Below are 72,089 nucleotides of genomic sequence, written 5' to 3'. Positions count from 1 at the left end.
ATAAAAGAATGCATGTTCTCAGCATAAATTTGTTTCAGGTACAATGTTTTGCTTGACAAAGGAGACATCGTGAAGGTACCTCAGGATTTTTGGCATCAGGCAAAAAGATAGTGATATATTGCTGGAATTTAACTCTGCTGTTTTCTCTCTAGCTTGTTTTGAGCCTGTGTTCTTGCAAGAACTGTCTCACACAGAGTGATGTCAGTACCCTCACACTACCCTTAAAATTCTAAATTCTTGGATTGCATATGAAATAGCAAAACACAAATTATTTTTTGAAGGATGCCCTTCCTCCTATTGTGTAGAGAATGTCCATTGTATTACTTTACCTACTGAAATGATAAGCTGATACAAGCAAATTATTTTGTAACTTGTTGGAAATTGCCTTTTATTTTGGATTTTGGTTTTATGCTGTTGTTTCTTAATCCTTTTATCAGGCAGAAAACATAAACATTGTCAAACGTGTTTCCGTTAACTCATGTCTCTTGTAGAAAAATTGGGTTGCCAAGTGTATTTCTCAAGTGAGCTCAACCTTGCTTTCTCTGCTACCATTTTCAGACCTACTATTTCACAAATCATGCATCTCAAGAAACAATTACTGCATAAATGTCTTTGCAGTACTGTGTAGAAATCAGCCTAACCTCAGCATTTCATAGACACCATATAGGCTAAATAAACATATTTAATTACTAGATTCTCTGGACAGTATAATGCTATTTCTCTGTACTTTGCTTAAGGGAACTATTTCAGTGAGATCTGTCACACAGAATGGCATTCATGTTAAGAAATACTCTTTCTTGTGTATGAGAAGCTGTTTGAATATATATAAATAGTTTTGTTGAAAAATTGCCTAGGTGTTGGGGTTTTTTTCCTAGTTTTCTATTTGTAAACAGAAAACAGAGGGCAAGTCATCAGCAAAGGGAAATTCCTTCCGTGAAATAACATTTCCAACTGATCAGGTATCCATTAAAGTTCTGGGCAGGTTGGCAGACAGTAATGCTACTTTGGGGTTGTAGTTCTAAGCAGATTTTAATGCTCTTGCTGATACCATATAAATATTCCAAGAGTACTTACACTTAAAACCAGTTAAAAAATCAACTGTGTCACTTGGGGGTATATTTGGGTCTATATTCCCTTTGTTGTTGCTGTAAAAGATAACACAGCACTACTTTAAATATACGTTTCCTGTCTCCCATAAAAATCTTGGCTCTTAGTTTGCTTTCATGTTAGCAGAAGAGATTAGTTCCAAACAACATTAAGAATCAAAGAAACTCAGCAAATTGAGGTGCCTTGAAATATCTGTCAAATAAATCCAATATAATGGGTTGTTTGGTCTTGATAGTGAAACAAAACAAACAAAAACAACATCCCGTGTCTGCTAAAATTTCAGTATGGTGCTGGAATAGAGGTCAGAGCTTCCTCAATATGAAAAGGAATCCTGTTACGGGGATAAGTAATCAACCACCTGGGAGAATATAAAACTAAAATGAGAGGTGTCCACGGAGACACAGCAGTGCTGCCAAGTTAAAGATTTAAATCCAAATAAAATATTACAGTAGTCTCAGGTGATAGCATCCATAGAAGTTTGGACCTCATTAGGGGAATTGAAAAGCTTAGAGCTGTTTCCAGTAATAACACTCAATTTAGTTGGTTAAATTAAAGCCAAACTAATCTCCTTTCCATGAAGTGTTTGAACAAGTTGTAGAAAACTCCCCCATCAGTTTTCTTGTAGGAGAAAGAAATCTCATACAAATAGTGCTGCAAGACTGAAAAACTCTTTGCAGCAACCCGGCAATTGCCATTTACACTTTGGTGTGGTCCTATCTCTTCCCCTATTAAACAAATCTAGAGACCTTGCTGTTTCATCCTTCATCAGAACTTATAAAATGAAGCTTCTGGGGAGTGTTTGGGTTCACAAGTGTCAGCTTTCATAAAGAAAGTGATGAGTTCATGATTTCAACAGAAACTGGTGGAATTTGGTTTGAAGGAACTGAAGTAGAGTTTTCCTACTCATGTGGCATCCTCCATGTTTTTTTCATTTAGACCTCAACAGCTTGTAAAGATTCTTAGGAAACATTTAACTAGCCAGAGTAAAAGTGAAGAGATGACTTTAATGGAGCTGTTGAAGCAAGGAACAGAACATGTTTGATACATTAGAAATCAAAATTAAACTGAAAAATCAACCAAACTAAGGAAAAGCTATCTATCTTCATAATTCAAGGAGTAGCAATTACAGAAAATCATTATGTACATACAGTGTATGTGAATATCCATCAGCAAAGCCTTTTCTATGAGCCATACTGACAACGTGGCAGTAAAATTATAAATTCAAAATGTACATTGGTGATTACACTTAATCAGTCATTCTTGGTCTACCCCACCTTAAACAGTACTAGCGCCTCTCACCTTTTGCATTTTTTCATTTTTCCATGACACTTCTGAATCAAGTGTCAGTGGTACAGCAAATTTGGTTTTCCCATTTTCTTTGGCATTTTTGAATATATATACAGCCAGACTGAATACCTTCTCTGTGTTTAGATTTACCAGCTATTTTACTCTAAAATTGGGGCACTACAGCAAAGGCTGTAGTGATATCATCAGGATAATTAGTGGTGGACATTGTGAAGACAAAATTACCTTGTTTTGTATACAGAGTTTTAGCAAATGCTTATAAATAAATCTTTAAATATATGACTTGTCTGTTGCCTTTTTTTTTTTTTTTGTTACTTACTGTGTTCTAAAACTTATCCTGGATCCAATAAAGTGCTTTAGAGGAATTTGCCTCAGTGAATTTTTACATGTGTTTAAAGGTTAGCATATGCTGGACGGCTTTGCTGAACTGCATATCTTGGTTGTATCTTATGATTTATCATGCTTTTATTATGCTGTCTAACTTTCTCATGCTTGTCACCTTCGCTTTCACAGCTTAAATAATTTCTTACTTCAAAATTTCTTACTTCAAAATTTCAGCTCTTGATAAGTAGTGAAAAATGTCAGTTTTCAAAGCAAAAAGTGTCCCATGGAAGCTGTGTACAGCAGGAATGAGAAACAAAAGATGAGGAGATCAATGAGAACTGTTGGTCAGCTGGACTGAGATCAAGAAACTGCTTTCCTATCTTCTTAGATAAGGAGATGTGTTACTACAAACTCTTGATCCTTCAGTCTGCTGCCGCCATTGTGTCAAAAAAACTTCGGTGTGGTCCATTCAAAGCTTTTGATGTGACTTTGAAAAGATGCTTAATGTGTTCAGGGATGAGCTTAGAGTAGCAGAAGCCTACAGAAAGGAAGGCATTGCACTACAAATGGATCCAGACACCCACAATGTTATTCGTGGGCAAGTTATGGTTACTTTTCATTGTTTACAGTTTAGGTAGGCTATGCTGTTGATGAGGGAAAAGCTGCTGACTTTAACTTGCAAAACTTGAGTTTGACATCAGTCTTGCAGGTATGGTCTTGTAGTCACTGGACATACCAGTGATTTCTGAAGAAAAAACTGAGATTCTGCTTTGGTCATAGATGGAAAAGGAACATGGGAATGTGCTGAATGGGTTGGATTTAGCAGCCTGGAGCTAAGGCTTACAGGAGCAGAAAGGCTTACTCCCAGACCATGAATGTTTCTTTGCTGGCTGACCCAGGCAGATCATGCCCAGGACACTGCTAGTAATAACCAAGTTTTTTAGACACACAAGTGTCTAAAATGCCTTAATAACTTAGACAATTACAGAGAAGAAATTAATTAACAGCCTCATTTAAAAAATAAAATAGCAAGGAACAATGCTAAAACATTCAAAGGTTGAGCTAGTATTCCATTAAAATATACCCTGATTTTTGCAACAGTTGAGGTCTTCAAAATTTGCACTCTTCAAAATAGCTTGTGTTAATCTATGTTGCACAACACGGCCTTAAAGGCACAATGATGTTGTGGTTTTGATTCAGTGAGTTGTTGTTTAGTCACAAAAAATTTCCATTACTTTTTCCATTCCCATTATTAAAGTATCTTTTTGCCCTCTACTAAGGCTGCTGGTATAAAAATTGAGGTACCATGAGGTAATAAAATAAATTTCTTTTTAGTAAACAATTGATCCAAAGGCTTCTTAAGGTGTCATTCTAGATAAAAAATGTTAAAATTAAGCTGTGCTTACTTAAAAGCTACCATACAAAAAGCCCAAGATAGCGCTTGTTGAGACAAAATTAAATGGAAGCTGTCCTGTTGAAAGGAATGCACACTTGGACCCCAAGTAATCACAAAATTATAATGTGATTTCATTTTATCCCTGAAAATGCTAGTCAAAGGAATTAAATTATAGGTATGAATCATGTGGAATACAGCACATTGTGAAACTAACTACTCATTTATGCTTTATTCCTATTGTATATAGAGTCTAGAATGTTTTGGTTTTTTTTTTTTTTAATAACCATGTATAGTTCTCTTAAACTGTGTGAGTCTCTTTGGAATATAAGCCTGTTTATTTTATTGTGTTCTGTTTAGTTATTCTAAAAAAGAGTTACAGACACATAATTGTAGCCATCTGTTGTGTTTTAAGTCCAATCTAGCCCAAAAGTCAAAAAAGTCATAGCAACAACTTATAAAAACAAAGGCAATAATATGAACTCACTATGGTTACTGGTGAACCTTTATTTCTCCCTTCAAATGAAGTAAGTTTCCTCAGAGAATTATTTTAATGTTTGATTTATTTCTTTATTAAATATGCCCACAGTATGACCAGTTTCTCTATCAAGATTGTCATATAGCTGTCTCCTTGATTGTAAATCTGTGTTTCTCCAAAAATATGAGTTCTCTTATGATAAAAAATGAAGCCCTACGTTAAACCTCAGTGCTTGCCATATATTACTTTAGAATAAACCAGCAAGCAGGATTAAGATTGCTTAAGAAAATTTATTAGTGGCGATGAATAATATTTATCATATGATCTATTTAACCCATACTCTGACAGATTTAAAATTCATTATTTATACATTTTAGATATTTGATGTATTAGGTTTAATAATTCACTGAGATATTTAGTAAATAGTTCTGCAATTAACTTAATCAAAATGTCAGTGACTTTTATGACACATTGTTAATTTTCAGGATTATTCTGTCTTCTAGATATATCGAGTTTGTAAGTGTATCACAGTTGTTTCAACTAGTAGTGATGCACTGGTACTTGCACAGTGAACAGTAAACGGCACAAGTGTGTTGAAAATGGCCTCTACCTGTATTAGATAAGGTCAGATAGATGCTTTCTGCTACTGCAGATCGTTGACATGGTAGATTTCAACTATTCTCTTTTCTCTACATTTATGGAAAAATCCATAAAATTATAGAAATCCATGTACAACTATCTTTACTGAATAATTCACAAACCTAGCTCCTGTTAAACAGAAAAGCTGGAGTGTTTGGAGAGCAGTGCTGTCCTTTGAGGAGAATTACAGACTTCAGAATCCTAGTGGCTTGTAATTTGTTGAGAAGGATGAGGATGCCCAAGGAATGAAGGGTATCCTGGCTAGACCCATTCCTCTCTTTTGTCTCTGACAAACCTACCCTTATGCTTGCCATTAGGCAGGATGGATATAAGTCCCAGGCACCTCAGGAGAGATGGTGGCCCAATGGCAAATGGCTGGCTGTCCTACAAGGTTCCCTAATAGTCACCAACAGGGAGCTAGGTTGTTTCTGTCAAGCCAAAGTGGGCACTGGAACGCTGAAGCTAAGATAAAAAGTAACAGAGATCAGTTTCCAGTTGTGCAAGTCATCTTATGGGAAATAAGAGGAGATTTTAATAATGGACAATTTGTAGATTATTTTATTCAGGTAGTAATGATCTAAAAAAAAAGGCAGGTAGTTCACACTGTGGTAGATAAGAGGTGAAATAGGAAATGTAAATGATAGTGTCTGGGCAAACTTCACTCACAAACATAAATGTCATGTGAAAGTGAACTGTTATTTTTCTACTTCTCATTTGTTGAGTTGTGTGTGGATATCTGTGCTTTCACTCTTGACACTTTTGTTAAATATGCCTAGTGAGCATGGGAGTGAACCACTCCCATTGATATCAGCCTCATACTACCATTAAAAGGGATGGTGGAAATCTGCTAAATTTTTTTTTTCAAAGGTGTACATAAATACTGGTTTGTAACCTAAAGATATTTGCAGCATGATGGTAACCACCAAGAGCTTTGGTCCATAACATTTTTGTTTTTTCCTTAAAAACTTACACTGAACAATTTTTGTATTTTCTTGACCTACAATGAAAAATTTCTATAAAATAGAATCTCTTCACAAATTCCTCCCTTTTTTTTGCTCTTCTACTTTTTCTTTTGACCAACTTTTGGTTCTTTCTCTCCTAGTCTAAGTATTTTCAAAGTATTTATCATTAACTCTTGTTTTTGTATGTATTTGTTCATCTGTAACTATCTGTAGCCACTGTCTTTTAAATTTTAATGACCAAAGTTTTCTGGTTTCATGCATTTCTTTTATTACCTTTTATCAAATAACACTATAATTAAAAGTAATATTTTATGTCATCCATACAAAGCATTAATTTCTTTACTACTTCATCCATATAAATATTTCTCTGACTTTGAGTACTATTTCATTACAAATAAATCAGTGGGTAAAAGTGGGGCATGTCCATGGTTCAGAAAGTGAAAGATGCATGTGGCTGTGGAAAAGAAGCTGTGCCAGACTGGAATCTGATCAGTAGCACTATTGGTAGCCTGACTTAGACATCACCCACAGACAGCTGGGACTACCTGGAAGAGGTCCTGATTTTCTGGATATTTTGTCATCTATAGCAGGTAAGAGAAATTTAGGAAAAACAAAGACCTTAGGACATTTTCAATATTCATCCCAGGAAACTGAAATACTGATGATACCAACTTAAATGCAAGTGGAATGGTTTGGGATGACTTAAAAACAAGGGTATTTCTGTAAAAAATTAATACTCCTGAAGACCAGAGGTTTTTAAGTTTCTAATCAGAGACTTAAGACCAGAGGCTTAAGTTTCTAATCTCATCTGTTAAGCAGGTGGTTGTGCAAAACCATTTGAAAAGTATTAGTAGGATTAAAATATTGCAGTTGTGTGTTGTGGTGCTTGGAATGTCAGTTTGCTGTAAACCTCTTTCCCCCATTTCATCTCTTCCAGTCTCTGGTTAATATTAATCCAAGCAAATAGTGCAAACATTCTGGGTGTGATAGAACAAGGCATAAAAGCGTGTTCATAATTTGGAGTATTTGAGTTATCCTTTCAACTGATAAGCAAATGATTGAGTGCTCTGCTGGAATGGGGCCAAAGTACATTTTGCTGCTGATTAGAATGAGTTTGTGCATGTGCTGTAACAGACACCTTTATATCCAACTGCACCCCTGAGAAGGATGGAGTTGGAACACAGCGGACAGGATTGTTATTCTATTAAATAGCCAGACAGTGTTCATGTTATCCTTCAGCACTGCCCAAAAACCAACCAACCAACCAACCAACCAACCAACCAACCAACCAACCAACCAACCAACCAACCAACCAAAAGGTAAGAATCATGTTCTGTGAGTGAATAAGGAAACAGGCTCATTTCCACAGTTCAAATGAAGGGAAGATCTCTCACTGACTTAATTAGGTGCACTGCCTGACTAAAGCCTGCAAGATTTGGCCAACATTTCCTATCATTCCAAAGTTATGACAGAAGTCGCCGGAATGATTCCAGCTGAGAAGGAGTCGTGCTCCACACTGCTTTCAGAGAACAAATGGAAGATGACTGCAGAACCTGAAAATGGATTCACAACTACTAATGATAGCAGATAATCCTGTTGCTCAGCTCCTGTTGAGCTCTCAAGTTTAAAGACCCTTCTGTTTGCACATAGGATGAGATAGAGGTTTCCTGTCAGGTAAACAAAACAAAGATTTTGCTCTTAGCTCTTATACATTTTGCATAGGAAATTCTGTTTTTGATAAATCCTGTAAAAATAGTATTGTATTTCCAATAAAATCCTTAATAGTTTATTTTACTTATTATATCTTTTCTGGTTTGATATCAGGTGGCAGAGACTTAGATTCATTAGTTTCCTATTTGTGTATCTTTCTTGGGAGACTAATATCTAATTCTGGTTTTCTAGCAATGATTCCTAATAGTATTTTTAATTATCTCTCTTCTTCTTGAGTAGCCTAAATCTTGACAATAACTCAGGTTCATGTTACAAGATGCTTCAAGAGGAAAATCTGTTGGTCTTCAAGAACTTCTCTGTCAAGCTGTCTTCCTCTTGACCACAGAAGAGACGATTATACTCCATTAACTTTTTCTGACACACCTCTTTTTCTGTAAGTTTTGTTTCTGAAATACACACATATTTTCAAAATTTATTGCTACTTTTAAAGGGTGTATTAACTTCCCTTCTATGGCACCAAACAAAGTGCTGCAGTCAAATACATACTCCTAGGAGATAGATTCTACTTGTTTCTATTTTCACCTTTGTGGGCATCCTTTTCTGGGAATTAGAAAAAGTTTCCCCATAAAACATGTGGAGTTGATAAACATGATGTCAAGGCAATCAGTCTAGTCAGTTTGGATAAAGGAATCAGATCATGGGGCTGTTTTGTTTTTTTTCTTTTTTATTGCACATGCAGTCTGTTTGTTGGTCCCTCTTGTTTCCTGCATGATGAAATATTGCTTGAGCTGTATTTGGAGAATCAGATGAAAAGGTGTTTTAACATATAATCAAGCAGAGAAAAAGTTATGGAACTGAGCCTACATTAGCACTGACTACAATAATACTTCATTATTGAGCATTCCTCAAATCCTCTATGTTTTCTAAAGTCTGGTGGTCATATCCCACCCTGATTCCTTGCCCTCAGCTCCATAACACTGCTTGGAAGGTGCTGGGTCCCTCTCTCACTGGACAACTTTCCTAAACAAGATTGCTCCTTCCCTTGTGTAGCATCAGCTGAACTGGAACTTGCTTGATATCTCACCTTACAGCCTTGCCTCTTTCTCATGATTAAAAGCAGGGTTCATGCCAGAAAACAAGCTACAGTTAATCCAATAGACTTTTCTTTTCCTAGGGACCTCACTGGACCTTGAGGTGGGTTTTCTAGACTCAGACTGCAGCCTTTCCAGTCATCCCACAGATTATTGCTTGCTCATCAGTTCTTCTGACTGAGCATTATCACTGAAATATGTTTTACATCTTCTTTTCCCTCACACAGTTGAAATCAATGCCACCTAATAAAAAGTTGGTGTAGAGTGATTTTTAAGATATTTGATGTCTCAAATATAGATATTTGTGATATAATTTCTGAGTATTTTCTATGAATTTTCTTGCTATTTCTTCCTTCACTTACTCTTCACTTTGGAATTGTTTTTCAAGGACTCAAAATATAAATAAAACCCCTTTTTTCCAGTTTTAATCATCTCTTTGCTAATGCAATACTGATAAGTGCTTCAGGATCCAAAAGAAAATCACAAGACAATGCCACTATTTTCTAGATATTTTCCTCCCATACCATGTAGTGGTAGATTATATTCTATGCTTTCTTTTTCCTCTCCTCCACTTGGAAGATCCAAAAGCATCAAAGTCTTGCTGAAGGTCCTCCTGGCAGGAGCAAACTTCTGTAAGAGGAAGCAGAGAGAGATCTGCTGGTAAGGCTGACTCCTTTGTGTCTTTTCTTAGTCTGCAAGTGTGTTAGAGAAAAGAAAGGAAGTGACATAATTAACTTTGATAATCTCTCTGGTTGGTAGACGGTCCTGGGGGAAAATGACTGAATAGTGTTAGTTGGAACAGCACTGTTGCGAGGCCAAACAGAGAAAGAAAGGGACTGTGAACAATGTTTTTAGCTGAGTCTGCTGTACTCAGTTCCAGTCAGGCACATAAAAGACAAAAAACAATTTGAGAAAAATATTCTATTTGTTATGATCTGCTTCAATTCATATGTTGTTTCCAGTTAAAAATGCTAAATGCTTCTGTAGATCTCGTTTGTACATGTGTCTGTTAAGCTACAGCATATTAAATTGCACATGGGCTGGTGTGATCTACTTAATTTTGTGCATATCAAGGTCCTTCTCTAAACATCTAATTACCTGCTGTCAAAATTAGAAACCTAGTGCTTGTGGACCAGGCTTGTACAGAGCTGCTGCCATTTGTCAGTGCTGACTGTGGAGGACACACTCCTGCAACATGAAGAACAACTGAAAGAAACCAGGAAACAAAGGCAAAGCTGAAAAACTGAAGGAGTATGTTCGTAGCAGCAGCTGCTGCAGAGGTAAGGGTGAGGGTGAGGGCAAGGCAGGTGGGGAGCATGACCAGCAGAGGCCACTGAGGGTCTGAGGTGCTGAGTGGTGGCAGCAACCCTTGTGGCATTGTCCCAGTGCCTGGCTGGCTCCTTCCCAACACTGACAAACAGCTGGCGTTTTTCAGACCACTACAAAAGCACCGTCTTTTTTAATTTCAGCAATGTACAAGGAGCTTGTAACTAGTAGGATATACAGCCCAGTGCCAGGAACGGAGCTTCTCTGTCCCATGGTGGGAGCTGACACGATGCCCTTGTTGGGAAAGCAGAGACACTGTAATTGTTTTGGTATCTCTAAGTAATGGGGTCTGTAGTACCTGCCTAGGGCATTAGGAGAGCATTGCCAAAAAAAATGCTTTCTTATGGAAGGCCTGCATAGTACAGATTGAGGCAGATAACACAGATATTACAGTATTATACTTCTCAGAGACTTAAATTGTAAACCTTTTCTGGTCACAGATGAGAGGAACAAAGATCTTCATAAAAAATATAGAACAACTGAAGTCATCAAAAGACAGTTAATAATGACCTATAAAATGCATGCAATCTTCTGGTCAAAAATATAAAATGTATTTAAAATATTTAACAAAGAAAGACTACTAGAGGCAAGAGTCTCTTGTAAAAGAGTGTCCTGGCAAGACGGGCGGTATAACAGTCAATTATTACAAACAAAATCCAGGTTTCTTAATTAAAATACAAAATACTGGCTCTGCTGTGTAGCCTGTAATAAGTTATGTCTTGAGAAGACTGTAATTATGCTGGCGCCTGCTAGTGCTGCCATAGTTAAGTTTGTCACCATTTCCATTATAAACCCCATTTTTAAGCAATTTATAATGTAGCCATAAAATATGATTTTAGATTGAACTTGGAAAAAAAATTCTTAGACTGAAAAGTTTTGTTTCTCTCTTTTTTTTTTCTGAATACAAATAATATGTTTGGTGATCTTTATGCTTTTTAGGAGAGCACTAAATAAGCCAGAAGTTTTATGGTTTGAGGCTCTCTGGCCATTCCGTAGTATAAACATATTTTATTTTTTTCATCTGCATTAAGAGGATCGGTCATTGCTTGAAAGCAGAGAATTTTAGTTCTTTAAATGTCCATAAATATAGGAAAACAAACTTCACAAAGCTTTACAGAAATAATGAAGACTGATTAGCTTTGAACTACAATGAAGAAATGAGAACTTAGGTAACCTTGAGCCTCAGAATGAATTGTTGCAAAATGCTTCTGGCACAAGACTGACCTTCCCTTTCTAGCACCCTTCTCATGCCAAAGGAAGATGTCAGAGCCAGGAGGCAACTACTTCTCAAAGGTGGAAGCTTTTCTGCCAGTCCATTATCCCTGGTTCTTCTAGCAGTGCTCACAGGAGCATACAGAAAATATCCAAAATGCCTAAAAGTCATGGAAAATTCTCATTGATTTGTCCCAGTGTACATTTTATCACTAAAAGGTGATAAAGAGGAGATCACGATGAGAAGGTACACTCACATGCTTGGGCTATGCAGAAGCATTTTTATCATATGTATCATCCTAATCTAAGTTTTTCATGTGCAAGACTCAGTTTCTTTTTTGTAATTCAGTGCTTCTTTCTAGAGGGGCAGATATGTTTTTTGGTGACTAGCACTGAACAAGAGATAGCAAAACCTATGAAAGTATTGTGAATCCACTTCCTGAAGGAAAACACTGTCCTACAGTCTCAGTCAGCATCTGTAGCTGTTTTATAATTTGCATGGCTTAGCTAGAATTCCTTCAGGAAATACCAATTTTTTTTTCCAATTTAAAGGTCTAAATGTTAAGGAACAAACTCTGAAAGTAGTAAAGCTAAAGAAGCAGAAATGAAGTGTCTCTTGCATGTTTAGAGATTACAGATTACAATGCAGTTTCAGTTGCGAGTGTTGCAATGTAAATCATGTTCCACTTGCCTAAGCCTACTTTACAAGATCCTTGGATTACTCTGTTTGGCATCATGCAGGTCATGTTTTCAGACCTCTGGCTACATAAAGGAAAGCTGAGTAGCTTCAACAGTCTTTCAACTTCAATGTAAAGATTTTGCAGCAAATTTACTGCAGATTTTAGGTATATACTTTCTCCAGTATTTCAGTTTTTCTCAACCACCATAACAAACATCTGAGAGAAACAAATGGATTTTCTAGACCAAAAGCATAAACTGATTTTTCACTTTATTTCTTTGCTTTGCCAGTTTATCAAATTCTGGTTTGAACAGACTGCTGTATTAAATACTGGCTACAGTTACCAATTTTTAATTAAATAAATTTTATCAGCCATGGCCAATTGTAATAATTTTGCAAGATCAAGGCATTACATGCTAGAAGAGAGTATGGTTGAATGAGAGAAATTCAGGGAAACAGTATTTTATTTTAAAGACTTTTATCGATTTGTGTTTTATCATTGCCACAGTGCTATAGCATGTTGGTTTATTAAACAGACCCACATCTTGAACAGTTGCATTTTTTGCTGGATTAAAAACTGGATAGCTGGGCCCAGAGAGTGGTGCTGAATGGTACCACATCCACTTGGTAGCTGGTCACTAGTGGTGTTCCCTAGGGATCAGGGATTTGGACCAGCCCTCTTTAATATCTTTATCAATGATCTGGACCAGGAGATAAAGTGCACCACAGTCAGTTTGTGGATGCTTGCCATACCAAGCTGGGCAGGTATGTTGATATGCTGGATTGCAAGAAAGGGTATTTGGATGGGCTGGATCAGTAGGTCAAAGACGATTTTATGAGGTTCAACATGGCCGAGTGTTGAGTCCTACATTTGGGTCACAACAACCCTGCACAGAACCCCTCACAGGCTGGGGGCTGAGTGGCTGGAAATCTGCCCAGCAGAAAACCTGGGGGTGCTGGTTTACATTTGGCTGAGCATGATCCAGAGTGTGCCCAGGTGCCCAGGAAGGCCAGTGGCATCCTGGCCTGTCTCAGCAATAGTGTGGCCAGCAGGAGCAGGGCAGGGATTGTCCCCCTGCACTTAGCACTGCTGAGGCCACAGCTCCAGCGCTGGGTCCAGTTCTGGGTCAGAGTGAAGCAAGTTCAGACAAAGGCAGTGGAGCTGATGAAAGATCTGGAGCACAAGTCTTATGAAGAACATCTGAGGGAGCTGGAGTTGTTCAGCCTGGAGAAGAGGCTCAGGGGAGCCCTTATTGCTCTCTTTAGCTACCTGAAAGGAGGGGTTAGCGAAGTGGGGGTCTATCTCTTCTCCTAAGTAATAAGTTACAGGACAAGGGGAAATGACCTCAAGTTGCACCAGGGGAAGTTTAGATAAAGAAATTTCTTCGCAGAAAGGCCTGTCATTCAGTGAAACTGGCTGTCCCAGGGAAATGGCTGAGATACCATCCCTGGAGGATTTTAAAAGACATAGATGTGGCACTTTGGGACATAGCTGAGCAAGGGACTTGGCAGTGCTGGGTTAATGGCTGGACTTGGTCATCTTAGATGTCTTTTCCAACCTAAATTATTCAACAATTCTATGTAGAAAGATCAGTTAGCACATACCAAAGATTTTAGAGTGCACATAGTCTAGCAGTTGTATACCATGCACATCTTTTTCTTCCACAATCCTCCTCCAACAGCAGGAGATTACTAGTCTCTCCAGGACTGTGTGATTCATGGTAGTGATCACTTTCAATTGAAAGTACTGGAGCAGCAGCTCCTTTTTTACTGCCTGAGAGGCCAGCTGATCTCTTACAAAAGGGGAAACTTTGCTAAACAAAGGAAGTAATTTTAAAAGAAGGAAATAACATCTGTCTACAGATATGTGGAGAGGGAAAGAAGAAATGTGAAAATGGAGATGGTGAGGAAAAAATATTTAAAGTTTAAAAAGCTGAAAAGAAAGTCCATGTGGGATCAGAGGCAGCACATTCAAGTGGCAAACTAAATGTAGAGAGATGTAATAGGAGAAAGTATTGGGAAGAGAGGGAGAGAGTGTATAAAATGAAGCACAGGAAAACGGTATAAAACCCCCAAAACTAATTTAGAGGGAGATTAAGAGACTGCTGCACTATCCCATTGCCAGTAGAGGTGCTAAAGCCACGGCTATGGAATAGAGTAGCAAAATGCTCAAGGGAAGAAATAATTCCGTATTTAGATAGGTAGAGTATTTCACGATATGAACAATAGTACAGTGCAGCTACCTAGAAGGCATCTGTTTAGAAATTAATTTCTGTTTGAATCTGTAGTTGAAAAAAAAACGAATTCCAGCAAGAGGCAGAAGATGTTCCGTGGAAAAGCACTTCAACCAGCCTGGGAACAGCACAAGATACTTCTGGCCGTGCTGCTGCCAGAGAACAAGGAGACCAGCAGGTACCAGTCTACAGCTGGGGCACAATAAAACCCTTCTACAAGCTGAGCCAAGAATAATCTTCTTTAAAAGTGCTTTACTACTTGCAAATGTTGCTGCTCTTGTCCAAGTGTTTTGTATTTGCTTCAGTGCAGTTCCATTTTTTTTTGTTTTGAGATAATTAGGGGCTTATTTTAAACCAAAGGGGATTTCTGGGAGTTCTTTGGGTTTTTAAATTATACAAATGATAGCACTGTGATGTTGAATCATATTATTAATTGTATATTTTGTTGCTGTCATTTCTGAAGTATGTGTGAAACAAGGTTTTTTATTTCTCAGTCCTTGAATACAATAAGTTTCAAAAAAGTCCTCAGGCAGATTGCAAAATTATTTCTTTCCATTTTCTTAATGTTAAAGAAAAGCATAATTTTAATACTGCAGAGTATTCTGTGCTGATAGTTTTACAACATTGTGTACGTACTGTGAATAGAACAAACTTCACAAATGATTGTACTTAAAGCTGGAGCCCTTTCTGTAAATTTTAAACAAAGACTTCTATTAAATGCCATCTATAAAATGCTTGATGACTTACCTCCTAGGCTGATTTGTGATTTTTCCTGTGCTTTTGAATACCTGGATGAAAAACTCTTTTTCTACAGGAAACTGGATGGTAACTGAATAAATAACACTATAATCTAAGTATTGAACACTTCCACATAATAAGTGTTATTTTGCAATGGATTCCTCTTGCTATAGCATAAAATGGAAGTACTTTTTCTATAAATAAATAATACTCTGAATAAAAGCAGTTTGCAAACATTATTCTTAATTTATTTCTCAGCTGCCAATTTCTGCAGTGAATTCTACCAGCTTTCACACTGTGCCCATTACAAATGGAATTACCTTTGTATTAGAAGACATGTCTTTCAATGATGCAGAAAAATATATTTGTGCTTCATTCTTACGTTAGCTGGGTAAGAATACATCTGTCATACAACATCCAGCTCAATAAAATAAAAAAACTGAGTGCAAGTTATGTACAATTTCTTTTGATTGTACATTTGGAACATTTGGAGGTATGCATACTTATGTCCAAAGTCTGAAATGTACACCTTATGCAGTCCATACCACTCTAAATCTGACTTGGATACAGGTAGTGAAACAGGTTTGCCAAATTATGGTGTCAGTGTCGCATTTCTTCCCCAGGAGATGTTCAGACTACTTGCTTTCTTTTTGCTGGGGAGTCTGTAGCTTTAGCAACTAATTATTCTCCAGCTCTCGTGAAACTTTTTTATAGGAGTCTTTCTCCAGGTACTTTTCACATCAATAGCCTTGCAGAGAGGTAACAAGAACAGACTTAAACATTTTTAATGCTGAATCTTCTGTTTATGCATAATATTGATCTGAATGTCAAATTTAGCTGGTCATTAAGGAAGGGCCATCAGAATTATTCTGTGTGCATGCATATATTTCAGATTTAGGATGCAAATGTCCTGAAGAGAGTCTGCATTTTAGCCTAATTTGCCAAACAATTTCAGAGAACCATTGCTGTGGGGAATCATCCTCTATTGATGTGACATTGAAAACCAAAGGGATTCTGCATTGAGAAGCCATCCACTGATTTTTGTATATTTTTGTATATTTTTGAGCAGTGGGCATTGCCCACAAAACCACTTCTACCTTCAATGATTTCAGTGGTCTGCTGGGTAGCTATAATTTTTTTCACCATTATAGTGAATGGTGATCCACTGGAATGAAAGATTGGCAAGATCTGGATTCCCAGGTTTCATTACTTCCCCTTCAATATTTTCTCTAACATTGTTTAGATTAGTACAAATGTAATGAGCACTGAATTCACTCATCATGTGCATACATGCCACATTGTTTAAGAAATTCATGCAGCTGCTTCCTATCTTGTACTGCCAGGGTGCCTGCACGGTGCACTGCTGCTTTCCGGCCTCTCAGTCCCTGCTCTCCAGGTGCACCACTGGTTATGTGCTCCTCTCTCAGATATCTATCCCTAAGGGGAGCTCACTTCTGGAGCCATTTCAGTCTTCCTTTTATTTTTAAAGGGCTGGGTAAGGGCTGTTCAGGCGATTTCTTGTGTTGCTACCAGGTTTAGCATCTGGAAAAAAAAGATCTATCTGTGTATATCTTGACATGCTGAAATTGTAAATGGTGTTTTTTCTTTAGAAGTTCACTGTTTCATATTGGAAATGCAAAATGGGGTCTATCAGCCATTACAGACACCTTTCACTTCTTTAGCAAGGACTTTCCATTTTAGAGCTGTGTCTGCCCTGCATGAAATACCCATGCTAAGACTGAGTGTTTATGGAATAAAGGCTTATGCAAAAGGACATTTTGTTTATATTAATAAAAACTTTTTAAAAAATTATTTCTGTGTTCCAGCCCAGGACATTTGGTGCCTGAGCGTAGTGCGTTATTGTAAAATAAATGCTTTGTATTTATGTTACTTGTTTGGTTGTGTCTCGATCAAAAAATAACAGGAGCTCTTTTCATCAAACATCTGATTACTAGTTCAGATGTGTTCTTATTTAGTTTCTGTCTGGAAAGATGCTTGTCACATAAAAATACCCTTTAATTTAAAGGCATTTTTGGCTTTTTTAATGAAAGAAAAATTAAATAATATGAAACTTCTAGAGCCATAATATAGGAAATTTCTATTGCTGGACATACTGAAGGGCTGAGGACTTAAATCCTCTGAGCAATCAATCCACTGGCTTTTATGAATGCTTAGGGAAAAAAAGGAAATATATTACTGGAAAAGAGGAAGAAGTCTTGTTGCAGGATATGTGATGGCCAAATTCAGAAAAGACATATGTATGGTAAAGTCTCATATATCATTGCAACTGACTGAGCAGAACAAATGAAAAGAAGAAAAACCAGGAAATAATACTTTTCTTTTAACAAATAGATTTTGAATAAATACCTTAGTGAGGAAAGAAAATGTATTCTGATTGTGATTGCTCTTCTGCTAAGAAGAAGAAGACTTTTGCTAAATATCCTCCTAAGTTTAGTGCCAATTCAGCAGGTCTAGTGTGAGATAAATCCTTTCTTGGGAGAAGCATTGTTCATTACATGTGCTGATTTATGAGACAGAATCAGCTCTATTTATGTGATGGCTGGACTAGAGTGTAAAGTTTGTTTGTGCTTAATATACTAGATAAATTGTTCCTGGCTTCTTAGGGTGTGACTATACTTGCTGTCACACTCCCAAGTTTACTCAAGGACTGTGTGATTTGCTGAGTAGGTGTCATGTAAAGGAAAACCCAAAGCGATGGTTTTTATATAGCTAGATTTTTCCCCCTAATTTCATGTTGACAAAAAATCTTTTTTGTCCCTTTCCTCTACCCTTCATCAAAGTAAAGTCTCCTCAAGGCTAAAGGCAAATTTTAGCAGCAAGGAAAATGACCACCAATAATCTGAGCAGTATGAAATTTAACATGGTGATTTTGATTTAGTGAGAGGAAAACACCAGTTACCTGCTGTCAAAAAATTCTACAGTGAACCTTAACTTCATGGGCAGCAGCTTTAAAATCTATTTAATATTCTTATTTCTTCAGTTAAACTTATGTTAATAACAGGCTGTGGGATTAAACCTTAACTTTACATATTTACTGGGAAAAGTAGTATAGCAATTTATGAGTAAAAATGTACTTTGAATAAATTATCATGGCAAATTACAGTTTATGAAAGTTGTGACTATAACCATAATTGCAGCCTTGGCTGTGCACAATTTGAAATCTTTCTTGCTGAATAAATTTGTTTTCATTCAGATTGCATTCCCAACATTTTTAGAAAAGAGTGAATCAAGCCTCACTTACAAAATTTCCTACAGAGTTTATTAAAAAGCTCACCTTTGTTTGCTAAATTTGCCTAAAACATAAACTTTTCTTGAATTAGTGAGTTGCTATTTTAGTCTGTTATGAGAGTTTCCTACTCAGTTTAATGAACCATAGACTCATAAGGAGACTCACAAGAGCTTCCATATTATGCCACCTATAAATCCTAAAATTGTTAAAGTAAAAACTGATTGTACAAGCTATTACGAAAAAACCAGCCATTAGCCAAAATTAGGTATATTACTGTGAATTGAAGAGACGGGGGAGAGGTTTAAAGCTCTATCTGGCAAGAGAAGGGTTAAGGACTTTTTTGCTATACCCGTTTCAAATTACAATGAGAAGCCTCTTCTTTCCCAGCAGGGTTGTGCTTACATTAGTCTTTAGATCTCTCTTGAAGAGAGCTGTTATATTTGTGCCTGCTACAGTTGGAAATAACAGTTCAGAAGCTGAAAAGGGTTGAATGGATTTACAGAAGGTTATTTTTTGCAAGTAAATTCATGGCAACACATTAATTTGATTAGTACATCCTTTAGAATTACTTTACACTCAAGAGATTCAAAAGATGTTAAAGTTATCTCCAGGCTGCTGGACAAATATGTGTTACACCACCAAGGTACAGATCAAGACAAATCTGTGACTCAGGATTTTATCTTGGGAAGAGCGCAAGGTGTACGAAGAACTCAGAATAACGAGGGAAGATAACTCTGGGAACTACAATGTGTCAGAAGAACATCTCTTGCTAATACAGCTCCCCACCAAAGACCTGGTTATCTAAGGTTTATATAGGAATGCCTAGGTCAGCTGACAAAATACTGGTCTTCTGCTCCATAAATGCAGAAAAAACGATAACAACAGTGGAAAATTGGAAGTCTGAATTTCAGCTTTCTTATAAATAACTGCAACCTGACACATTCCATAATATTTAAACAGGGTGGGGGGAGAGGAATCACCAAAGATATTACGATGTTACGTTTAGAGATGACATTGACATGAAGAATAGGTAAATTTTGTTTTTCAACTACTGGGAAAGCAGACCTCATAGGAACTCAGAACAAGTAGGAGAAAAGTTGTTGGTTTTTTTTTTTTTCCTTGTTCTTTTTCTTTTCAAAGATGAACCTAACTGCGCTCAAAGCTTTCGTGGGCTTGCTCTGGAATTGCTGGGTTCTGGTGGGTCACGCACAGGGAGGTTTAGGAGACAATCATGTCCATTCGAGTTTTATTTACAGGAGGCTGCGGAACCATGAGAGAAGGGAGATTCAGAGAGAGATTCTCTCTATCCTGGGTTTACCTCACAGACCCAGACCATTTTCACCAGGAAAGCAGGCTTCTTCTGCACCCCTCTTCATGCTGGACCTGTATAATGCCATGACAAATGAAGAGGATTCTGAGGAGCTGGAGTATTCACTAAAGGGATCAATGGCAGGGGAGAGCAGAGGGATACGAAAAGGATACCCTGCCTCTCCAAACGGATATTCGCGGAGAATACAATTATCTCGCATGACCCCCCTGACCACACAGAATCCTCCCTTAGCCAGCCTGCACGACACCAACTTTCTGAATGATGCTGACATGGTCATGAGCTTTGTCAATTTAGGTACGTGGAAATATTTTTTGTTTTTGCTCTCCCTGACAAACTGTTAGTCTGCTCTTGTGAAGGGCAAACCTCTCGGCCGAACTGTAACCTGTTCTAAAACAGCAGGATTGAGCCCGGGCTGCTGTGCCACCGGTAAAAGAAAAATCATATGGATGGTAAAGTAGCTACATTGTAGGTGGCCATGGAAAAGGATTTTTCTCACTGTTTATATAAAGTCAGTTTCTATAACTTCCCTCTGCTGGCTTCTGTTTTCTTTCTTTCATTGATGTAATGAAAATTCTAGCCTTAGGCCAACTAACTCCTTTTTTTTAAATCTCTAAAAATCAAACACTTATGCCTATTGCTCAGTTATTTCCCTCAGTGTTTTCCTTAAAGCTTACACATGAACAAACATCAGTTGTTAATATTTTAAAGCCCAGAAAGGTATGAAAAGGGAAAAGTTAAACCATTAAAAAAAAATTCTTAGGTTATTTAGTGGGGTTTTTTTCTGTTGTTAAGAGTCAGAATTTTATTATCTTTTTAGTTGAATGGCTGGATTTTAAATAATCTGTTGCTGTTCCTTTGTTATTTTTATTTAATAACAACAGGCTGTGTTTTATTATACTGCTATGGTGCTCAGAATCTACAATGGTTCTTATTTTCTCTGTCATAAATAAATTAAATGACAAGTAGAGTATTAAACACCAGAAACATGCAAGCAAAGAATGCTTTTGAAAATTATATAAATTCAGATACAAAACCTGATAAAACTAAATTATATTGGCTTCTGAGTGTAATAAACATGCTTGCCAGTTACATTGTAGGAGAAAAAAGCAGTTACAGATTTCTTTACTAAAGCACAACTTAAATCTCATCTAGAAAGCTGCAAATAATTCAAGAAATCCATTTAGTATTTTTATAAGTATTTGAAATGCTGCAGGACTCATAAATTTGGCTTAAAAAGCCACTTTTCATTGGATCAGAATAGCAAGAGATTTAATTGAAAACTTGAAGTTTCACAATAAGCTGGTACAAATTCTGATGAACTTTTGTTTTCCAGGGTAATACTTACTGTAGAAACTTTTTAACAGCGGCACATGTTCCAAAATACCTTCATTTTATCACACACATTCTGTACTTTTTATGTCTACCAGGTTTTTAGTAAATACTAATACTCCAAATACTAAACTTCTAGGAAAGTAACACTCTAGAGTTTATTTGCCATAATAATAAAATCACTTTTCATTAGTTATTTGGCTGACAAGAGGGTGTTCTAGTCTGAGATCTTTTTCCTTAAGAGTAACAGATGTCCACACCTCTAAATACCTTTGCTTGTTGGTTTTGCTCCGGAAATAGCAGGTTAGGAAAGAAATGGAATCTGTTTTTTGAATATGTGCTCCTTATCATTAGGAAACAGTTATATATTGTTCATGCATTACTTTTAAATTAACATTGCGTGCCTCGATTTACCCAGAGCATCTGGAGTCAGCTGAATTTAAAATAGCAAAGTTATTCAGAAAAATCAGAAATGCTCTTATCCTTAGCATTAAATTTTCCTTGTGTGTCATGAGAAGTACCCTCTGTAAATATATCAGGGACCATTCCATCAGCATCCCTAAGGACTATTTACATGGGACCTAGCCTTTGATTTCAGAAATGTCTTTGATTACAATAGAACTTCTTGCAGTGAATGAGTAGAAGTCTTTGAAGTTTCAGACTCAGATATGTCCTAGGCTTATCCTACTGTGCTTTCCCAGACAAAAACCTTCTCTGGAAGAACTCAGGTTTCCACTGATTGTCTTACCTTGGGTAGGAATTTTATAATATTTGTCTTATTTTGTTGGGATGCCAGTGCTGCCTTAAAAAATAATTCTGAGAAGCTAAAGCTTATCTTGTGTTTTAGAACTGTGAAAACTGGGGCTGAGATGCTGTATTTTTCTAGTGATTAATATTAATAGACACCATTAACTTAAAATACTGTGTAAATATCAGTTTTGGTTTGGCATCTGTAAAATTAAAATGTGTCTCAGCTCTAAGTTAGTTTAAATCCTAATTCACTTTAAATATACTTCTATACAAGTTGGATATTGTGGTATATCACACATTCCATGGTGTAAAATGCATGAAAAATATTGATGACCAATATAGATTAGCTTCAACATTTTTATTAAACAATCCTCTGTTTCAGTATAATTAACATAAAAATGAAATAAATCATGGAAACAAGTAACCATTTTATATGATTTATGCAGTATGAGATTGTGACAGATGAGGGCAAGCTCTTTTAATGGAGAATGGGGAAAAATATGCAGTGATAAGTGAATGCTAATGCTGTACCTTAAAATCAATAAATGCTGATGCAGTGCAGTAATAACTCAAATGGGTTTAGAATTGAAGCCCCAGACAACTCGCATCAAATAAATCTGCTCTAAAAATAGTATTCACCATGTTCATACTTGCACACCATTAATTGCATAATGTATAATTATAAAACTCTATTAATCATGATATTTTAAATTGAAACTTTTGTATATAGTTGTGCCAGTTAAAACAATTTAAGATGTATATATTGAAACAAGAAATATGTAGCTGAGAGGCTGGATAGAAATTATTAAGCATAAGAATTGAAAAGACTGAATAAGATTAAAAAGTAAAGGAAAAATAGACAAAAGCAAATAATTTAATATTAAAGAATAAAAATTTAAACTCATATGCTAACTTTGATTAAAACCCCAACCTGTTGGAGCTGCAAATACCTCACTTTCAAAAACAAATTTAGAAAATAATTATCAAGGGAACAGCAATCATAATTCTGTCAAGCAACCAGGGAGAAAAATAAGAATGCATTTACTTTTCCTGAAGTTAAAATTGTAAACACCTGCTCTTTCTACTGGAATTTATATCAGATTTTCCGTCTCTTTCTTTCTTGAAAGATACAACAAGACAGAGACTTTGTCTTGTCTTGTGTTTTGTATAAGACTGTGTGTGTTGGCAACTCGCCATAAATATTGATGAGTGTAACAGAGGAGTTAACTGGGTTTGGTCCAGCAGTCAAAGAATAAATCCTCCACTAAACACACTGGGGTTTTCAAAGATCTGGTTATATCACCTTCAAATTCAGAACTTTGTTTTCCTGACTGGGTGTTTTTTTATCCTATTATAATATTTTATTGTATTATTGCAAAACCCCGACTCTTTAGAGTTCTGGCATCTTCTTTTTTGGCCAGGCTCCCAAAATGACATATATAGGATACCCCATTCCCCAGAGAACAGGCAAATAATACTTATGCAGTCCAGCTCACTTTTTTGCTCAGTCAAAATTTAGTTAGGGAAGGACTTTTTTAAGATAAATGTTAGTGTTCCCACTCTTCACCTCTAACAAAAACAGCGGTATTGAATAAAATAGATCTGCATGGATGAGGCTTGGAAAAACAACAGCCCGTTTGTAAACTACGTTTAAACACTTCAAATACTGATTTTTCCATTATCATCCAAGTGATCATTAAGTCCACTATACTTAGGTGTTCCTTCTCATGCCATTCAAATGGTCTGTGTTTTCATTTTTTTTTTACACCACGTCTGTTAATTTTTCTCCTAACAGATTGTTTCTTTTACTAAGTGAGCCTGTTTGCTTTCTTCATAGTTTCCTGTTAATTGATATGAACCTTCCATAAAATGGGAGATATATATCTGCTTTTGTGGTTTTCTGTTATGCTTTCTATTTTAGCATATAAAATTTATTTCAAAAACTTGAATGTGAAGATCCCAATAAAATTTGTGACCCCTGATGTACATGTGCTAAGAAGGATACAATAATTACTGAGATTTTTAAAGTAACCAGTGCACCCCAGAAAGACATTTTTTCTTCTTCACAGACAATGTGAATGATTCCACAATCTTAGAATAATTTTGAAACCGCACGTGCTGTGTTCAGTTCTTAAACCAGACACTGAAATCAATGGAAATTTTGTCTGAGGCACAGAGGACTGTTCATATTTCTCCAGCTTCTCTATCCCAACTTTGAACACTGTTTTACAGATTATATGCTTCTTTAAAACCTGAATCATTAAGCAAATACATAAATTCAAAAGATTTATAGACCATTGTGTTCACTGGAGAATGCTAACATGGTATAGAACAAATTTTACAGCTACTTTGAGAAACTTATAGTACATCAATCCACACCAAATACCTGTAAAAATATTTTTTTGTTACACATGAAAAAGAAAGGATTCCTTACTGCAATTAGACCCTGAGCATATATAGTAGCTCATTTCTTAAATTAAACTAATTCATTTTCTACAACCTTCTACTCACAGCTAACATATCATCAGTGAGGAATATGGAGTGCTAAGCTATAAAATGCCAGGAGCTGAGGAAGGGGTTTGAAGGATACATGCAAAAAGGCCTCAGGATCATTAACTTCTCTCCTAAAGCTCAGGAATGAGCACACTTTCTTTCTTTTCCACAGGATTTCAGATGTTGCTGTCTTAATTTTAACCGTACATGAATTTCTTTGGCTGTGGTACAGTTTTAGTGTATAAACCCAGGCTTCTAATGAAAATATTGACACAGCCTTAGCTGAAGTGATGGAAAAAGCGCTATTATCTTGCCTTGAATAGAGGGATGCTATTGCAGAGATAAAACTTGTTAAATTACAAATAGACCCCCATGTCTTTAATTGTGGAATTGGATCAATACTAAGAAAAAAATGAGAAAACGTCTGTGAAACTCTTATTCAATGGTAACCCCAAGTCAATAAGGAGTCGTTTTTCACTGTTTTACATAGCGTTTAGAGCAAATTGGATCAAGGAGGTCTCACTTAATTTTTATCCGAAGTAGACATCACTTGACATCTTGAAATTCTAAGACTTTTTTTCCCCTTCACTAAAGTTTTATCACCCAGTGAGTGAACAGAACAAATTTCATATGACCTAGTACATTCAGGCATTAGAAATAACTATGAATTATGAAATAATTTTCTATGATGGAATTAAATATTAACACAACTCTTTGCAAAATCCTTTTATTTGTTTCTAGAATGACTTTACTCACAGGATGACATGAGCTAAAAATCCTCATCCAATACTTACAATTCATTAGAGTTTTAACCCATTTTTGTGCAATGGCAGAGCAGGTTTTTGGAGATTGCTTTTAATTTTTAGAAAGAAATATTCTCCATATCCCTTTTCTGAATTACACTACATTTGTTGTTTTATATTGAAATACTTTATATTTCCTTTGAAATCTCTCAAGTTACATGAATCTTAAGAACTATATAGCTCTACCTCAAAATAGGTTTGTGCGATCCATAAATATCATCTAACAAAATAATGTTTTTATAACTGTCAATTAATTTTTTTGCCAAAGTTAACACTTTAAATCCAAGTAAATTATTGTATCTACCCCGCCAAAAAAATGTCAAGCTCTCCATTAACTGGGGTATAAAACTGTCTGACTCTCCTTGACGACAGGTTTGAAAGAATTTGCAGATAACTGAAGAGAAACTGATTTAGCAGATGGTTAGACGTGCATGGTGAAAAGCTATATATATGTATGGATATATAAAAATATATATATTATTAATATTTTTCCCATTGGGAAGAACGGCTGACCCAGTTCCGCTTCTTCTTTAGAAAGTGTTCCTTTCCAGACTAAACATAGACTTTGGGTGGAGTTTTGGGGATTGTATGTATTGTACAGTGCATATTTTCCCAGGAAAACACAATCTGGCAGTGACTCTGGCTAACCATGAAAGAGAAAGAGGCAGGCTTGTGGAGACATCTCTGCATGGAGAGTATTAGGGGAGGAATCCTGCCATGGATTGGATGGGGAGCCTCTTGGTTCTCTCCCTAAACTCTGGGTTGTTTTCTAAGATAACTGGACAACTTTGGCATCTATGTCATCTCTCACACTTATTGCTCCTGTTATTATTTTTTCTGAATGTTAAATTATGCAAAGAATTTTACTGTGGCTACCTGCCTACTTACTGCCTGAGTTATGGTGGTAATTATGACAGGGGCAGTTCCCTTCCCTTTTCTTTTTAGCCCTGGCAATTCCTTTCAGCTTGCTTTCATAGTCCCACAAACTAATAGAATTTGGAAAAAAATGATTGATTGCAGTCTGATCATTCTAGGTGTCGTCTGGTGTTTCCACATAGCTGAGAATGAACAGTTTATGAAGTGCCAATTGCAGCCTCCAGCTAAAGAAAGGCTCCCCAGGGCTTCAGGAGAGCTCTGGCTGCTACCAGACTTTATAATTATTTCCCACACTTTTCTCTATCCTCTCCTCCTTGTCCTTTCCCTTGTCTCTAACCCCTGCTGCCTAGGCAGGGTCACTGAACTTTAGTTTTATGTCAGTGGCATTTGGCTGTAGAAAGGATTAAAGGCTGAGAAGTGGTGAGTCCAGGCGACAGTGCAGGAGATGGAGAGGGAAGGAATGAGGACAGGCACAACAGAAAAGCAGCAAAGCAGAGCCTGGGCTTTAGAAGGAGGACATCCCTCTTCCCAGTAGGCAGCAGCCAACGTGCAGGGCTGGATACCAAGGGAAAGGTATCCAGAGAAACAGCCTCTGCAGAAATTGTCAGAAGATTTAGTCCTGCTCCTCTGTGCCTCATGTGGGGCATGATGTTGCAGCGCTGGGAGCATTTCCCATGCCAGTGGGATTATAAAAGTGGAAGTTTGTCATGGTAGGGAGAAAGAGCAAAGAGCATGATAAAGAGAGATACTGTAGAAATGAAAGGCAAAATTAGTGCAGGTGTGGGTTTCTTCTCTGAGTAAGCCTTGAAGGCAAAGGGAGCACTTTTCTCCTGAATCCCTTGTGGCAGAGCAGCTACCTCAGCCTCCCCAGGCACTTGGCTTGCCAGGCAAAACTTTTCATCCTTGCAAAACAAAATGCATCTCCCCCCACCCTTCGGTATGCGTGTGCCGGGAGTACACAGACGGGCTCCTAACGCTCGCAGCCGTAAATAACTTAGAAGCCGCTTTTAAAAACCGCAGGTTAAAGGATGAGGGCTGCCATGACGCACACAGAGGCTGAGATCAGAGGAGCAGCTAAGAGGGGTCAGGAGAAACAATGAATCCCCTTGTTCTGAGTCATATTTATGAGTGCTCCATTGCACCTAAAGTTCATATTTATTGGCTAGGCCATGGGGTTTCCCTATTTGCTCATCTCTTAAAATAACACCCCTGGTTAAAATTTCCTATAAAACACAGAAATGCTACAGCAGGCAGAACTTGTCAACCCTGACAACTACATTATTTAAGTTTGTGGGTGGGGTACACCAAGCAAGAGCGGGTTTGTGTTTTGTACTGAATTATGAATTTTTTTCTATACAAAACATGACTGTAATAAAAGTAGAAAAGGAAAGATTTTGTAGCTCAGCTTTCCACTCGGAAATTTCCCAGTTATTAAGAGATGCTCCAAGAGGTGAATTTTGGTGTTTAGTTCCTAGCTCTTTTTGAGCAATTATTCTGGTGCAATAGATCAAGAACCTGGCTTTATTAACCACTGCTATACCACTTAATACACAAATGGTATAGGAGGCACATGTGGCACCTTACCAAAATGTGGTTCTACTTTTTTCCCCACTGTAATTCAAGGCAAACTGAAGCAAAAATTAGTAATGAGGCAGAACCTAGAAAACTAACCAGGACAGCTAGTGCTGGTTCATGATATGTATCTGGAGCTTGGACCAGTGACTTTGCAGAAGCAAAACTCCACGTAATTCTCTTTTTCAAGGAGAATCAGAATGGGGAAGAAATTTGAGCAACTGAAATTTCTGCAAGGTTTATCTTTATCTGACTTAACAATATTACTTATTCAGACTCCATGAGAAGGTCTTTTCCAACTTCAATGATTCTGTCATTATGTCCCTTTGTTGACTGGGTCAATTAACTGAAATTGCTGTTGTTTTATTTCCCAGGTATTTGACTGTAGTCAAGTTAATGAAGTCAAATTCATATGATCTGGAAAAGCTGTACCCCTATTCCAGAGTAATTATTGCAAATTAAGAGCAATTTGGCTAGGCATATCCATTTAAAACCTTTATTGTTTAAAAGTGGAAGGGAAATACACATGGAGTATGCAGCTATAAGATACCGCAAAATAAATTCAAATATTAATTTTATTGGATTTTTCAATTGTGAATGGCATAATTTTTGGGCGTAGAGGTGTTAAATTCTGTTCTGACTAAGAAAATTCTGGTAAAAATATGTGTTCAGTTTTGTTCTGGGCCTTAGAAAAAGAAGGAGCAGGGACTCTGAATGAGCAGAGACTCTGATTTTGGAGCAGTGGGCAGAGAGTATCTGAAGGTATCTGGTGCCTAGAGCCATGGGATTCTGGTGGCACAGTTTTCAAAAACACTAGCTGAGAAATTGAAAGAGTGGGAGAACAGTAGTGTGGATGACATCGCTGTGGGAGCAAGTCCAAGCCCAGTGTACAACCCCATAACAGCTGTAGTCTTTGGGGTGGTGGAGATCCAGCAGGAACATAGCTCTGGGAAGGTTGTTCCCAAGATTAGCTCAGCTGGAATATTTGTCAAAAACTACAAGTCATAACGTGCCAGTGATCCCAAAGGTTAATCTGCTGCTCCTGACCAGGTTACCTTGCTGCCTCATACATGAAAATTAAATGTATCCAAAGGTTTTGCAGTGAGTCGGTCCCACCCCAGCTGAATCAGAGAGTGAAATAACAGAGCAACCTAATAGGAAAATCCTGAAGAGCCTCAGACAGAGAATGAAAACAGTGTGCTTCTGTTTTCCAGTCCATAAAATGAGGATGGGCAAACACTCCTGCATTCATTTTCTCTTCTGTGCATTGTCATTCTTTGAAGTTGCAGACAACTGTTACAGCTTTCTTGTGTTTTACTCTGCTGTGGGCTCTGTAAAATACTTTGCTTCTAAAAGTCTCACAACACCTTGCATTTCATCATGGTGATCTCAAATGTTATTTTAGAAAGGGCAAGAAAGGCTCTTCTCTAAGGGCAACAAGTTTGCTGTTCTTAAAACACAGTTTACAAAATAATGAAAATGAGAAAGAGGTACTGGAATTTAAGCACCAAAACTGAGATTTGTGTTCTGGTGCAATGAAGTGTGGCTAGCTTAGCTCTTGTTCTCAGAATATAGGTTTGTTTCTCTCTGAGTCATGTGTGCATGCATATCAGCCTGTGTGCATGGCTTTGTGTATGTAATATAAAAAGCATGTAAATCTCTTCAGTTTTAGTCGCTGGAATTTTTTCCCCCTTAAATCATAATATTCTTTCCCATCAATACTATGTGGCTTTAACAGCCCTGACCTTTCAAGCTGCCTGTTTGGACCAGTGTTTATCAGATGACCATTTGACCTCCTTGTTAATTGTACTTAATTACATCCTGTTGTAACATTTTGAAATAAGAAGGCGAGTTTATGGATCTGCTCCAAAGACCCGAAGACTAAAACGGCAGCAGAATTCAGTGGTATGAGGCGCTGAGTAATCTTGCAGTGAGGCTGATGAGAGCTGTGGCCTGTCCTGTCAGAGGTCCTTAAACCAGTCCTTTTCCATTTAGGATCGTTGGTACTTCTGTGAATAAAATCACACTATTTTTTTTGTTTGGAGAAGGGCTTCTCCCCTCTGACTAACAGCTCCAAAGAGATCAAGAAAGGAGTGAGATATATCAACAGTACTGCAAGGGCTGAAGTTCACATCTGATGATATAAAAGACAGTGGTCTCAGTTTCCACAAATAATATCACTGTCGTTTTCCAAAATTTCAGTTTCTTAGGCTTCCATAGAATTGCCAGTTCCCACAACTTTTTTGAGACCTACATAATATTTGCTATGAGATTTTTCTGTGCTTTGATGATAAAGGAGCACATCTAAGGTTTCATTAAAGATCAGCAATTATCCCCTGCAGCTGCAGAAAAACAAAAATGAAAACAAATCAACATCCAAAAAGAGCTGCAGTTCTTGAAAATGGTCAGTCTAAAGGCTCAGAAAGCAACTTCAAGCACTTTTTATTTTACAATGATTTTCATAGAGTCGCTTTTGAAATACATGGCATTGACCATATCACATCTCTTCTTACTAGTGATGAAATATATATATATATATATGTGTGTGTGTGTGTGTGTGTGTGTCCTTTTCTGTTGCTGTTCCATAGCTTACTTTCCACAAATTTGTAGTAAACCTCATTTCCTAAAATACATTAAGTAAAAAGGGAATAGAAGTTATAAAATTACCATTACCAGGTGAAAATCTAGTCCCAAAATTTTAAGGCAAGGCAAAAGAATACACCTTCAATTTTGTTTTATTTTAACAGTGATCAATAGACTTCATGCAGAATGAAGTGCCATAAAAAAGTAATTGTTTGTAGTGGGTAATGGCACATCATTCTGGCATTATTGCAATGGTTTATCATCCAGCATGAGTCAAATTCTAGATAAAAGTGGTAAGTTACTTAGGGCTGGGCTGTGAGCTTTTTGGCTGATGCAGTACTGCCCGTGGTTGTCACTGTGAACTGAATGCTATTGTGAAAGCTAAAACTCTGTCCTGCCTTTCGTGTAGAAAAGGTTAAACCTATAGTTCAATTAGACACAATTGCTTTTACATAGTTAAATGTTTTTTTGTGTATTGATTTAAATTGCAAGCTTATGTGATTAAGAAAAAAACCACAGAATTTGCTGGATGTCATAGTAAGGTATTCAAAAGATCGTAGCTTTTAAATCCTCTTGGGTGTTAAGCAATAGAAAATATACCTGAAAACAAGCAGTTAAATATGATGATATTCAGGAAGGGCTGATTTATTTTTCAGAATTTTGAGAGTTAGTATAATGTGACACTATACAGTATTGTATATCACAATAATTTTAAATTACATATTATTTCAGAATAAAGTTTTTTATTTTTTTAATTCTTTGGTTATCTCCTATATTATATCCTATAGCTATCAACTATGGTTCTTCAAAAGGTAATTTTTTTTCATCACTTCTTAAAGTATTGAATTAATAATCATGTTTATGAGGGTTAATGAGGCTGTATATAATAATGAGATCACATTTACAAGGACAAACATTTTTAGATATATCAAATTTTTAATTTAAGCAAGTATATCTTAAATATATTTATAATTTTATAAAATATATGTACATTTTTTTCTATAGAAATATAGATATATGTTAATGCAAAATCCAGAGGCAATTGATGCTGTGGAGTAAATGATAAGACACAGATCACAGAATATTCAGAGTTGAAAGGGACTCACAAGAATGAAGTGCAACTCTTAAGTGAATGGCCTATATGTGGATTGAACCCCCAGCCTTGGCCATATTAGCACCACGCTCTGCCAACTGAGATAATCTTGAGGTCGATTAGTTCAAGTTCATGCTGCAATTCATTGGATCAGAATAAAGAGACTAATGTCATTAGGATTGACAGCATATTGCCACTGTTTTCATTGTCCAGCAGTTATGTTCTGATTCCTCCATATTTGTAGGTATTCCTTATAAATGCAAAATACAAAAGATGCTCTTATTGGGATGTGTGTGTGCACGGGAGACCCTGTCTAAAAGGCATCCATCACTCAGCTGGAACCAGTGCACAGGAACACTCACAAACTGAAATCTTGGCTCCATGGGCACAGTTACCAATCAAGTTATGACCTGTTCATGCTGTGTTTACATTGCCATCTGCTGCTGTACAGAAATGAAGCTTCTTTTATTAACATATCACTAAATCATTAACATTACCTCATTATATCAGTGAGATTTACCACAAACTCTATTAGATCATGCTGCTTCTCCTTGTCTGCAGGTAGGGAGCATGTTTTCATCAAAATGGGAATGAAAGCATGTATCCAAAAGATGAGGCTGTGATGCTTCCAGATTGACAAATGGGTTTTTTTTACTTTTTAAGCCTATGCCTAGAAATTAGAGCAGTTGTCATTTCCGAACTAGTGGAAACACAGGTTTAGCACAAGCGTGGGCAAAGGTTGATCAGCTGCTACAAAATGCGTGTGAAATATTCTTAGTGGTGTGGTACCAAAAAGATTGCCGGTCAGGCTCCCACTCCCTGCTCATTCTTACCTTCTGCTGAGAAAGACACACATTGACATCAATCATTGGTTCTTTTTTGGAGAGGAGTGATGATCTTGCACCAGATAATTGTTGGATGAACAGTACTGTGTGCTCAAAATGTCATACTTTCTACTTTGGAAATTATTTTCTTTTTTATGTCATTTTGAGCCTCCTGTGTCTCTCCCAAAGTCTATCCAAAAGAACCTACTGTGAGGGATCGCAACCTACTGTCGTGTTACCTGGAGTTAATCTGAGCTCTTCACATTGTTTGTGAAGATTATTTTCCCTTTCCTTTGGCAGTGCAAGTGTAATGCTGGATGGCCAATCCAGAGGTATTTTATTCACTAACCATCCATGAGTTTCTGCCCAGAAAGAGGTCAAAATGATCATTAACTTTGGTGAGTTTTAAACTCATTTCAGAGAAAAAAAAACCACTTTTTTTCCCCTTCTTTTTGAGAGGACTTATTCCATATGGGGGTGAAATTATCTCTGTGAGCATAAATCATGGTCAGATTAGACTGACAGAACTACAGAGGAGAGGGTACATTTTGTATCCATATTAACCAGGTGTTAAAACCGCAGCCACATCCCAAACTGCCATCTGAAAGTGCCATTTCCCACCACCCCAGGCCAGTCTCCTATCTGCTCTTCCTCCTCATCTTCTTCCAGTGTAATGTCTGTGAAGGCCTGCCCCTGCTGTGCTTCTGGCCCTGTTGCTCTGTTTCTCAGCACCACCACTTAGGCTCTCCTAGGTGGGTCCTTGGTGTTGGGCAGCAGCAAGAGTGTGCAGGACAAACCTTCAAAGCAAGGGCCGACAGATTATAAAAGATGAAGCTTGGTCTCCTTACATTTTTAATTTTAAGGTGATGACTCTGTGTAGTGATTAGCCCAGTATACATTTGTGGAACCTAAGTATAAATCAGAGGACTTCTGATTTTATTTGAGCCAAGATGACATAATAACTAAGTGCACGGCCTGTAAGTATCTATTTTTTGCAAGTGTATTTAATATCCTACCTATAATGTAGTCTAGCAAATTTTTTTTATTTCTTAAATATAAAGAATCCTTCTTCTACTTTCTAAATGAGATGTTCTTGAGGGCTTCCTTCCTTATCCTTGTTACAGCTGGGCTGTTTTTATGGAATATTTGGTCAGTGTTAATGGTATGGGTAATATTAAAATACTCACATGTGAGCACAGAGTAAGCAGAAAATATTGCCTATCGTCATATCCAGTTTAATATTCAGACTTCCATGGAAGCATTTCCAAAAAATTCCACAGCAGAAAAGAGATGGAGTTTATCAGACATGGATGAATGGTAAATGGTAGAGTGACTTGCCACCTCTGGCTGGAAGTGAGCAGAGGGTTAACATGAGCAGAAACTAAGGAGATGTGAGAAGATAGAGTGCACTTTAATGTTTAGCTTTTCCTCCCCTGCCAGTTGCCCTATGATGATATATGCCCTTTCACCCTCCTCAGAAGTTATGTTCCATCTGTATACTTTTACAGTGTCAAAACAGTTATAACTTACACCTATTTTCTGACCATTGGATCCCAGAGGTATAACTTTTGTTTCTATTCAGTTGCAGCTGAACCCAAGAGGGATCTTTTTTTCTGTCATTTGTTAACCTTGAGGTTGTGTTGATCTGACATCCTGACTTTCACACACAGTCAGAAACCTGGCAATAATTGTTAGTTTTCTTTGTGATGATCTGTGATTATAGAAAAACAGAATTAAATGTGAGAAAAATGGAAGTCTATTGACAGATGGTATCAAAATTTACTGGCTTTGCCAAAGGTGAGGCAAAATAGACATCTTTGAAAACAGCAGGCAAAATTAGCAACCTAAAGTGGTGGTGGCATAAGGATTAGCTAATTTATCTATGCATTAGCTCAGAACTACTTATTTGAGGAATTTTTGTGGAGTTCTTTCTTTCCAAGTAAAGATTTATTTATCACTGATGAAACTGAATGCAATCAGAAATCTAGTAGATTTAGATTAACACATGTATTTGTGATTGGAGTGCCTTTGTAATACTGTGGGTCTTAAAACAACAAAGAAACCACAGGGTCCTTATTTATTAAAGATTAAATAGCACATTTGTGCAGTTGTATCTTTTGTTGTGCTTCGGGCTACAGCTGAGCAACTGGAGTGAAAGATTTGCTTTTGTCAGGTTGAAAGATACAGTGCATTATACTGTCAAAACCATCAGAAAAAGGAGATTTTGAGGAACCACATTGCCAACTACCTTTTATGATAGGATTGTGATTAGACTCTCAAAGTTCTGTTCACTTCTAAAACTCAATCTCTTTGTCTGGTTACTTCTCCTCTTGTTTTGGCCCGGTTCAAGGAAGCATGAGAAAAGCAGGGTGTTGCTTTCCCACTTATTTTGTATCAACAACTGAAAGCCTTCCAGCATGTAATTATCACTGGACCAGCTGCAGTGCAGCACTTGTTTTGACTTGTTGAGCAAGTGCATTTGACTTGGAAGAAGAGTAAATTGAATGAATAACACATGTTTAGCAATGAAATTTTTAACAAAACATTGTCTATTGAATGAAGACCAGCAATTTCATTAAAACTTCTGCTTCGCTCCATTATTTAATGTGAAGTAACAAGAAGGTACCATGGGTAATCTCACAGCATCCAGATCACCTGGGAGATTGTGTGTGAGAAAGCCAAGCCCAGTTATGCCTCTTTGATTGAGGCATTTCTTTAGGTATCAGCTTATAAAAGTTGCTGGCAGGCACTGTAACATGGTTTCTGGGAACTCTTTCCTTCTCAGGGTGAATGCTGGAAGCTTTCAACTATTAACTGAGTTCTGATTCTGAAAATAATTAATGAAAAAAAGGAAAGAAACTTATCCTTTTACATATTCACTTATATTCAACATGGGTGTGTAACTTTCATTATTTACCTGGGTACTGTCTGTCACTTACTAAAGGGAAACACTTGTTTGTAATTTACATTTGTTTATAAATGTAAAACATTGCATGCATATTTTGAGGGGATTAGAAAGTAGAAATTGCATAATTTGAAAGTCCACCTTAATAATATTTTAGTGTTTATGCTATTTGGAGTTTCTGAAATGTGTGTTTTGTTAATTGGCAAGGATCTATGAGATCTTATTGACTACAATAACAAGAGAAATGAGCATTTTAATAATAGAACAGCGCTCTCAAAAGATGTCATACTATGTGCTTGATTAAAATACATTCATACAATCTTTTTCTTTTTTATAAAGTATGGGATTTTGAAATTCATTTCTTTGAGGGTTAAGGAAAAAAAAATAAGTGAAATATTTACTTTGAAAAAAGACAGGCTATCTGGTTTTGTTGGTTTGATTTTTTCACCATGCTTTCTCTTTTCCTTCTTCCTTTATATTACCATTGTTAAAGGTTTTTTCATTGACTTTATTTTGATTTGAATTACTATGCAATTTATACAGTTCAGTAAGTCTGTTCAGTTATAGAAGGGATGTTCAACCACTAAAGATTTGGATTCAAGAAGTATTTCATTTATTAAAACTGTCACTAACTGCACAGTATTTCATCAAACAATTTTAAAACTGCCTCTAATTTGGTAAACAAAATAGGAAAATATTGCTCATTGATGTCAGTATCTGACCTGAAAATAAAGGATTTTGTGAAATAACTCTAAATTTACAGCAGTGTATGTAGCTTCTGAGCACGACTGATCAAACTTTATTCTCTGTGTTTTGAAAAGAAAGTTTAATGAGAAAGTAATTTACATTGTTATTTCAAAACCACATCTGTAAATATATAATTACTTTAAATACAACCAATATAATAATAATAAATGCAGAGAAACTGAAATAAAAAGTACTGCAATCAATCAGTTTTTAAGAAACAGAACTGTTGTAATGAAAAAAAAAATCTCCAGACTTGCCCTTTCTAATTAAGCAAAATCCCCACTGATAAAGGAAACAGCTTTGCTCCAGTTTGAAGGGGATCTGAATGTAGATTAAGTTTCTGACAGTGACTTTTGTGTCTAACGTAGTGTATGTGTGGAATGTAATTTTGAGGACTCCTATTTTCAACCTCTGCCTGCATTTTTTATATATTGAGAAAGGCCTTTAAGATCATTGAATCCAAGTATTAAACATTCACTGACAAGTCCACCACTTTGAGGGCTTCATTCTGCTCCCTGTGCCTGTCTTCAACCTCAGGGAGCTGGCACCCAGAGAAAAACTGGCCTCGCTCTATTGAAGGCTGAGACAAAAAAGACATTAAGTAATGAAGCCTTTCCCTCATCCTTTATCACTGTATTTTTCCCCACATCCAATAGAATGGAGATCCTCCTGTGCACTCCATTTGTTGCTGATGTATTTAAAATAACCTTTTCATTGTGTTTTAAGGCCGTGCCCAGGTTACATTATAGTTGGGCTTTGGTCCGTCTGATTTTCTCTCTGCATAACCTCACGCATCCTTGGAGTCCTGATTTCCTGCCCCTTCTTCCCAAGTGCATGAATTCCCCCTTTTTTTTCTGATTTCCAGCCAAAGCTCTTTGTTCAGGCAGGTTGCTCCTCTTCCCCACTGGCTGGTCTTTTGGCACATGGGGACAGCCTGCTCCTGGTCTCAGATCTCTCTCGTGAAGGATGTCCATCCTTCCTGGACTCCTTTGTCCTTCAGGTCTGCCTCCCAAGGGACTCTGCCAACCAGCCTGCTAAACAGGCAAAAATCTGCCCTCAGGAAGTCCAGAGGAACAATTCTGCTGACCTACCACCTTACTTGTTCAGAATTAAAAACTCCATGAAAACCCCATAATTCTGTGTTTGCTGTGCCCAAGAGACCTCCAACTATCAACTATCACATCACCCACCAGTGATTCTCTGTTCACTAGCAGCATGTCCACCTTTGCTAGCTGAATGCCTCACCAGCTGTGTGAGGGAGTTCTCTTCCACACATTCCAGGAGCCTCCTAGACTGTTTTCTCTCTGCTGTGTTGTATTTCCAGCAGACAACTGGTAAATTGAAGTCCCCCATGAGAACAAGGGCTGGTGACTGGGAGACTTCTCCCAGCTGCTTGTAGAACATTTCATTTCCCTCTCCATCCCGGCTGGATGGTCTGTGACAGATTCCTACCAGGATAGCTGCTATTTGCTTTCCCTCTGGCTCTTCCCTATAAGCACTCAACCCAGCTGTCACCATCACTGAGTTCTAGGCATTCCTAATATAGAGGGCTAGCTCACTGCCTTTCCTTCCTTGCCTATCCCTTCTCAAGCGTTTATAGCCGTCTTTAGCAGCACTTCAGTTGTGCAAGCCATCCCACCATGTTTCTGAGGCGACAACTGCTTCATCCTAAATGGAAGACATGCAGTTGGGAAGTTTTGTAGTTAAACACTCAGCTGAATGATTATGGTAATGTAAATGGTAAACGTCTAATGTCAAATAATAAAAAGAAGTCAGGTGCGGGGACAAAAACCCATTTCACTCTCATTTTGGACCTCAACCCCTGCATTTCTTCTGTGGAATGGCTGAGGGTGTTCCATTGCTGCATTAGTGGCATCCTGGCAGTTAGGATGCAGTCATTGAAATCAGCTGATAAGGATTGAACTGTCCTTTGAGCAAGGACTATCCACCAGTGAACCCAAGGGGAAATGTAAATAAACTCTTTTGTTCTGTTTACTGGCTGGTACAAGACAGTTGGCCCTTAACAAACAGAATTGTCTCTCCAGTGACCATATCAGGCAGCCTTCTCTGGTGTCCAAAGCAATGCTTTATGGACAGGTGACTGTTTTATTCAATTTCAACATCTAACTCAAAATAGGTTCCCTGAGTTCAGATCAGGATACTTACCATTCTAAAAAACAGATAAACCTAGTAAAGCAGTAGTGCTTAGAGAAGTGGAATCATAGTCTGCATTGTTTTTTTTTTTTTTTAATCATTATTTTGGGAAGTTATTTTTCTTCATTCTTAGACTTTAAAAGTCCACCTGATTTAAAACCTTTTCTAGAAGATTGTAATCCCCATTCAAAGGCCAATGAACAGGATGAAATGGCTGCCACTTACTTCAATTTTAACTAGATTTTACATTTTTCGGACTTCCAGGGTGAAAAAATGAAAGGCATACATTCCCAGATGAAGTGATTTTCTAAAGCTGATATTCATTTTCTACAAGTCAAAAAAGTTACAATGCGTAAAAATATTGAAATGGATATTTTAGAATCTGTAATCTAGTCTCTCTTCAACTGACAATGACACTCTGATGAATGTCCTTAACTTCTCTCAGAAGCACTTCATTGAAATATTTGCACCTAGTGTAGCTGTTTTGTTTTGGGTTGTTTCTTTTAACCCTGTATGCTTCTCTAGAACCACTTTTCACCTTTCCACACACCCCACAAAACATTTGTTGCCTTAATTTATGAAAGGTGAGTCACTCTAAACATTCTCATCTGTGATACTGGAATTTGAATGAGAGAGAGAAGAGCAAGAATGGGGTAAACAGCTATTTGATGTCTGTCTTTTCACAGTAGCACAATAGCTAATTCCTAGGGCCTCTGACCTTTCAGTGTCCTGTAACAGAGTACTTGCATTAATCTGTTGCTTATCTGTCACCTACCACATTTGATATTTCCAGTCTCTGCTTTCAATTATCAGTCATTAGAGGCAGCACTGAGTAATTTCAGGAGAAAATGCCTGGAACCTTTGACCTGTTTTGGTCAGATAACCACAAGTGCTCACTGTAGATAAACTATCATTTCATTATATTCAAGATGTAAATGAGTGTCGTTTGTAGTGTATCAGCTTACTGTAAACTTTATCACCTTGGAGTGATTAAAACTGACTGGTTTACTTAGTACGTATACAAAGAATTTAGAGTCAAACAGTGAAATTCAGTGAGATTAGTGCAAATGACCCTTTCTAGTTACACAGGTCTGTAAGACCCTCCATTTTGCCTTGGAACATAGATTTAGTAGTTAAAAAGTGACATTAATTTGATTAGTGAGGCTTCACTGTTTGTGAAGCCAGTTGGGATCCTGGGATGCTATATTGTAAAATCAGCTTATTTTAACATGTTTTTCAGCATATCTTTGGTTTGTTACCCATTTGCCAAAGCAGCTTTCACTTTGCCCATGTGTCACAGCCACGCACCATCTTCAGGAAAAGTGAAGCACATATCAGCGTGGAGCTAAGGAAAGAGCACATCTAATAGTCCCTCATGCACTACGACCTAAACTCATTGCTATCAGTTTTTATATTTTTTAAGCTCAGTCAACATAATCAGATATTTATGGCTGAATTTCTAAAATACTCACTGCTTGTTATACAGCTAAGTAAGTGCTTTCGGTGTTTTTTAGTTGTTATTTTTTTCCTTCATAAAATAAATAGTTTTGTTAATGAAAAACAGTGCATTATATTTTATTTTGGTGTAAAAGAAGACCTCTTTTCCAAAATACCTTTTTTTCCTGTAAATTTGACTTTTTTTCTTCTTAGAGTTGGACTTAGTGTTAATGCAGTGTAAATGTTTCATCAGTTTGCCACATGGGTGGAAAATATAATTCTTTCCCATCTTACACACAGGTGTTTGTGATATTCCCCTGAGCCACGACTTGTCTGATGTAACTGTAGTGCTGCATATATTAACTTCAGGTGGTACAAAAATCCCATTTTTAAAAGTCAATGCTAAGAATCCTGGCTAATGAGAGCAAAGGAAGATTTTTCTTTTCTTTTTTTTTTTTAATCAACATTGCCCCTAATATTCTACTTACTTTTTACCTAGAAAAATTATATTCCTCCAATGATTAAAAAATGCTTACTGATTTTCTGGTCAACTGGGTTTTAGATGCTGTGATTTGTCCCTCAGAAATGCATTTTGGCAGATGTTCTGGGCAGGGCTGGAATGACATGAGAACATTCTGAAAGGACTGAATACTTGAAAATTTTAACCTGTGTTTTTCAGGCTGCCAGTGTTGAAAAGCTCTTGCCTGTGAAATAAAAATATTTGAGAAATGGTGCCTCCTGCACTTCATGCTATTTCAGCAGGACAAAGGACCTGACAGATACCCTACTGAGCATTCACAGTCTTGCCTGACAGGGCATTTATTAGATGCAGAAGGGACCAAGATTTGTGTATTATTTTTCAGTAATAAAATATTCATTATCATTAAATAATATTTTACTTTTTTTAACTTGGCTACCATTCTAACCATTGGTCATTACTGTAACATGACCATCACTGCTTTTTTTGCAGTCTGCTATATAGTGCAAGATTTTAAGTTGTCTACATTTGTATGCAATTTTTTTTTCTTTTTTTATTTTTTTTTGCTTTATACACTGGCTGATATAAATTTGCAGATAGACATTCTGGATTCACTGCAGAATGAGACCTCCTTGGACTCGGGGTGTTTTTGCAGTGTTGTTCAGTGACTGTTTCCTACAGCCCTTCACTTCTTGCAGACTGTTGCTGCTCTGAAGTCCTGGCCTGCCTGTAAACACTGTCTTGAGTCAGAGAAATTTTGAGCTGGTGTCCCTTTCAGATGATAGTGCTGCATCTTCCTTGGGTATATATACATGGAAACACAGATAAGTACTATCTGTGTGAGTTGTAACAATTAATTTGAGGCCCACCAGAGAGTGGCTGTCAGTGTTCTTTCAGCAGTTGTGGGTGATCCTGAGAGATCCCCACTGATACAGTTAAGGGTATTGCGGAGCCTTCTGTCCAAACTATAACATATAGGGAGATAACTACTGTTTCTAAACTGATGTTACTAATTAGAAAGTACTTGGTAGAAACTAGACAAAAAGGAAGCTTCTAACCCAAATAAAAATCAATCTGTCCAGTAATAGTGGCATTTAACCCTTTTATTCAGCGTCTAATTATTCAATATTTACTCATAGTGAGTAGTGTTTAGTTACCCATGCATGCTGGTAAATACTTGTTGAAAAAATACTATCCAGAGAGAGCAGAAAGGATTGCACTATACTTAGTCTGTGTTAAATATAGCACTTATTTGAAGGTTATTGACATATCTATTCCATGACAGTTTTGAAATGCTCAGTTTTAACCTCAGAAACTTGGAGCAGACTATTTGTACTAGAGAAAACCCTCCCGGCTCAGTGCTTTTGCATATGCTAATCTCTGCCAAGCTCCTCTGAAATGAAAGGCTTTACATGGGTATTTAAAAAAAAAAGCAAACAACTCCCGAACCTTAAGTCAGATCTCTGTATATATCTCATGGTTTAGAACTGGGCAGTGGAGCTGCTAAATAGACCGTATCCTGTTTCTCTTCAGTAGCAGCCCATCCATCTCCAGCTACAGAGCAGCCAGTTTACATGCTTCTGCTGCTTTTCTGCTCTACTTTTTCTACACAGCGTTCGATGGCAAACCCGTGTAAGCTAAACATGCACTTGAGCCAAGTAAACCTCGCAGTTAGCAGACAATTTTCCTTTTGTCAGCCAGGAGAAAGTTCATTTTCACTGAAGATAAAGTGTTCTTATAGCCTATATATTTTATTCTGTTTGGTTCTTAAGGCAATACAGACTTGTATGTAAAAAAACATAAAAGCTAACGAAAGCAAGGAGAGTTTGCATTTTTGAAAAGGCGACAGGGGAGTACGCTGTAAAGAACTAGTTACATGACCACAGGTGACTTAACTAGTAACTACTGCTCTGAAAATAGTGTTAAATGCTTTTTGTTCAATAGCTCCCACTTTAATATGTCCATAACTATGCCCTTATATGGCAAGCCCAAAATGATTTTTTTACCTTTTAGTGGATTTCTGTTTTGTAAGACAACATATACGTTATAATAATACAGTTATGTAGCTTTATACATAAAATTATATAATTATATGTATCTGCATGCAAACACGCATTATGTAGGTAGAAAAAATTATTTGGGAGGGATGTATACATAAGCATGTAAGTATAAATATTGTAATAATTTACACATTATTTATACATGTAGCATTTAGTAATGCAAATGTGGGCTTTTTCAGAACAGACATTGTTCCCCACTCAGATCTGAGGACTAAAATGCAGTGAAAGAGCTGGGGTTACAGGAGAGAATGTTTAGGGAAGCTGAGTGCAGCCATAAATGTTTAGATGGTTATCTAAACCAAATCCAACCTCTGCATTTTAGACTTTGTCCACCATAAGTTAAACAAAGCACGTATGTCATGAGGCAGGTAGAACTTTCCAGAAGAGAGAAATTCTGTCTTCCCATGGAGCACAGCTTATTCATAGGTCAATGATACGTTGTACTCTGTGGAAGTGGAAACCATGGATCATTTTCCTTTCCACATCCTTATAATCTGAAGTATTAATCCCATAAGGCGATCATCAGCCAGTACTATGGCCTGTAGTTTCCGTTGTCGCATCAAAACATATATTCCATTGCAAAAGTTGCTCCTAACTCAGAATCACAACTGCAGCAGACAATGAAAATAAACCCAAATCAGTTATAAATTAAAATCCTCTGGTTTGTTCCTCTTGAAATTCTGTAGAAGCCTCAATTAAGTAATCGGGAGGCTTGCTTTTTTATGTTGAATTGTGATGATGTCAGAAGCAGTGGGAGCTGCACCTGCCCACCAAGAACAGGTTTGAGGGGACTACTCAAGCCAGAATTGTACATCCTATGCTGCTGGGCTGCCACAGCCACTTGGCCCTGACCCACAGTTCCTTCTGACACTGGAAAGATGATGTGTGTGCCATTAGAGTACAACTTCTGTTAATTTATATGACTTAACTGCTTCTTAACTGTGTAGTTGTTGCAGTGCACTTTAGTACCACTTTTATTATGTTAAACGGAAATGAGCTGCATTCCTCTCATCAGCCTGGTTATTAGAGGCAATTAGCGTTTTTGAAAGTCATCTTTAGTTCTGGCATTGCTATTGCTGTGCTTATGGCTACACTAAAGTCCTAAATCCTTTCACAGCTTTTAGTTTGTCCATATTTCTAGTTGCTTTACAACATGCCCCCTTTCAGCTTTTTTTGATATTCTTTCCACTCCAGCTTCTGGAATTTATATAAAAGCCACGGAGTTTTTTTTTTCCTTTTGAACTGAAGATACTGGGCTGGCGGAATTTCCTTTAACTGGAAGTATGTCTGGGCTTGTGGTTTTATTATTTGCACAGTTTTATATTGTCATGTTTGTTAACCCCCAAGCGGAGGGAATGCTCCATTAATCATGGGAAATGGGCATTTATTTCTCGTCTTTAATTTACATTCAATTCTTCTCCTCACAGTTGAAAGGGACAAGGACTTCTCCCACCACCGAAGGCACTACAAGGAATTCCGCTTTGACCTGACCCAGATCCCTCACGGAGAGGCAGTGACAGCCGCCGAGTTCCGCATCTACAAAGATCGCAGCAACAGCCGCTTTGAGAATGAAACCATTCAGATTAGCATATATCAGATCATCAAGGAGTATCCCAACAGGTATCCCAGTCCTGGCATGGACTCATCACATATTGAATTCCATCCCATTTGCCTGTCCTAAGTAGGGAGGCAATAATCGATCATAAGTGTCCACCTGACAAGGCATCGTTGCTACCGCTGTGGCTTGTGCAGTATTAATTCTCAGGCAACAACAGCAAGCACTGAACAAGAATAAAACTTACCTTAAATAAATTTATTCCAGGTTTATGTCCAAGTTCACCAAATAATCTGCCCATGCACAGAGTGGGTGAGGGTTCACGTTCTCAGCGAGCAAATGGAGGAGTCCCATGCACAATCTAAGTGTCTAGATTTGGGACATGCACCATTTGCTGACACTGAGGTACTGCAAGCCAAGGTTCACTTAGCTCCTTAGAGGCAGAAAGATTGTCTAACTTTGATTATTTTGAAGAAGCATGGCTTTTTTGCTTGTTTGACAATTCTGCAGAAGGTAATTAAAAGATAAACTCATGCATTAAGATGACGTGCATACTTAACACATGCTGCTCACTGTAACTGAAAGCTAAAACAAATCATAGAATCATCTAAGTTGGAAAATATCTTTGAGACTGAGTCCAACCATAAACCTAACACTGCCAAATCCACCAATAAACATGTCCCTAAGTGCCACATATGATGTTGCACATGAGCAAAACTCTGAATTTGAGTTTGCAGAGCTCTGTGTATGACATGTTTCCAAGGCTCTACAAGACCTCCATAAATTAGCAGATTTCACCAGGCAAAATAGCTAAGTACCTGAAAATTATGATTGAAATCTACTATCAATTCCAAGATGCTTCTGAAAAAGCTACATAGACCCAAAATACAGGGACTGAAATTAAATTAGTTTATGTTTTTTCTCAGAAAGGGCAGGGGGGGAAGAAGTTCTGTTGTAAGATAAACAAAAAACTCTCCTTCATATTGTAACTGATTTCTATCCCAGGAAGGTTTGGCAAAACCAAATAAAATGTCAGCTTAAACTTGCAGAGTATTTGGGAGGAAATAAAAGCCCCATCGCAAGTTAACTTGAAGGCTGGGCCAGAATTCAAATCTCTTTTCTGCCCACAGAATCTTGAGCTTGTACCCTCCAGGTCAGACCTCTGAATTCCAAATTATAAAATATTTATGACTATAAAAAGGGATTCATTTTACACCAATGGAATCAACAGGAGGGAAAGCACTCATCCTTACAGAATATCTTTTGATTTCTTAGTAAATTTGGGGATAAAAAAAATAGTGTGGGGTTTTTTGTTTTTGTTTTTTTTTTCCTCTATCTTCAGCTTCCCAAAAATTCTTTTGACATAAGGTTCTAGAAGAAACTTATTAGAGGAAGGAATGAAGCAGGGAGGAACAAACCACATCTTTTTAAAGAGCACAGGTCAAGGCTAAGGCGATGAAAGATTTTCACCTGAGAACTCAGATTTTTTTATGAACTAATGGGAAAAATTAATTGTTCTAATACTTTTGATGTTTCGTTTTTAACTTTTTTGAATATTTTCACAGTTGGTGGTTTGTATTCTATTTTAGAGAAAGCAAAACTGTTTACCACTCAGATGAAAATCACAGTTATCATCTCACTTGCTCAAATGGCAACTGCCTCTGTGAAGGCATTAAACAATGCTTCTGATTTCTTTCAATGCATAAACAGAAATGTATAGATGCTTTATATTTGCATTTACAATTATAAAAGCCCCATATCCTCTAATGGAAGCATGCTGCTGAAAGAAGGAGCAGGCAATGACACGCCATGCATTTGATTTCACCAGTGGAACTACAGAAGCTTCAGATGTAGACCAAGTGTTTCTCTCCTACTGTTGATTTTTACAGTTTCTGCTCTATGTAGGGATATAATAGGCGACTGCCTCAGTGGAACAGGAAAGGAGAAGACCACAAGCTCTTCACTGTTCAAATTAGAAACAAGAAAAATTTTCCACAAGCTCCTTGCTGTCTCCAGGCAGAAGAGACCCCAAAACGAGCTCCCAGGAATTTTTATTTTTCCAACAGAGCCAAACCTTTTGCTTTTGGGCCCAGACTTCACTTGTGATTTTCTTGACTTTGTCACCTCAGGTTTAATTCTACATATGTACATTAGGTTTCAGGTACAAAATTTTTAGAAGCTGCTACTACAGAATGGGAGAGGGAGAGAACTTTGAAGATGGGGAAGCACTGGAACATGCTGCCCACAATAAGTTGTGAATGCCACATTCCTGGAAGGTTTCAAGGCCGGGCTGAATGGAGTTTTGAGCCACAGGTCCTAGTCTAAGGTGTCCCTGCCCATGGCATGGGGTTGGAACTTGATGATCTTTGAGGACCCTTCCAGCCCAAACCTCTCCAATTCTGTGATTCTGTAATATCCCACAGTCCTTACCAGTGACATTCCACAGCAAAACTGCTCCTCCACCCTTTGCTTTGAGCAGGAAACATGGGTGTCTGACGGGACTCTGCAATCCCAAACACAGTCCTGCTGTGCTTTCAGGCAGGGTGCAGAGTTTCCAAGTTGCATCCTAAGGATTGTGCTGTAGTCTCAGGCATTCTACTGTCTCTATGGCGGTATGGCTGCTGAAGTGTGTGTGTTTAATTCCCTTGGAGTTTGCTGAAGTTCCAGTCTTTGGGATTGAAGTTTTTTATTTGGTCTAAGGAAATGTACAGCATGGCCCATAGCAGGCTGCCTTCCTATGGAGCCCCACCATCGACTCCTACCCGAGTCTTTTCTCAAGACAAAAGTAAATATTGTCCAATTGATGCCAAATCTTTGTTCATGATTTGCTGGTAGCTAACCACTAATTCAAGTAAATTCTGAGGGCTCTTCCCACATTAGGGAATGCTCAAGTGGCAGTAAGACACAAAACCCGGGTTCCAGAATGAGGCTAGAGGTAAAACAGCATTATTGGCACAGCCTGTTACACTGTCATGATTATTTGGTCTGATTAAGGACTGTTCTGGCTTTCAAGGAACATGTAGATGGCTTGTTCCACCTTTACTTCCTTAAGGGTCCCAGGAGATGTGGAGCTTCTTAGATGTTCTGCCTTTAGCCTCTTTGCTGAAATTCTTGACTGTGGTAGCATTTCTCCTTTAGAAAGCTGATCATTGGGGACCAGACTGAAATCACTAAACTTAAAGAGCCTCTGTAAAGGTACAGCCAATCAGCTGCATTCTGCCTGAATGTATTCACTGTTGCATTTTGGGCTATTTACGACATAATGCCTTGGGGTTTTATTACGTGTTGTGGGCTGTATTTTAAATAGAAATACTTTTTAAAATTCAGCCAAAATTTGCAGCTGTTTTTCATTTTAAGTGTGATTGCATAGAATAAAGGAGAATTTTAAAATTAAAAATGTCACAAAATACGATGGGAAGTTTGAATGAATGACATGAGCTAATGGGGGAACTCTGATCCCAGAGCTCCTGCTGCCTTCTCAGGGGTCAGGTTTTTACCCTCTATCTGTATCAATTGTGGAAGAAGTTGTTATTTTCTCTGATTTTTTTCCCTGAGTTTTACAGACCTTGAATTTCTGTAGTAACATGATTTTATGCAGGCTAAATTATTAGTATTGGTCCAGATACATTTTCTCCATTCTTCTATGTGCTGTCAAGAATCAGTTCTGGTTTTCTCTAGGTAACCCCAACTCATTTTCATTTCATTTGCTGAGCTAATGAGTAAGAGCAATCTGTCTCTTTAAAGTTTATTACCTTAGCCAGATCACTGTACTTGCAGGGAGACAGACAAGTAATTGAAATATCAATACCAAAGACATTTTAGTTAAAGTTTTTGCTGCACTACAAAGTAATAAAGTCACATTGAGGAAAAATTTGTCCCTCATAGGAATTTCTGGTCTGGACCTTTAGTAGTGCCTTATTCTGATTTGGCATGGGAAACATTGTGATTTTGAGAACATTTAGTATCAGTCCTGGATTTGGAATGGAAAGACTCTGTATGAGAAACCAATTATGTATTCTAGGAGGAGAAAAGACAAGTGTGGAATTATATCACTGTGGTATTGTAGTATTTTATATTCCAAACACTTTTACAGTTTTCTATTAAATCTACTGAGTGATGCAAAAGTATTTCTAAATAAGCATCTCAAAGACTATTACAGTCGGAACTTTTCAGGTTTAAAATTCTGATAAAATTGCTTATTAGAGAAAAAAAGTTGGCATTTAAGACTCCAGAGAGTACTATTTATGAGCTTGTGGGCCGTTGTTCATTTTTTCAGTGCTAGCATAGAAGGTCAGGCTCTTTTGAATTGTAAGATTTTCTTCATGTTAACTCCAGAGGGGGACTGTAGGTTTTCTCCTTGTGTGGTCATTAGCACAGTTATACTAGAATGGAAGTGAGAAGAGTCCAGCAAAAGATTATCCTTTTACAGAAGAAAAAATAAGGCAATTAGAAAAAAAAAGCCCTTTCAATTCCCTTTTTTTTTTAATTGCCTTCCTTTATAATTTCTGAGCTCTTTAACCTGATTTTGCAGATATATCTCACAGATAAGTAAACATATGTTTGTCATGGTTCACTTGGTCTTATTTTCTTCATAATTTAGCAACCACGGTTTCAAAAGGTGCACTTGATGCTTTTTCAGTATCAGACCTTCTGGATGCATTTACTGTGTTTAGATAAGACAGGAACTTTCTAAGGTGTCTTTGCATTTAAGCACTGTAAGAATACAGTGACAAGACACCAGCAATTTTAAATCCACTTTTTCACACAAAGCCTGTTGTTTCTCGTTGTCTTTCCTCTTTTAAGCATGTATTCATTCTGTCTGTAAGGCTACAGTACAATTCCCAGCTCTATGTGAGCCAAGTCTGCCTTTAGCTAACTTGTACAGTAAAAAATCAGAATAAAACATTTTTCTTGTATCTTACTGTTTTGACTACTCTTTATGGCATGAAAAAAAAGTTTCTATAACTATAGATTTTGGTTTAAAAGGTTAAATGGTGAAAACAGTTTTTAATAATGCATGCTGCTTTGTAGAAGCGTGTAAAATGAAACTGATGAGAGTTAAATATCTTGGGTTTAGTCTGGTCATTGTAGTAAATTATTTGTAATACAGACGATGATCTGGAACCAATTGTGTCACGAGATATGTGGAAACAGAATAAATAAATGACCCATGCTAAAAATTTAGTAACACAATTATACTAACTCCCCTGAGCAGCCCTTCTGAATTACTGGAAGATTTCATGGGGACAAATTTGAAAATATACCAGGGAACTGAGAGTTAAAATATAATAATTATATTATTGAATAGATATGTAATTTCTGCTTTGATATAGAGACTTATTTTCTAAACATCTGTAGTAAAAGGAAACGGTCTGAACTGCCACTATTCATGTTTTGTCATAGGATACAGCTGCCGTCATATGTTATTAACAACAGATCTTTTTAGCAATGCTATACCTCTGAGTTTTAGTTGAACTTGGGAAATGATTTTAACATTTTTTGTCTTTTATGCTGAAAAGTTTATAAAAGGGAATCTTCCTGAGGCATTCTAATGTTGAAAGATGAATTTTTTGTACACGGCCTCAGTTATGTTGTTTGTGTAGTTATATCAGGAAGTTGTATTTTTCAGATTTTCCAGAGCTATCATTTTTACATGCTGAAACTCAGTTCAGAAAGGCCTCTTAGGGGAAGTACCTGTATTATACTTACCTGTCACCTACATCACGTGCTGTACTATGTCATAATGAGGATATGTCAAAGGATTATTAATTCGGATTCCAAGAAGGTATTGTCAGCAAGAAAATTAGGGACAAAACTAATAATATTTGAACGCCCTAACTCTCTATTTTCTTTAACTTAGGGATGCAGACTTGTTCCTGTTAGACACAAGAAAGGCTCAAGCTTCTGATGTGGGCTGGTTTGTCTTTGACATCACTGTGACCAGCAATCACTGGGTGATTAACCCACAGAACAACCTGGGCTTGCAGCTCTGCGCTGAAACTGCGGACGGTAAGATCCAAACTACAGATCCCAATGCCTTGTGTGCTCTTGTCAAACCTTGCTAGGACTTTTTTCTGGATGGGTGTTTTTTAACTTGACTGACTGACAATTAACTGAGAGTTTATAAGCAAATAACACCCATCTTATCCTGCTGTTGATGTGGTCTGCAAATTTCATATTATTTTCTATTCTTTAGAATATTGAAATTAGAAAACTAACTGAATCAAGTGAAATTGGGTTCAAGATAAGAGCTCCTACATACAAAATTAAGATCCATTTTAATGTTCTACCACTGATGATTACATTCAGGAAAGTCAGATAGATTTGTAGAACTTCTTGGGCTGAAGCATGGAAAAAGTTATAAAATAAACCTCAGAGCCATTCAGAAGGTATAGCATCTGTTGATACTGATGTTGAAGAAAGGTTAACCATAGGGTAATGTGGGATTTGTTTTCTTTAATTTGAAAAAAAATTATTATATTTTTTAGCTTGAAATGGGTTAAAAATTTGAAATCTTGAAAATATTGGTTAGCTGAAAATTAGAAAAAAACACTATCAAACTGAAGTTTTGAGTTGTGGGGGTTTTAGCACAAATTTACTGGGCTACTGCATTATTCATAGTTGTGCTCTTCATTAAATTTGAAAATGCATCTCAGTGCAAAACAATATTTTTAGAAGAAATGTTCTTTACTTAGACTTCTTTAGAAACTAATAAAAAGAGACTTATATACTGTTTTTTCTGTGATGGTTCACTTAATCCATACCACTTTACAAGCAAACTCAGATTTAACTCTTTTTGTCAAAAAGCTTTTTATGTCAGAGGTCAAGGGATCTATGATGCCAGTTAATCTAAACCTTAGCTGACATAATGTTAATGAGTAGCAGAAGAAACCCCGGTGTAAGGATTAATATTTTTTTCTTCTTTGTTCTGGCTACATTTTCTCATTGGTTTTGATCTAAATTCTCCCTCAGGCTCAGCTGGGCTGTGAACAAAGCATCTCATACTTTTTCAGCAAGTGCCCTGGCTGCTGGAGAGTTATGCAGAAACTGTCCTTTAGGCACGATGCTGAAGAGGAGAGCTGGCAGGCTTGCACCAGAGCTCATGGCCATTTCATCTCACGTTACCTTGCGGTCAGAGCACAGCCAGTGGACAAGGGGGCACCAGTGCAAAGCAGACCATGCTGCTGCCTTCACCCAGCTTCCAAAGGCACCACTCCTGAGCCTGGACTGCATGGGGAGTAGATCTTAGGCAGCCTGGTTTAGTCAGGACATTTTAAAGCTCTTACAAGTCTGGGGAGGTGACACCTCCATCAGGAATCCAAATTAGGTGGGCTGGCTTCTGGCCAGCTTTCCTGCTCCAGAATAAACTCCATCCTTGACTTTTTTTTTTTTTTTCCAGGAGATTTGAACACAGAAATTGTTGAAAATTAAATATCCATGAAAGGCATTCATTAAGAAACCCTGCAACCAGCAATTTGTTGGTTCTAGCCTCAAAATTACATCCGTTTGGTAAACTACAGGAAAGTTTGCATGGGTAAAAGGAAACCTTTAGGTTAATACACTGAAGAAATTGTAAAAGAATAGCTCATGTAAATATTTCCCCTGTCCTACTCCCAAGATCGGAAAGGTGATAGATAATTTTCTATTTTAAATTCCAAAGCCACAAACAGCTTTACCTTTTGCACCTTACTTATTTGACTTATGAAAGAATTTGCCTTTTCCCTCACTTTCTATTCCCTTTTTCACTTTATTTGTACAAGGAGTCCACTTCTAGGGACTAAAGTTTTCAAAACTATAGGATAGACCTATGCTACACTGCTTCAGCTTAGCACAAGCAAAATCATCCTTTCATGCTCTTACAATTTTGCTCTTAAGGCTTTGATTATTTTTATTGGGTTGCTGTTACTTCTGGAAGCTATTAGAAACACCAGCAGTTGAATGACACGTTTGTGTGCAGATGGAACATGAATTTTTATACGACTCAGTATGTAGCGGACTCGGTTCGTAACCCAGAGAACCCCACCCACCTTTCCTCCAACCAGTTCTCTGTGAGAGCTCAGGGACTGGCTCAAATCAACTGAAAAACCTTCCCTTGGCTGGAGTGAACTTCAGGCCATGCAGGTCTGAGGCACATTTCTTCATGCCTCCGAGTTTACAGGAGGCACAGTACTTCTGTCCCCATAACTGGAGAGATATTTACGATAAGACCTGATCCATTAGCCTTTCTCTTGCAACAGATCATTAAACTAAATGGGATTCTGTTAAGTAAGAGGATCCCTGATACAGTTATTCTGGTGCTACACTGGGGTCCTGGATAATCAAGTCTGTAAATACATACTAATTTTTAGATTTATTCATACAGCCAATATGGGGCACCAATAGTTGCTGAGACTCCAGGGTGCTATTACATTGTTATAACTACCATTAAAAGTAATCTTTCTTACCATCATCTATCAGAGACATTTTTGACAATTACTTGTGTATATTTCTTTGCATCCCTGAAGATGGTGCAGCAGCAGCAGTAATAATAATAATAATAATAATAATAATAATAATAATAATAATAATAATAATAATAATAATAATAATATCTACATAAGGAATAAAAAAAATTTTAAACTAATACAAGAGTGTGAAAAAAAAATCTTTGGAAAAATGTCTGGTAGTTGTAATTCATATTTTTCCCCCTTTGAAAATCCTGAAAAAAGTACAAAAAACCACATGACACTGGAATGTGTTTTATTTTTTCTTTAGGACAGTATTTGGTATCATACATCTCATTTTAGCATGAAATGTAGACTTTTCCTCTTAATGGGACATTTAATTTGAACAGTAAGAATAAAGGTTTGCATGACACATATGGAAGCTGTCAACATATAATGCACTCTTTCCCTGGGGCTGTGGCAACTTAAGGATCAGGTTTTTTTGATTCTCTTTTTTAACATATCCTCAACATTCTGCAGCATCCCCTTTTGGCTGATTCCCTACTTTTGACACCAAAACTCTCTGTCGTGATTCAAATGAGAGGTGATCTTTTTCACGCTGATGGATGCACAGGTGTTGGATGAATTGCAGCATAAAATCAATACAGATGCACAAACAATTTGAAAAGCTCCATGCAACCTCTTCCTGTATATATACCACATGTCTCCTAAGACTTAAAACTTGTTCTAGTGAATCAGCACCTTTGTATTAACATTTAGCATTTTTATAAGTGGGCGTTAGCAGATCTGAGCATCACTATTGCTGAATTGGTATAAACGGCTACAAGAGTAATCCTTTTTCTATTTATGTCATTGCTGAGGAGAGCCTAGAGCTGTTGGCAGGGAATGGGAGAGGGAGATAATGTGCAATGTGATTGGTGGTGATCCACAGAATAAATTGGATTCCAAATACTCAGCTCTCAACACAACATCCTGAGTAGCCCCACAGTCATACAGTTCTGTGCCTTTTATTAGATTACTGCAGCTCTCACTTCTTTTTCATCTACCAGCACATCAGGGGGGAAGAAACTGGTGTCTACTTTGAAAAAACAAAGATTAAGATTTCTGTTACCACATAGTTCCAAAGAAGGTTTCTTTGGGCTTTCTTGCTTTTTGAGGTGGGCAGGCAGCAGGAACACTCAGTTCCCTGACTCTGACTCTCACTTCAAGTATTTTTTTTTTTCCCTAGAGCAAAAGCAAACTTGAAAAAAATAGGTTACTCAATCCAAGTGAAGCCTGTGGAAGGCTAATTTCCCCTTCAGCATGAATTTGGGTATGCTCTGATGTGTGTCCCCTGGAAGGTTTGGTTCTTAACCCCACATGCTGCATGAAGGATTGGAGAAGCTCTTCTCCAGAGACATTGAGGAAGCAGTTAAAAACCACAGTCTCTCTTTTTTACCCTCTCTTCCTTTTAGCCTGGATCTTCCAAGGTCCCTTTTTCCAACTAAGCCTTCAGAAAGACAGCTTTCTTGGTGTGGCACGGAGTGACTGGTTTGCTGTCAAGTCATGACAACCTGTGGCAGCACTCTGACCTCTTCATGTACTTGGCTGTATATTTGATGTTGTTTTGGCCTCACCATTGCCACACTAAATGTCGTGACTTTATCCCACAGCTGCACCTAGACCACCTTGGCACCTCGCTTACATGACCATGGTAGCTATCAAGTACTCTGCAGGATGCTGCTGGGTTGCTACCTTTAAAACTCTTGATGGATCTGGTATTTACAAGGCAAAGTATGAGGAGCAATGTCACCTCCATTACTGTCCCTATAGTGGGGTAACTTAGGAAATATGTATTTTTATTGATATATATATATGGACTTTGGCAGGCAATAGCTCTGACTAAATTCTGGGCCATCTGGAAGCCATATAGCCATGTTAGCACAGCACTGAACCCAAGCTAATACATCCTGCCCCTCAGCAGGTTTTATTAGCTTGGGCTCAAGCACTGCCTAAGTACAGCTACATTCATTTCTGGTTCAGAGCTGACTTTGGCCAAAATTGCACTAGTTTTAAATTAAACCTGCTCGGCAATGCTGTGGTGGGAAACAAGCTGGAGGGATGAGTCTCTCAGTCTCCAAAAAGGGGTGATCCCATGACAGCTGTCCCCATGAGGAAGGTCCCAGTGCTGCCTTGAGGTTGTGTTCACTGTGGTGGAGCTGGCACAGGATGTAAATGCACCAGGAGCACACCCACCCTGAGCAGAGCAGATGATCCCGTTCCAGCAGTCTTTGATTTGCTCAGATAGGTGGAGCCGCAGTTTCCAGCTGGGTGCAAACACGGTCCTCGTTGCGTCGGCTCGTAGCAAGGGAACACACCCTTTGTTAGTAAGGGCACACTCACTTCAAACAGGAGGGCCAGGAGGGAAGTGAAACAGGCTCCCACCCCTTCTCCTACCACCACTGGTGCACACTGGTCCTGGCTGTGCAGCTGTGCAAATCACCCCACACCCTGCTCCCCAGACAGATGAAGGATACAGCTGCTTCTCAACACCATTAGTTTAGAGATAATGACATTTGTGTTCCATTCCATTCAGAAGGCTTTTATCCATTTTATTCTTTGGTGGATGACCAATTAATCTAATCTCTCCTTGTTTTATTGTCTTCCTGAACACATTTTTTAATGGTGCAGAAAAGCCCCAGGACTCCCACAAGCCACTCACAGTTTAAGTGCATTAACTTGGAAAGATAAATCGAGTACTTACAGAGCATTTTTGTGTATAATTGCAACTTATTTCTTTGTGTAAGCATGTATGGTACACATTATACAGCATATCAGAGGTCCTTATGTGCTCCCAAGTGCTTTCTTCAAGAGCTTTATGAATACCAAAATTAACACAAAAAAGATACCCAAAATTCCTTTAAATTAACTGAGTAAAAACAACTAAATGTAAGATTTGACAAACAAAAGATGAATCTAGTCTTCACTAAAGCTGTGATGCCTAGGAAAGGCAGAGCAGAGCATCCAAGACCACCCATTTGTCAGAATTCCTTAAAGCCTCCTGGGAGAAGAAGAGTTAATAAAACACATAAAGCATGTGTCAAAAGCATATTTTATGTTGTTATAGATAAATGTGTCCACCAAAGGAAAAGTCTGAGCAACAGTTTATGTAGATAATACAACAGAGACAGTAAAAAATACTTTAGAGTTGGAGTGTTGAGGATGTGTTATATATAGACCATCACATTGGTGTTATTAGCTTTTCTCTTGTCTTTTTTTAAAATAAGCTAGGTAGCCAAGCTCCAGCTCAATTCTTTTGTTTCAAGTCCCATTGCTCTCAAGAGTGCTGTTCAGGCATGAAAAACCATGAAAGTTTCTCTCTAATTTTGAAATCTACTGTGTCAGCTTTCATAGTCAGAGTCTGTGGGCAGTTTTTTGCTCAAATATTAAATGTTATTGGACCTTGAATGCTCAGGATCTTTCTTCAAAAGGCCTTTCCTCATTTCAGATGTCACTGCCCAAAAGAAGGAAATCCTAGGTGTGGCATTGGAACTTTAATTTTTTTCAGCAAACTGCATTGAAATGAATTCTCAGAATCACTAAATTTTTCATTTCTAAGTACAAATACGTAAAATTATTACCAAAATAACTACTTTGACCTAGCAGTAGTGGTTAATCTATAAAATGTGTTTTGTGACTTCTTGAACACTTTTGAAAGTAAATAAGTCCTTGTTTTTCATAACAAAATGAGTGGTTTGGTGCAGGCTGATGACTCAGGACAAAATAATGAATTTTGGAATTACTCATTGTGCTGTGTTGCCAGTGTAAATCTGGCTAGGATGCATAATAACTGAAAGCTCTTGCAAAATAAGTGTCTCATCAATATTTTACTTAAAATATATGTACTGTCTGAGGAGATAAAGCCAAGGCACATATCTTACTGTCATGAGCATCCACACTGGCAGTCTTGGAAAAAGTCAGCTTTCTGAATGTTATGAAAAAAAAAGGATATGTCTCCAGGTCAAGACTGCGAGACAGATTATTATTGAAAGCTTGAAGGGCTCTTGCATTTCCATTTGGAGCAGCTGGAGGGGAAATGAACTTTTAAGATGGAACTTGATCAGTTCACACAAAGGATTGTATGATGTGACTGCATGTGGCAGAGCTGAAGCAGACAGAGGGACACAGCAAAGAGCTCTGCTGTTATCAACCCGAACACAATTCCTATTTTGTGCATGAAAAAACAAAAACCACAAAATTGTCGGAATTGTTGAGATAGGACCTTTTTGTAAGCTGAACTTCACAGTTATTTTTGCAGCAGTGATTCTTTTATTATTAGGGGAGAGAATGTGAAAAGGCAAATAATATTCATTCAATTCAGTCAGTCAAACCCAAACTTCCATGCAAGTTTTTATGCAAACTGCTAAGGGCACCTTACTATCAAATAGTATAAAAGCCGAAAAGAAGTTTAAATGCCAAGTCAAACAAATACATCTTGCCAAAGACTCAGAATCCCATGAATAAGGACTAAGGAGTTCAGCAAATTTGAAACATAATGCTTTAAATAAGTTTTATCTCCAAATATACCTGCCAGTGTGTAGAGGAGATAATTAATTGTCAGAGCAGTATTGAGAAGTGCATGCCAGAATGTGAAGAATACAATGGCTCTGGACTATCACTGCACAGAGTAAATCCATCTATTTTGTTTTTGGGGTTTTTCCTAGATGCAGGGACAATTGCAGTGGCTAAGTTCAGTGGAGCAGGCACTAGCAGACTGCGGGTTACTTGCACTTCCTTCTTTTCTTCTGAAATCTGAAAAAAATCTTTGAAATCCTCAGAATTAAAGATTTGATGGAAGAACAGACTGGAGCCCATTTTTCAGAATGCTGGACAACATTGTTCAGAGATGCTCAAGAGAGGCAGAAAGACAAACCTTGCTGTTTTGGTTTTACAAGTTTCATCTGGCTGAAGCTCCGAGGGTAGTTAAGCAGGTCAGCCTGAGTCATTCAGCTGACTTTAGAAAGTATTGCTTTAATGCCACAGTATGGAACAACTGTGTGCCCCAGAGACCTGGATTTCCAGTTGCCATTGAAGCCAAGAGTTTTCAAAATGTTTACAAGAAACGATAGATTAAACCCACTTACAAAAATGAATGCTAAAAGGGGAAATTCAGGATAGAGCAAATATTTTTTTAATGTATGCTGAAATTGACACTACAAACAAAAATAAGGACTACCTAACAAGACCATGGCACACACAATGGAGCTACTGCTGTGGCAGAAAGCTTGATGCTTTTCAGAGGCAGAAAGCTTTGAAATACCTCCTGTTCAAGAAGGGGCAATATTTTTTAGAGTGAAGGCAAATATTCCCCATATACACAATTTTAATTTTTTTTTTAAATAAAGGATAATAGAAGTTCTGTAAATGCAAAATTTCTTTTGAAAAGAAGTAACCTAAAATGGAGACAACATATGTAGTTTGAATTTCCAAACCAAACAGTTCAGAGATCCCCCTCAGAAGAAATATAGCGTCTCAAGGGCAGTGTATATTTTGATTGCTTCATCTTCTGAAAGTTGCAGTTAAGCTAAGGTTTATGATAAACTGAGAGAGAAAAGTTTAACAATGTACCCACAGAAGTCAATAAAAGTTTTCCTTTGCACAAGAAGCAGATCCAGTGCATATACCATTTATGAATTGAACAAACGAGTCCTAAAATCTTATGCTGGCTGCTTAGAAGATCAAGCACATAAAGGAATATAGTCACATAAGCTGTTTCTCTGTGTAAAAAGGCTGTGGGTAACAGGATTAATTTTTTATAGTATATCTCTATACCCTGGATAACCAAGTAAGCCTTAACTTGTGGAATCTTAATAGCCATCTCATTGCTGAAGTCTAAAGGAAACCCAGAGGAAACTTAATAATATTAAAAGTTATTTTAAAGGGAGTTCACATTGGTTTGAAGGATATTTTGCTTCACACACAATATCCACCATTGTAAATTCAGGGAACCTAAATTTAAATTCAGAAAAGCTTCACACACCTTTAGAGTTCTCAATATATAAATCTAATAGTATTCTCCATATGTCCATCAGTAAAGCATTAATATTTTACAGATAAAATTAAAATTCTGAAAGACATTGGAATGAAAAGTAAAGAAAAATAGTAAAAATATTCCCTCTAGAAATGAAGGGAAATGTGGAACTTTGTGGTGAGAAGCTAGCTTGTCCACGTTGTTATGAATAGAGAACAGCGTGTACAGTTTTTCATATCTGACTTGCAACAGAAGATTGGAACATATAGAAATTAATGTTACTGAATTATTTAATAGTAACTCAAACACATGAAAAAAAGAATTAAAGAAACACAAGACTAAAAAAGCATTTAAAATGAAATCAGAAGCTTCAACAAATATATTTTTCCATTGCAGTCAAAAAAGTAATTATCAAAATTGTTCAGAATATGTTGCCAATTACTCTGCTCCATAACTGCTAACTTTCTCAGTTCTTCTCTTGCCTTTGCTGGGCTCTCTGTCACTGGAAACATCTTAAACCAATTTAAAGTGCTACACCTGAATAAACATGTTGTAAAAGTGTTTATGTATTGAAGTGGGTCAGTTCAAGGTATGGTATTTGGCTGGAACTTCTAATTTCTCTTTTTACTGCAAAAGGGCTGCCAGAAGGAGGAAGTCTGAGCTGAATTAATACATTTGTTACAGTGGAAGTAGAATGGAAACTACTTTAACCACAAATCAAACTGCCTCTTTCATTTACGCCAGTGATAGAGTTTTTTTAAGAAATATAGACTCTGGCGTGCAGCCACTGTGAGTTTGTGTTTGAAAAGGAAACCTATATGCTTATTTCTATAATGTTTACTCCTATGCTTGTTTTCAAGTTCTTTTCCAGGGTGATTGAGTTAACAGCATTATAGGTTTGTGAGGCAGATGCTCCTTTGCTGCCCACGTACCAAATTTTCCAGCGGGTTTAGAAGAACGCCAAGGCGCCCCGGTGCCGCCTGGCGCGCGGTGCCAGTGCCCGGACCCTCCCTGGGTTTAAAGGACCTCTGTGTCCCCACCCTGCACAGCTGCACAGCTTCACATGACACTGTCTCATTTTCTGACGGCTGAAGGGCTCTGCATAATACACGTACGCACAAAAGTGTTTATGCTGCCAAAATAAATTCTGTTAAGAGTGAGGGTTTATTTGCTAAAATGTCACTGATGCAGTTTCAGTGACTTGTTTTGCTTTCCTTTCTTTCAGTGAGGTTTAGACCGCATAATATAGTGAGGTTACCACACAGTCCTGACTGAACAAATATTTTAAAGAAATATGCACATCCCCTGGGAACAGAACCAGAGTCAATAATACACATATTTCAAACTCTCTTCTCTTGGACTTCCTACCTTTACTGAATGGCTTCCTACCTTTACTGGTGAATGAACATCAGTTTGAGTAACACTGCACAATATTTATTTTTAAAGCAGAATTACATTTGTTATCTACACTTCTATTTGCTACTGGTTTGCTTGGGGGATTTAAAGTTCCATGTCCCACTGAAACGATGCAAAATTAGAAGACCTTATTACATTATACTTTCTATAGAAAATATACTTTTATCTTTCACTTCGATAGATGTATGCATGAGACCACCTCTGTAATGAATAAGATATACAGCACACCGAGACTGCAATTTTATAAAATAAAAATTGTATCTGTAAAGCTGTTGAAACTTATGCAAATTGTTTAGCTTTTTTGTCTTTTTAAGTTCTGTTCAACAAAATGTGGATAGACTCCTAATCATATAAATTCAGGATTGCAGCAAATTCCCTGCTATGCTTCATTCAGCAGTTGAACTCCTGCTATGGCCTTGGGAGGGACAGAAGTTCACCTTTTAACTTCCAATTTCCATTGCTTTTAGGTCGAAGTATCAATGTTAAATCTGCTGGCCTTGTTGGAAGACACGGGCCTCAGTCAAAGCAGCCATTCATGGTTGCATTCTTCAAGGCAAGTGAAGTGCTCTTCCGTTCTGTCCGAGCAGCCAACAATAAAAGGAAAAATCAGAACCGCAACAAATCCAGTAGTCAACAGGAGTCCTCTAGGATGCCAAGTGTTGGGGGTAAGATGGAGCTATGATTTGCAGTCTTTTTATAGGAGGTATGGGCACCTGCTCAAGGGCAATGCAGTCATAACAGCTCAAAAAGGTGCTGCTCACTGGCTGGACTGCCAGAACCAGTGTTCCCACTCCTCTTTCATTATGTTGGCCCTGGGTGTGATCTACCTTCTGTAAGTCAGATCAATTACATTTTTCATGGGCCCCAGGAGGGCGAAATGACCAAGCAGTTTAAGAAAGTCTGTGTCTGAGCTTGAAACTAAGCCTACACAGTATGCAACTGGATGATATCTATGCTATGCATAAGTAACAAAGAGAGGAAAAGGACTGCATCCCTGCTACTTGTCTAGGAAGCCTCACCAGAACTGCCTCTCAGCTGAAGAAGGCAAGATATATCACAAAAATCCCAATACTGGAAATGAGGAAACTTAACCATCTGCAAACTCGTAAACTGTTTAGGAGTTCAGACCAGCTGACAAGTAATGATATAAATATAAGATATATCCCTTTATGGAGGGAATTTGGTCCCTTACCTGAAAGGTATGGACAATAATGCACATTAAAATGTTCATAATTGCTTTAGAGCCTGGAATAAATTTTGCTCCAGTTTTTCCTGAAACAATCCTTTCAGCTGAAGGCACAAAGTCACTTTCTAAATATACTCACTTCTGAAAAAACATTTCTACTTTTTGGGAAAAGGGTGTGAAAGTGTTTCTTTCTATAAGCATGGCAGATTTTAATAACAGCATATCAAAACCTTAATATAAGTGCTGTTCTTAAATCCCATGGAAGTCTAAAAGTAAGCAAATCAATATTTCGTGGAAGGAATTTAGCCTTGGGCTGGGGCTTACCTATTTGAGAAGAAGTATTGTAAGCAATATGTATTACTTATATCTGTCTCAGAACCTTGACAGAGGCAGGCTAAGACTACTCTAATGCAATGAAAAAGCCTTTTCCAGCTCTTTTGCAGAAGGAAAATTTTACCATAACAACCAAAAATTACTGCTGAGTTGCTAAAGAAATCAAAGAAATTATTTAAATAATTTTTCATAATCTTTGGAAAGTCTGCTAATTTTGAGAATCACATTATTTTAGGTGAAGGGATAACCACCTAAGTACATGGTTCATGCAAGATACCTAAATATAAATATCACACTTTCAGATTGAATCCTATGTATGTAGTGCATGAAAAAGTGAGAATTGAACAGATTTCTTAAGCCTCGTTGATTACAGCAGGAAAGCCAAACACAAGCTCCTTGCTGCTTTAACCTGGGAAAAACACCTTATCACATTGCATTGACATAAGAATTACCTCAGGGAGAACTGTCTGTAAGTCTCAAAATATTTTTCAACCTTGTCTCTGCACCCAGTTATGCTCCAAACCTGTTGTAAAACAAGAAAAATCAGAACATCTCCAGCGAAATGTGCATTATGAAACAAATTTTCTCCTAATCTTTTTAAGGTCTACATAAGCACGGAGTACACCCCTACATGTGTCGATCCATGGCAGATCTCTTTCAGAAGAGATTGCAGTTCAAGAAAACCATATTGTTAAAAGAAGATCAGGTTAAGAAGCAATTGCACATGCAATTGCATCAAAATCAGAGGCATTTCCTGGAGAGAGAGGCATTAAGATTTTGGCAGGCTGGAAAAGATAGCCAAGCTGAAGGCAGATAAGTGACCACAGCTTCACATAGCAACACCTGTGGCAAAACTGCTCGAAGGTGTGGACTGTGGCAAACCTCATTCCACGCTCTTGCCTTGCAGTTTGCCTCAACAATTCCCATGTCACAAATAAACACATTTGTTTGGGGGTCATTAATGTTTGCTCTCTGGACTTTTCCCACCATGGGTGATCCAGAATTCTTTTAACAACTACTGCATTAATACTCATGAAATACTGTGGATGAACATGCTGAAGGCTACAAAGGCAATGTAGGGATTCTATCCAGATGTCACCAGTGTGTGAAAAAGGTGCAGAGAACAGAGCATGTTCTTATTTCTCTGATCTCTGACTCTTTTCAGAATATAGTCCCTTTATATGGAGAGCCTTCTATCAGAGAAAAGCTATGCCCTTTTTCTTTTTTCCAGCCCCAAGATCTGGGGGTTACACTGCATCCCTTAACGTTTGTGGTGAAGGCTAATTGTCCAAGTTCTCTACTGCTTCAGTAATGAGCAGAACTTCAAAAGTAAAATTCATGTCTCCATATTTAAACATAAAAGTTTTTGGGAAAAAAACCAAAGAATTTTGCCCATCATCTTTCTCACGGAAGATAGTCAATAGACTGTATTCAATCCTCATTCATTCTTTGAAGCAAGACAGTTGACACTGTGACCAGCAAAGATAATTGTGTGATGTAGGTCTTTTGTTTCTAAGCTTCTTCCATGATCTTGTATCTGCAGCAAGTAAGACAGAAGTGGCAGTGGAAGATGCTCACTTACATAGCCAGAGGTAATGTAGCCAGGTCCAGATAGATATGTTGTCATTCATGTATGACAGACTTCTAATATTTCTCTGTCTATACATCAGTCTCAACTTTACCACAATCATGTCTTCACTTCCTCCTTGCTTCTTTCTACATTTTCTCTTCCTTTTTTCCCCTTTTATTTTTTCTTTTTTCCCATTTTCCCTTGCTCTTGCCTTTTTTCATCTTTCTTTTGCCTCTTGCATTTTGTATTTTGCCACCCTCTTTTTCCCTTTTTAAGCTGTTGGATTTCATGTGTTTTGACAAGCTTTACTGTGTTCTCAGCTTGTCAAAAAGGAAAGCTCCACCAGACAACCCAGCTCTTTCCTTCCAAAGGACAAGACAGTTTTTTAATTATTCATGAAGCTTCACAAAATCATAGAACGGTTTAGGTTGGAAGAGACCTGGTCTAGCGGAAATGAGGGGAGTCCCTGCCCCTGGTAGGGGAGTTGGAAGTAGATGATCTTTAAGGTCACTTCCAACTAACATTCTGTGATTATCTCATATAGCCAATCTCAATATAAGAGAATAAAATCTTATGTATCTACTATTATAACACCTGGGAAATTGTTGGCAGACTTGGGGTCACCATCCCTGTGTTGCTAAGAACTTCAAGAGGAGATGATGTCAGTGCAGTGTAAAGACAGACAGAATTAAGCTTAGTGTTCAGGCTCTACCTGCCTGCTATGCACAGAGGAGTAAACTCTTTTTTTATTTACCCAGTTTTATTTTTGTCAAACTATAGATAGAAGAAAAAAGAAATTTAAAACCCCAAACCAAACCAAAACCAGGCAGGTTCTTTACAAAGTACATCACATAGCTCTCCCCTAAAAAAAAAAACTGGCTGAATTTTAATGTTTTAGTATTGTCTAAAAAGAGTTACTGTGTAACTGGGCACTAGAGAATAGCCACATTTAAATACTGAATGGAAACTAAAAAACAAAGCTACATAATTTTTGTTCATATGGAGATAAATCCAAGAAACAATATTTAAGACTAAATTTTGTGTATGCTATTGATTGGTGTTACACCAACAGATTCAAAATACAGTATTTTGCAATAGTGTGTATAAGCATGTTTTTATGTACTTATTTCCCCTGGAAAAAAAATCTCATTAAATTTCTTATATATATATTTTATTGACCTTCCACAGCTTTTTATGCTATGTAGGGGTTTAGATTCCACTGAGGAACAATGTTTTCTCAATCACAATAGCCTATGGTTTTGATTCTTGACAAAATAAGCATATGGGCTTTGAAGCTACAGTGTGTGAAATTGAATCCTTAGCACCAGATCTTATTATAAATGTCACATTTGATACTTACATCAAATGTTATATTACACACAACATTTGTCCTACATGAAAGGTAGAATTCAGGGAAGGATTCAGACTTTCCTGAATCTCACTTTCTTTGTAGGTGAATGGGTTAGATAGCTTACAGTCTGTACATTCTGGCCATTTTATCAGGTGTTCTTCAAATGATGTGACCACCCATCATCTGGATTAAAATGGCTCAGAGTATCACAACAATGATGACATCTGTGCAGTGACTTATATATGTATTATTCAGACCTTCTCCTTTTACTGTAGGAAGTTATGCTACATCCTGGCCCTGAAATCTCTGAACATGTTCTTGAATATGAAAATGTCACTGCAGGGAAAGCTGGCGAAGCCACAAACTTCAGCTTTCGTTTGTTTGCCTGCTTGTGTGCTATTAACAAACATATTGTCACTTTCCTGACTTTCTCCTGTGCATATTTTCCACATTTTTCAGTCAGAGTTTTTTTGCAAAGTGACTTGTATTCTATATGGATGATTTTTAAATTCCCTCTAATAGCTGGGACAGAAAAGCTCAATATTCACCTCCTATGAGTACCAATGTTAGTGAAAATGAATATATAGAACAGTGTGAAGAGTGATCAGTGAACACAGCTCTATTTTTTTAAAGTTCTTTTACTTTTAACTACCTTCACTGTACTTCTAGAGTGTGTGCAAAACCCATTGGATTATTACATACAACTCAGCACGAGTTATGACTCAGGGATTTTGGTTGTATTAAAGGCATATGGACTTTAGAAAAATTGTGATATCTTAGGGAGTCCTGCCTTGTTTCCAGTTGCTAGTCCAAAAAGACATAGAAATCCCATGGGATGTGGGTGTATCTTTTGACCCTACATGCTCTGGAACAACTGAGAGTATCTGAGATGGCAGTACATAACCAGCTGTATGTGCAGATCCTTTAATGACTGTCTTTGAAGGGCTAGGAAAATACCATAGGAAAGAACCAAGTGTTTGTCTTTAAAAACTATGAGGATTTGAGGAATCATAGCTTAGAAAGCCTAGCTTAACATCCCTGATGCTTATCTAGTATTGCAAATGGACATATTTGTGACTTGTGGACAGCTTTTGACACAGTTTTGGGAGTCATATTGGGCCCATGTGTATTCAAGAGAAAGTAGAAACACAGCCTGTTTAAAAAATAAAGAAAAAGCCTATTCAAAGAGCACGTTACCAGTAAAAGAAAAAATTGTCTGTGTATTTTGAATGACATCTTGTTGAGTCTGAGTCTCTTCTGGATCTGGTTCAGTCCAACCTTTTATTGGTAATAATTGGTTCCTTGAGCAGTAAGGAACAAGTACTAGAATTTCTCCAGGAGTAAGGTTGTCATTGAAAAGCATGTATGGAAGGTTCTGGGTGTCCTTCTATCCTGACACATCTCAGACAAAGAGCTTTCAGTCCTTTAAAAAGCACCTGTTAGTCTACTTGTTTACATTAGTATTACCAACTAAAGATCATCAAGTGGTGAATATTTCCAGAATATATGGCAAAAATTAAGAGGTATAATATGTGCCACTATGTGTTTAACTAAGAGACTGTTGGAAATTCCCTTGTTTCAGGACACTTTTTATTGCATCTTTTGAACTGGCAACTAAAACTGTGCCAACCTAGAGATGATTTCCCTGATATTTTGGATCAGGCTTTCACTTGTCTGCTTTGATTACCTATGTGGATATTATCAGAGGTGTTACTCAGTTGGCCAGCAAATAGACATCTTGCAAACCTGTTTCCCCTAATACTGTATGCATTATTTTTCCATTGTACAGAAATTGTATCAGTCTGACTGTGCTGATTCTGTATTTCCAGGTTTACATTGCCTTTACAACTAACCCTAGGAATATAAATGACACTATGGTTTTCCTTTCCTTTGTACAGCTTGGTAAGGATCTCAAAAACAGATAAAGTTTGTCAGTTCTAGCAATGCTTCCAAATAATTTATTAATGTTATTTTCTTCCTGTAGACTATAACACAAGTGAGCAAAAGCAAGCATGTAAGAAACACGAACTTTATGTGAGTTTCCGAGACTTAGGATGGCAGGTAAGATTATAAATGCTCTTTCCTAACAATTCAGGCTGGGACAATCTATTTTAAAGTCTCCCATTATTTACACTCTGCTTTCTTTATGGAAATTGGTATTAAAATGATGAGAGACAGATTCTTTAAATGCATTTTGTTGTAAGAAATCCTTATCAGTATTGCTATCACTATACCTTTACCTTTTTTAGCTCTTTTCTCAAAGATGTTGCATACATTAGCAACTTTATTATATGGATTCATTCACATAAAGATAAATCTAAACTACTGCTCAAGAGTTAAGTGAATCTGCACTAAATGAAACCAAAATCTCCACATCAAGTAATGAAAGGTTTTAAATTTTCACTAGTTCATATTTAAATCCCCCTTGTTCAGTGATGTCTGCTGCAGGTCATAGTGATTTCACTGGGGTAGGGTCCTTAAGGAAATAAATCTTGGATTTATTTCCCTAAGGAAAAAAGGCTCAGTGATCTTTATGATACCATAGCTAATTTTATATAATTTCTGCGGAAAACTCATCCTGCCATACAGTAACAAAAAAATAATATATTTACAGTAAAAGGTCATGAAGTCAGAGACAGGGCATTATGGGAAAAGCAAATAGAGATCAATCTAGGGTTTTTTTCCAGAAAGCAAAGAACTCTCTATAAAGAAAGAACAAGAAGGCCTTCAGCAACCTCTAACTCTTGCATATATAGGTAAAACCCAGGGATGGTTGCCTGTGCATTTCACATTTCTCTGAATTATTTTAAAACCACTTTCCAGGAGCAGAACAAGTCTATGAGGAGCAAAAGTATGCTGTCTCTTTAGTGACAGCTCAACCTTAATGTATCTAGCTCAGATTCTCATATGGCCTCATTATCCTTTCTGGTACTTTGTAGTAAATTTATCCCCACAGCAGCCTGAAGAAGTAGGCAGAGGCTGTTTTCCCAAGTCTGCAAAGCATAATTACCCTGTCCAGGGCCACAGAGCAGGCTTGTGGTATTGAACTCAGGCCACTGAACAAGTGAGCCATTGTCTCTTGATTACAGGGGTTTTTTTCAGATATCAACAGGATTTTTGGGTTTGTTTTTTTTTAACAGTAAATTCGGGTATGCTCCAAGATGTGCTAGACTCTCAGATCAGTGGCCATTGTGGCCACAGTAGTCAAAGAAAAAAGAAAATCTATATTTAACACAAAGGCTTCTGTAAGAATTAAAAGTTTCAGCTACAAAGCCAGAGCTACACTGTACAATATTTGATCAGTGAAACACAGTGTGAAATAAGATACAAAAAAGATACAAATCCCAAGTAGCTACTTGATTCTCTCTGCCCTTCCTGCAGCACCTCCATTACCTGGCAGAGGAGGAATTCAACAAACTAAACACACAGCTTTCATTAACATTTTAAAATATTTTCCCTCTTGTGGTCTTTTGCCCATGCTGTGTTACTTGAACTACTGAAAATGTATGATTCATTGACATGCCAACAGGTAATCCTTAGCAACGCTGTCTCACACAGCAATACTGTTAACAGTACTGACTGTGCTGAAGAGAATGCATTTTAATTACTTTTCTTGCACCAAGAAGTGCTCAAGACTTTTAGTCTGGAAGGAAAAGTATTCTGCAAATATATTTTAATCTTCAATCTCCCTTATAGTCTCATTAGCTGGTATTCAGTACGGATTTTTAGGTTTCATTAATTTTCATCTCAATTTTGCATGAACAAAGCAAGTACTTTAAAAAAAACAACAACATTCATTTCATGCCACCTTCTGAGGTTCATTTTGTCATTGAGCAAGTCTTATGTTGATATAGTTATAAATTCCCTGAGTGAGAAAATATAATGAGTGGATTTATTTGTTGTTGTTGTTTTAGGATTGGATTATTGCACCGGAGGGCTACGCTGCTTTTTACTGTGATGGAGAGTGTTCCTTTCCCCTCAATGCCCACATGAATGCAACAAACCATGCCATTGTTCAGACTCTGGTATGCCTCTGACTGTGCTATAGTTGCCTATGCTGCAGTTGTTTGTGTCTTTGCTCAGAGTCTGACTCCTGTTTACCACTACTGAATTTTGATTATTTCTTGGTAAATCATAACTCATTTCGAAACCTGCTTTAGTGATTTTGTTGGAGAGAGGATGAACTGCTCAGAGTGGCCTGTGTGGTAGGTTTCACCTCCATTTCAAATGCAATAGCACATGAGAAGACTGTGTTATATTACTGGAGGATTGCGTAGACAGGAACCAAAGGGGCCCCCTGGTTTGACTTCCAAGAGTTTTTGCAGCTTATTGAAGCTCAGTGTTAACATCTACATGTTATACCTTCCAGAAATGATGACACTTGGCCACTCTGTGGACCTCTGTTGTCAACTGTTGGCACAGATTCTTACACTGTAATTTAATGTGAAGCTTTGCAAACAGATGCATTTGCATGTACAAAATTGTGTTCAGTCATGCCTGGCTTACAAATGCAATTTAAAAATAAGTGTGTTTGGATCTGTTGCTCTGCCTGGTACATGTAAAAGGGGATTTGCAGCCAGCTTTCTGCCTCTGCTAATTCTTATGTTAGTCCTGTGCCTCAGCTGGAGCAGCCAAAAAGATGATCTTAGTTGAGGCAGCTGGCTAGGCCTCCTCTACCCCAGCAGCATTCAGCTACAGAAATCATGACCTTTAGACTATGACTAAATGCCATTACATTTGAGGCCAAAGTCTGGTCAGTCTGGTCAAAAACTGATTTATCACCTGTGCCAGCTAAAGAACGGGCTTTGAATATAGCACTGGTATTAGCAGAATGATTAAGAAGGAGAGGAATGAGAGATAATACACAAGGAGGGAGTCACAGCACGAAATGAGAACAGGAAAGGGTTGTCATCCCCAGTAAGTTTCTGGAACGTTCAAGATACTCAACTGAGATTAGAGAAACATGGATTTAAGTTTCCGTTTGATTTAAACTAATAATGGTAAGGTATCCTGACTATCAGATTATGCTGATGACTCTGTCCAAGGATAATGATATTTTTCTTTTATTTTCACATCAAAATCTGTGCCTGAAAAACCTTTCCCCCTTGAGAAATGAGTGGAGTTAGCACCTGGGATACTGGCCCAAACACCCCCCTCAAATTTAAACCCCACACCAAATAAAACACCCCCAAACCAAGCAAGCAAACAAACAAAAATAAAATTTTATTTCTTTCTGATAGAAAACAAGTTCTGTTTGTGAAAATTGTCAAGTATTTGTTCATGAGAGGGACATTTTCAGAAACTCAGCATATGCTGAGAACTTTTCCCTTCCATTCAATTTTTCATTTACTCACCTTCTCCAAGACCAATCACCAGTGCAACATTATTCCTCTATACTAGAATACCATTCAGCAAAACTTAGAAAAAGAAGGGAAAATATCAGATGCAAATAAGTAGAAGTGTGTTAAGGAGTTCAGGTGAAAGGGAACAGAAAAATGCCAGTTGGCAAGGAATACAGCAATGTTCTTAGAAGACAATGAAGAACAGCATTTCTGCAGTCCTGAGCAGAAAAGAAGTAGGTCAGCAAAGCAATAGTTTAGTATTACACAAGCATTGTCCAGAAAAGTTGCCAATATCACAGAGATCCCCAGGTTAGAGTTCCCTCCTGCAATTATGGACTGTTAAATAAGAGTTGGCTCACTGCTACTTTCTCTTGTGTGTTTTTCCCTTCCAAAAAATGGTTATTTTCCCATTGTTAGGAAATGTGTGTAGTTTGTCCTATTTTTTAAATTGGATACTTAATTTTTGCTCGTTTTATGGCCATTTTGGAATTGCGTGTCTCCCTTTGCATGTACTGTACATGCATTCACTGCAGCCAAAAAATCATGAGGCCAATTAAGTTTTAGCTGTACATAAATTAGATGAGATAACAGTAGTTTAATGCTTTCTGGTTTAAATTATACAAAACTCAGATTTACACAAGGTGTGCATATGGGGATGGCTTGGGAAGCAATTATTCATATGCTCCACCCTAATCCAAATGCAGTCACCTCCTGGCCATAATGATTACACCATTCTGAAAAAGCCTGCTCTTTGGTTTGGGAAGCGATTGTTCCTTGGTACCCCTCCAAACTTAACTGATTCTTTTTTATTTTCTTTTGTAACAAGAATAGGAGAAATACAGGCCAGTACCTCACTCTCTCCCTCTCTTGTTTCTCTGCAATTGAACTCAGGCAAACAGACAATACAGATGCATATAAATAAAAGACAGGGTGCATTTAATAAGCTCTATAAACTTTCTTCTCGTCTCCTGCACCACCCTCAGAACAGGCAAAGGGGTAGCATTGACTTCCTGGTCATGCAAGGCAGTGGATTATCAGGTTGGCTTGCACTGAATATGGGGTAAACATTTGAAAAGGCTGTTAACATCACTTCCAAGGGGGTATTGTGGGGCCACGGATCTTCCACCAGGGGTGCAGGGGCTGGTGGGACCACGATTTATGGCTGGACAAACATCTGACCAGGTCAGGCACAATCATTTTTTTCTCCAATGCTTTGCTATTCATTTGTTAAATAGTTTTTAAATGTGTGTCTAACTGTTACAAAACAGCTACTTCAGGATTTATTATTGCTCATTTCAAAAGACCTTCTCATGGTAACTGTTATGTAAAAATCGTTTCCTGATAGACTGTTCTCTGTTGTCTGGCAAAGGCTCTGGGTTTATATCACTGCAAGACAGATGGCTCTAACAGATTTACAAAGACTTAACATACAAACAAAATCTATTACTGCTGAAGTCTTCATCCATGCCTTAATAATCTGTTGCCCTCTCTATTACAACTCCCTCTTCTCTGGCTCCCCACGTTCCAAGCCTTCAGCATGTGTAGAATATTGCATCCAACCTTCTTTCAAGTACAAAGAACTTGACTTTCCCCCATTTTATTTCCACTAGATCTTGTTTGTTCTGGGACACTTTTGAAAACTCTTTTCTTTTACTTTAATCTTTCATTGATATATTTCAGCCTGGTGAACATAAAGACTTCTCTGCCTCAGTCCCTGCCCCAAATATTCTGTCCAGCTGGCACCCACATTATGAACTTATTTTTTTTTCAGTGGAAGTAGAATTGGATCCATAGACACCTAGATAAGACCTTAAAATGCACTCATACTGTCTGAGACCCCACATCCTACCATTTCATAGGCTGAAAACAGTTTCATTATGAGGCTTTGCCTGCACAACCTTCGCTGTCTGCAACAGATTTTCCTCCACACTGAACCCCCACCACAGGAAAGCATTTTAGCACACGCTGGGGTCTGGGTGAGACCTGGGGCTTGAGCCTTTGCTTCATGTTCTGCCCTGTCCTCAGCAAAAATGGTACAGAAAATATGTTTAAATGTTTTCCTGAGCAGCTGCCTAACTCCAATTTGCTAAATTTCATCTGAAAACCAACTCTCTGTCTTGGCCGCTTCTCATTTATCTCTCCATCTGCTTTTACTGAATAACCCTGCCTGTGCAACTGAAATAAGAAAAATGTGCTGGAGGTAAGCTGTACTTTAAAGTTGCTAACCGAGGAAAATTTGTGACCACAGCCCTTGCTGAATTGCAAAGACATGTTTTGCACTGACATTGTCCTTGCACCTCTCTGTTTGATATGTGAGCTATGTATTTATCTGTCTTTCAGGTTCACTTGATGTTCCCCGATCATGTACCAAAGCCATGCTGTGCACCAACAAAACTGAACGCAATCTCCGTGCTCTACTTTGATGACAGTTCCAATGTTATTTTAAAAAAATACAGGAATATGGTGGTGCGTTCATGTGGCTGCCACTAAAATAAAAAAAAATAATCTAAAGCAGAGGGTCTTATTCAAAATTGTAATAAAGTCAAGATATGAGCATTGCTGATGAAAAGGCAGGCCTAAATTTATTCTATTTCATGTCATCTCTCATTTAATTGTACAGTATAATGTACATAGTAGCTTTTATTTATTTAAAAGTATATAGTTTCTTTTGTATGAGCAAAATGTCAGAACCATTTATTTAATGGGTCACCTCACTATGCAGCAGAAGTTCACAAATTAATTTTTCCATTCACCATACTGAAATTTGCTTCATCCCATTTCAATATTGTAAAGTAAAGCCTTTTTGTATAGAATTTTTTTAAACTAGAAACTCCAGAAGTTCTGTAACTGCTTTGTATTGTTAGAGGAACTAAAATGCATTTGGTCATATTTTGCCAATGAAAACTGTGGCAAGGTATTTATTTAGAAAAAGGCGCAGGAAGAAAAAAACTAAGCTCAGCTAAACATATTTTTCTTTTAGAACTTCTGCTCCATTAGAAAAATGTTGAAATGTTGAACAGTGCTTAAGTAAATAAATAG

General features: G+C 37.5%; 1 protein-coding gene across 2 annotated transcripts; it reads left to right on the top strand.

The window, feature by feature from the left end:
- Positions 1-19,376: 19,376 nt before the first annotated feature.
- On the top strand, positions 19,377-71,648 carry BMP5 (bone morphogenetic protein 5). 2 transcript variants are annotated; one of them, XM_084202155.1, is made up of 7 exons: positions 19,377-20,033; positions 43,271-43,463; positions 49,259-49,407; positions 59,736-59,933; positions 65,693-65,769; positions 67,623-67,733; positions 71,391-71,648. In XM_084202155.1, the coding sequence occupies exons 1-7, from the start codon at positions 19,550-19,552 to the stop codon at positions 71,538-71,540; spliced, it is 1,362 nt and encodes a 453-aa protein (XP_084058281.1). In that variant the 5' UTR covers positions 19,377-19,549; the 3' UTR covers positions 71,541-71,648. The 2 variants fall into 2 exon arrangements, with proteins under 2 accessions (XP_084058281.1, XP_084058282.1); XM_084202156.1 differs by lacking the exon at positions 67,623-67,733.
- The last annotated feature ends 441 nt before the right edge of the window (positions 71,649-72,089 follow it).

This window comes from Fringilla coelebs (genome assembly GCF_963513975.1).
Source record: "Fringilla coelebs genome assembly, chromosome: 3".
In the NCBI taxonomy this organism is placed as follows: domain Eukaryota; kingdom Metazoa; phylum Chordata; class Aves; order Passeriformes; family Fringillidae; genus Fringilla; species Fringilla coelebs.
The sequence above is the reverse complement of the archived record's forward strand: the minus strand, read 5'-3'. Positions and strand labels throughout refer to the sequence as shown.

What these genes read in the sequence shown, in the direction of transcription:
- BMP5 (XM_084202155.1), top strand. Translation starts at nt 19,550, where the DNA reads ATGAACCTAACTGCGCTCAAAGCTTTCGTGGGCTTGCTCTGGAATTGC. An exon ending in CTGCGCTGAAACTGCGGACG is followed by an intron (nt 49,408 to 59,735) that starts GTAAGATCCAAA and finishes CATTGCTTTTAG; the next exon opens with GTCGAAGTATCAATGTTAAA. An exon ending in ATGCCATTGTTCAGACTCTG is followed by an intron (nt 67,734 to 71,390) that starts GTATGCCTCTGA and finishes TCTGTCTTTCAG; the next exon opens with GTTCACTTGATGTTCCCCGA.